This window comes from Miscanthus floridulus, chromosome 5 (assembly GCF_019320115.1).
Source record: "Miscanthus floridulus cultivar M001 chromosome 5, ASM1932011v1, whole genome shotgun sequence".
NCBI lineage: Eukaryota > Viridiplantae > Streptophyta > Magnoliopsida > Poales > Poaceae > Miscanthus > Miscanthus floridulus.
In genome coordinates this window covers 22738910-22810998 of record NC_089584.1, presented here as the reverse complement: position 1 = coordinate 22810998, position 72089 = coordinate 22738910, and the positions used below count along the sequence as shown (strand labels likewise).

Below are 72089 nucleotides of genomic sequence, written 5' to 3'. Positions count from 1 at the left end.
TGCTCGTGGACTAGATCAGTCGGGAAGGACAAGAGTATCATCATCCAGGTGGTCGGACCACCTGGCAGATGGACTTCACCAGCAACTAACTGGTCAGACTCTAAGAGGGCACACTTGGTCCACTACGAGTCCAAGCTCGGCTCCTGGTCGAACAGCTTAGACACTGGCTCCAACGGCTCGGACTTCTTCGCCAATCAACTGATCAGACTGCTAGGTTCATAGACTTCACTGCCGACCAGTTGGTTGGGCTGCTAGGTCCACGTTTCTTCGCCAACCAACTGGTCAGATTGTTCATCACTTCATCTTCAGCTACGCTGGGGCTTGCCAGCTAAGCTGGGGACTCCTTGGCATTTTGTCACTTCACTGCCGAACAGTTGGTTGGGATGCTCGGTGCATGTTTCTTCATCAACCAACTAGTCAGATTGTTCGTTGCTTCAACATTAGCTACGCCGAGGACTCCTCGGTGCTTGAACATCGCTAGCTATGCTGGGGACTCCTCGGTGCTCGGACATCGCCCTCTACGCCAAGGACTCCTTAGTGCTCGAACATCGCTAGCTACGCTGGGGACTCCTCTGTGTTCGGATTATTTGTGCAAGCATCGCCAGCTAAGCTGAGGACTCCCTTGGTGGTCAGATCTTGCTATGTCTCATTGGTGTGCCATCGAGTTGCTCCATGCTGTTCGGATCAGGGTGCTAATCTTGGGAAGCATGTCTGGGGCCTTGATACGTGCATGTCAGATGACGTCGGCAAGCTTTTAGACTTCTTTTCTTTGACCCTGCTAGAAGATTCACTCTTCATCTTCCAACAGGCTTTGGGACTAAGTGGGCACACTTCACCTTGCGATGAATGTGATTTTCTCATCTCAGAGCTACGCCCGGGGACTGGCTACCTGCTCAGCTGGTCTTCTACTATTCTTCACCTTTGGACCCTAGCACCACGTGACTACATCACCTACTATTAGGCTCGAGGACTAAGTGGGCACACTTCACCTCGCGGTGAGTGTGTTTGCTCTGATCTAGAAGACTCCGCGCCTCCTAAAGTTAAAGAAGACTATCTCCCTTCTCGTGGTCGGACTCTGAGTGGGCACACTTGGTCCGTTGTTGGGAAATTTTCGATTTCAAGCTTGAGCTCCTTACATCCTCATGGCAAGCCTTACTTGGGATAAGCTGCTCGGCGATGGTTCACACTGCTCGGCGATGGTTCACACTGCTCGATGATGGTTCAAACTGCTCGACGATGGCTCATGACTGCTCAATAACTCATCATGGTGGTCGGACCATGAGTTTGACTGCTCGATTTTGTTCGCACCTACTCGGAGAAGCTCAAGACGGTGTTGCACAATTGATGCAAGGTGCTCGGGGACTAGCTGTGGGGGGTATGACCCTAGATACCCATGGCAGATCACATGGGCTGCGCCCCCAAGGGCGGCCTAGCCCACAAGATGAAGCCTTATGGGGCATGGCGCTGCTCGACGCATCCCACAAGACACTGGGAAGATATGCTGAAGATACTATGAGATCTATTAGGATACGTATGATCCCATGATTCCTGTAATTTGTTATTACTTTCTGGTTATCTCCTAGATCTAACCGACTTGTAACCCTACCCCCAGACTATATAAGGTGGGCAGGGACCCCCTCCAAAGAAGGAGCTCGATACGCTACAAAAGGCAATATCATACAATATCATATGATAGCCAATACAAATCAATAGACCATAGGAGTAGGGTATTACGTCATGTTGATGGCCCAAACCTGTCTAACTCTTGTATCTCTGTTGCCTTCTTGTTCTTGATCTCGCACATCCCTTTGATCAATTTACCATTGTGGGGATCCCCCTCGGTGGACTGCTGAGCATATTTAGTCAACACACACCCTCAAGGAGTGTGGCAAGATGAAACGCTACTTCTTTGGGGGTGCCCAGGGGAGGGGTGATCCTAGCAAGAGACTTGAGGAGGACAAGGGCAATGGCAAGGAGAAGGACGACGACTTTCCTATTGTCAACAACTGCTTCATGATCTTCTGCGGCCCCATGGCCTATGACTCCAAGCGCTAGCGCAAGCTAGAACACCAGGAGGTCTATGCCACCGAGCTAGCCATGCTAGCCTTCCTTGACTAGTCTGGATCTACAATCACTTTTGACCATGATGACCATCTGGATCACGTCCCACAGTTGGGCCAATACCTGCTTGTTGTCGACCCCATCATCGGCAACACGTGGCTCACCAAAGTACTGATGGATGGAGGCAGCAGCCTCACATCATGTACGCCAAAACCCTTGACGCCATGGGAATCAGTCGGACCTAGCTCCGCCCTAGCAGAGCACCCTTCCATGGTATCATACCAGAGAAGTGAGCCCTGCCCCTCAGGCAAATTGACCTACCTATCACCTTTGGGGATCCATCCAACTTTAGGAAGGAAACCCTAACCTTTGAGGTGGTGGGGTTCTACGGCACATATCATGCCGTGCTAGGATGGCCATGCTACACGAAGTTCATGGCCCTCCCGAACTACACCTACCTCAAGGTCAAGATGTCAGGCCCCAATAGGGTCATCACCATCCGTACTACTTACCAGCACACCTACGAGTGCGATGTTGAGTGCAGCGAGTACGTGGAGGCCATCATCGAGTCCGAGGCGCTTGCAGCTGAACTGGAAGTGTGCCTCAAGGAGGCACCCGACCCCAAGCGGTCCATTGGCTCCTTCGAACCTACCGAAGGAGTCAAGGAGGTCCCCCTCGACCCAGCAACTCCAACAGCAAGACAGGTGCGTGTTGGCACCGCCCTGGATCCCAAAATAGGAAGCAGTGCTCATCGACTTTCTCTACACGAATAGTGACATGTTTGCGTGGAGTCCTTCGGACATGCCTGGCATCTCGAGGGAAGTCGCTGAGCACTCCTTGGACATCCAGGCTAGCTCCAAACCGGTGAGGCAACGACTGCGCTGCATCGACGAGGAGAAGCACAGAGCAATCAGGGAGGAGATTCACAAGCTACTGGCAGCCGGATTCATCAAGGAGGTGTTCCATCCTGAGTGGTTAGCTAACCCTATACTTGTAAAAAATGGTAAATGGAGAATGTGTGTTGATTACACCGGTCTCAACAAGGCTTGTCCTAAACATCCGTTCCATTTACCATGCATTGATCAAATAGTTGACTCCACTTTGGGTTGTGAGGCTCTCTCTTTCCTTGATGCTTACTCCGGTTACCATCAGATCATGATGAAAGAGTCCGACCAGCTCGTGATCTCTTTGGTCACCCCATTCGGGACCTACTGCTACGTAACCATGCCTTTTGGCCTCAAGAATGTGGGGGCTATGTATCAACGCTATATGCTCACCGTTTTTGGGGACCTCATTGGGTGAACCATTGAGGCTTACGTAGATGACATCATAGTCAAGTCAAAATGAGCTGACAGCCTGGTTGCCGACCTCGATCAGGCATTCAAATGCTTACGAGCCAAGAATATCAAGCTCAACCCCTAAAAGTGCATCTTTGGGATCCTGAGGGGAATGCTACTTGGCTTTATCATCTCTGAGCACAGCATCGAAGCCAACCTAGAGAAGATTTCTACTATCACAAGCATGGGCCCGATCTAGGATTTAAAAGGGGTACAACGAGTCATGGGATGTCTAGTGGTGCTGAGCCGCTTCATCTCATGCTTCAGCGAATGAGGCCTGCCCCTTTACCGGCTTCTAAAAAAGACTGACCGCTTTTGCCTAGATGCCCGAGGCCCAAGAGGCGCTTGACGGGCTCAAGGCACTTCTAATAAAGGCTCCGATCCTTGTGCCCCCGACTGAGGGGGAACCGCTTCTACTATATGTCAAGGCCACTACTCAGGTGGTGAGTGCCGCCGTCATAGTGGAATGGCAGGAGGAGGGTCATGCCCTCAAAGTCCAGCGTCCAGTCTACTTCATCAGTGAAGTATTGTCCGACACCAAGACACACTACCCATAGATCTAGAAGCTCTTGTACGCTATCCTCATCGCCCAGAGAAAACTACGCCACTACTTCGAGTCGCACCCGATCACGATCGTGTCATCCTTCCCTCTTGGGGAGGTGATCCAGAGTCATGAGGCGATGGGAAGAATCGCTAAGTGGGCAGTTGAACTCATGGGAGAGGGCATCACCTATGCTCCCCGGAAGGCCATCAAGTTCTATGTACTAGCAGACTTTGTGGCAGAATGGACCAAAACCCAAATGCCACTAGCCCGGTGGAACAGGAGTACTAGACAATGTATTTCGATGGGTCACTAATGAAAAGTTGAGCTAGGGCAGGACTCGTCTTCATCTCTCCCCTCAGCATGCACATGAGGTATATGATCCAAATCCATTTTCCCACCTCTAACAATGTGGCTGAGTATGAGGCACTTGTCAATGGTTTGCATATCAACATCGAGCTGGGGATCCAATGGCTTAATGTCCAAGGCGACTCCTAGCTGATCGTAGACCAAGTCATGAAGAAGTCAAGCTATCACGACCCCAAGATGGTGGCATACTGCTAGGCAGTCCGCCTCCTAGAAGACAAGTTTGATGGCCTCAAGCTCAACCATGTTGCAAGACGATCTAATGAGGCAGCAGACGAGCTTACGAAGCTGGCGTCCGATCGGGCACCAATTCCCACCGGTGTCTTCGCCAGCAATTTGTATAAGCCCTTGGTCACTTACCAAGGGTCAGTGCAGGACAGCAGCGAGCTACCCACGCTAGCCTTGGGGGCTGACCCGACCCTGGCCTCAGCCGACCCTGAGGTTATGCAAATCAGGGAGGACCTAGACATAGGGCCTAACCCCCTGCCGAACTAGAGAATCCTGTATCTTGACTGCTTAGTCCGCAGTGTACTCCTGACTGACAGGACCTAGGCCCAATGCCTTGCGTGCCATGCCAAGTCATTTGTCATGCTAGATCGAGAGCTCTACAAGCAGAGCCTCACTGAAATCCTACAACACTACATCCCCACTGAGCAGGGGAAGAAGCTACTGCAGGACATCCATGGGGGCATCAGCGGCCACCACGCAGTGCCATGCACCCTTGTCTAGAATGCATTTTGGCAAGGTTTCTACTAGCCTACTGCCATGGCTGACGCTACCGAGGTAGTATGCTCCTGCGATGGGTGTCAATACTATGCTCGATAGACTCACCTGTCAGCCCAAGCGCTCCAGATAATTCCCATCACTTGGCCTTTCATGGTTTGGGGTCTAGACCTTGTCGGGTCACTCTAGAAAGCACCTAGGGGCTTCACCCACTTGCCAGTCGCCATCGACAAGTTCTCAAAATGGATTGAGGCTCGGCCAATCATGTGAATCACGTGTGAGCAGGCAGTGCTCTTCTTTACCAATATTGTTCATCACTTTGAGGTCCCAAACTCCATCATCACCGACAACGACACGCAGTTCATTGGCAAAAAGTTCCTCAGTTTCTGTGATGATCACCATATTCATGTGGATTGGGCAGCCATGGCACACCCTCGAACGAACGGGCAGGTTGAGTGCGCCAACAACATGATCTTGTAGGGCCTCAAGCCAAGGATCTTCAACTGACTAAACAAGTTTGGCCGCCGATGGGTCATGGAGCTCCCCATGGTCCTCTAGAGTTTGAGAACAACCCCAAGCCAAGCAACAGGCTTCATGCCTTTCTTCATGGTCTATAGATCTGAGGCCATCCTTCCCACCGACTTGGAGTACGGAGTGCCAAGAGTCAGAGCGTACGATGACCAAGGGAATCAAGCCTCCCTTGGGATGCCATGGACCAGCTAGAGGAAGCACATGACGTTGCCCTACTCCACTCTGCCAAGTACCAGCAAGCCTTACGCCGGTACCACCATCACCGCATGTGGGGTCGGCGTTCAACATCGAGGACCTAGTGCTTCGCCTCAGACAGGACAACAAGGGCCACCACAAGCTAACACCACCATTGGAGGGCCCATTCGTTGTCGCAGAAGTACTCCAAACCAGCACCTACAAGCTAGCCACCGTAGACGGCGAAGTCTTCACCAACGCTTGGAACATCGAACATGAAAGGTCCTTGTTTGGTTTTGGTAATTGAGTGACAACTTAGGTGGACTAATTGTGTTTATGTGAGATACACAGGAGATTAGTCCACAGGTACATGTGTATGAGCAACATATGCCATGGAGGTGAAAATGGCTGGGAAATGTTGCAAAGCTCACACATGTGATGATGAAGGAGCTTAAATGCACATGAGACATGACATTGAGTCATGTGATCAAGGTGGAGAAGATCAAGACAAGACTTGGCTTGATGAACCGGTTGCAAGTGTGAAGGGCAAGTCGAAGGCTTTGGAGTGATGGACCGTGTGGCGGTGAAGCTTGAGCAAGACTTGGCGCCGATGGACGATGGCAACGGTGAAGAGCAAGTAGAGTCAAGATCGATGAACCAATATGATCATGTGATGATATGAAGTGGATCATATCATTGTTGATCATGTTGGTGCATGTGTTGCATCGACATTGAAGGAGATGGAATGGAATACGCAAGGCAAAGGTATAACCTAGGGCATTTCATTTCATCGGTCATAGGTGTGTAGAGAAGTTTATGACCGGGTTTAGGATAGATGGCCGTACTATCAAGAGGGGCAAACTTGTTTGCATATCGGTCATCTAGTGCCACTCGAGTGATCTAACTTTGCATTGTCGCTAGGATCGAGTGGCGTGGCAAGTTGAGTGGCTAACATCCTTTGGGAAATGATTGTGAAAATGCTAACACACATACACATGGTGGTGTACACTTGGTGGTGTTGGCACATTTACACTCGGCGCTTTCGGGAAAATGAAATGTCTATTTTCTATTGCGCCGGATGCAAATTCTTGTGGTTAGCACACTTGAGCAAGGGTGAAGAGAATGGAGGAGATGCCAGCGTCGGTCAAGTGACCGGATGCTGGATCCAAATGCACCGGACGCTGTCTGCCTGCGTTCGGTCGCGCTGACGTACGATGACGCAGAAGCTGGAGTGTGACCGGACGCTGGCTGCGTCCAATCAAGTGTGACCGGACGCGTCCGGTCGAGGTCGGTACCTTACTAGAAACGACCGGATGCTGGGAGTTCAGCGTCTGGTCAGTTGAAAGCTATTGTGTTCGGTCAAGTCCAGTGACCGTTGGAATCAGGACACCTGGCCGTCTACGGGCGACCGGACGCTGAGGTCCAGCGTCCGGTCAACACGACCGGAGCGTCCGATCGGCCCGACCGTTGCCCAGTGAAGGGGTAACGGCTAGTTTAGCCCTTGGGGCTATAAATAAAAGTGGCCTTCGGCCATGGCTGGTGCGGAGCACCTCAAGGGACTTAGTGTCCTTGCTTGTGAGTGCTTGGGAGCCCTCCATCTCACACATACTTGATAGTGATCATTCGATTGTGTGAGTGAGCGATTCTAGTGCGATTGCATCATAAGGTTGCATCGAGTGGCACTAGGTGATCGAGTTGCAAGCCGGTGGTGCTTGTTACTCTTGGAGGTTGCCACCTCCTAGACGGCTTGGTGGTGGTCTCCGTTGAAGCGCGCAAGAAGCTTGTGCGGCGCTCCGGAGAAGTGCTTGTGAGGGGCATTGTGCTTGCCCCGCGGGAGCCACGAAGAGCAACTCTAGTAAAGCGTGTCATTGAGCTACCCTCACTCAAGGGGTAGGTTCTTGCGGCGCCCGACATGCGGGCTTAGCGGGTGATGCTAATTAGCCGCCGAACCACCAAGTGAGCGGTCGACACAACGGGGACTAGCGTGTTGGCAAACACGTGAACCTCGGGAGAAAAATCATCGTGTCAACCTTGTTCTTCCCGTTGGTTTGCATCCCCATTACACAAGCTTGCCATTACTTTTATACATATTAAGCTTGTGTAGTTGCTCTTGTAATTAGATAGCTTGTGTAGCTTGCTAATTACCTTCTTGCTTGTGTAGCATAGAAGTAGCTCCCTTGCGTGGCTAATTTGGTTTTAGTAACCTTGTTAGTCATATTGCTTAGTTTGTGTAGCTAAGTATTTGCGCTCTCTAATTAGGCATTGGTTGCCTTGTTATTGAGCACTGCTAGTGAGCATCGTTAGCTTTGTGCTTTTGCTTACTAGCATGTGTAGGAGCTCTCTTGTTGCTTAAAGTACTAGTGGCATAGGTTTGTGTAACCTTGCTCCTAGAATTGTTTAGGAGAGCTCTAGCTAGCCCGGCACCTTTGTTGCATAATTGTTATCTTTGCAAGGGGCTAGTGAACATATATAGTGGGGTATAGTCTTGGCTAGACCGATAGTTTTAATTCCGCATTTGTATCGGTTAGCCGACGCGATTAAGTTTTAGAAAAGACTATTCATCCCCCCTCTAGTCGCCATCTCGACCCTTCAGAACAGCTATGTCGCTTCTACCCATAGATTTCTAGGCTTGTCACATGTTTAATCTCGAAAGATTGCTCACTATCTCTTACTCTGTTTAACTCTGAGGGAGACCTGACCCTACCTTGGGTTAGGGTCGGACCTCCCTCAGGGGCTGAAAGGGGGGAACCCCCCAATGCTATGAAATTTTCACAAAACTTTTCAAAAAGTTTTTCGTACCCGAGCCCTTACAACGTTGTTTAATAAAGTGGATGTTTTAGAAAGCAAAGAGCCTCTCGGGATGGATCGGTCGAACTACAAGAAACCTACACCCCGATGGTTATGGTGCCTTTGCTCACTAGTCTTGGCCTAAGGGGTTGACTCGTACTTCTAAAAAATCCATAAACTTAAACACAACATGGGGATCAGACAACCGCTCGAAAAACTTTACAAAAAGTTATCCACCCGAGCCCTCCGACAGTGATTGGGAAATGCGGGTGCATTAGAGTACGAGGATCTCTCGGGTCGAGTTAATCAAACTGCAAAAAACCTACGCCTCTATGGCTATGGTACTCTCACCCATTAACCCTGACCTAGGGCATCGGACTCAACTCTAAATGCCACAAGCCTAGCCGCACTAAGAGGAATGGGACAAACGCGTAAAGACTTAGAACTAGCCCTGGATAACGAGCCGGCTCGGCTCGTTTGGGCTCGGCTCGTTCTGGCTCGTTAAGATAACGAGCTAGCTCGGCTCGGCTCGTTATCCTAACGAGCCAGAAAGCCAGCTCGGCTCGGCTCGTTAAAAGCTCGAGCTGGCTCGTTAAGCTCGCGAGCCAGGTATAAAAAATACACAAAATATAATATTTGCATTTATCTAAAGTTTGAGAATAATAATAATACAAAAGAAATGCATCTAGACCAGTTACCAGTCAATTTATAGGGTCTAGACCAGTTACCAGTCAATTGTAAAGTGCAAAACATGAAGTAATACAAAAACTAATACAAGTTTTGATACTTTTTTTCCTGGAAGTTTGGCTCGTTTAGCTCGCGAGCGGCTCGCGAGCTGGCTCGAGTTGGCTCGTTATAGCTAACGAGCTAAAATCTTGGCTCGGCTCGGCTCGTTATCATAATGAGCCAAGCCGAGCCGAGTCGAGCCAGCCACGAGCCAAGCGAGCTAACGAGCTTCGAGTTTTTCGTCCAGCCTTACTTAGAACGAAAGATAAACACAAGTTTTAAAAGGGCCCCAAGGGCCATGGACTTGTTCAACATTCTAAGTTCTTACACGGGCACCTTGCCCAATGTTGTTTACAGATCCAAAGGCGGGGGGACAACCTCTTCTTTGAACTTGGCCGCCAGGGTCTTCGCTGGCTCCAGCACCTCCTCATTGATGGCGTCGAGCTCCTCCTCGGGGATGTCAACGTAGCCCTCACTAAGCGCCTCTAGGTCGATCTTCTGGTAGTGGGACCTGAAGACGGTGAGCGCACGCCGCATCCCAAGGTGAAGCGCCTCCTTCACTTGGGTCCGAACCTGCTCGAAGGTGACCCCGAGACAACTCCACAGCGAGCTCGCTTTGGGGCACACCTGGACCGCCCCTAGGGCATCGCACACTAGCTCAGTGGCGGCACGTAGCTTAGAGTGCTCGTGTTGTTCTGTCATTAGGGCCTCCCACGCCGATAGAAGCTCCGCCTCCACCGTGGTAAGCTTGCCCTTTAGCCCTGATCATCGCAAGGGATAAGAAGCAGATTTCGAAACCCCCAATGATGGAGGAGTAAAGGCACCAACCTTCTAGCTCTTGGACCATGGCCAAGTCCTGCTGACGCCCTTGGGCCACCGTGGCTCGAAGGGACTGCACCACGGGCTTTAGTTGGCAGTTCTCCTTGGCAAGCTGGGAGGCTGCATGCGTAGTTTCCTTCATCTAGTCCTCTGTGGTGTTCTTCTCCCTTCAAGCTATGTTGCATTCTTGGTGAGCCTCGTCGCGCTCACCAAGAGCATGCTCGCGCTCACGGTGGACAGATTCAAGCTCGGATTGGAGCTGCCCCGAGGCCCACAATAGCTCATCACGCTCGCTCTTCACCTTTTGGGCCTCCTCCTGGTCCTTGCAAGCATGCTCAATGAGGGCCAACAGCTTCTCCCCTGTCTCCTTGGCATCGGCAACTGCCTCCCCGTATCAGATGCGGAGATCCGCCATTTCACCATTGAGGGCGGCCAGCTTTTGTTGGGCCTCCGCAAGTCGTGCCTCAGCCGCACCGGTCCTCTGTGCTTCCTCCGACCAGCATCCCCATGAGCCCTACTCACGACAGAGAAACTTTGACTTTGCCCGGCTCCGTTCGAATAGCGCCTACGCAAGGGGCCACGCCAAAATTATAAAAAGAGGAAAAAAGACCGAATGATAAGCATTCACCTAGCTCCGTATCTTGCCAGCCGAGCGCGCTGCCCTTCTCCTCCGCAGGTGGGTCACACGAGTCCTGTTGGTGACAGTGGAAGTACGCGGGTGGCGCTTTTCCTCTCCCTGGCATACGGTATGGGTAGATCTCATGCATAGTTTAGGTTACCGTTTCGGCCAAAAAATATCGGTGCTCAGCGGTAAAAACGAAAATCGGGATTTTCGGTGATTTTCGGATTTTTCGGGTGCAAAAAATGCTCAAACTGATTTTTGAAGAAATAAGAAAATTTGGCCGAAAATCGGCAAAAAAGAAAGTCCAAAATTAAGCAAAATCATAGAACAAAGTAGTTTTTCCAAATCTAGATAGCAAATGATCTAACAGTGCACTTAAACAGTTCATATAGAGATACAACAAATCATAGTCTAAAATTAAGCAAAATCATAGAATTAAATAGTTTTTCCACTTAATAATCAGTCCACTTAAATAGTCCAAAGTAAATCTAACAGTCCACTTCACAGTTCCATACAGAGATACAACAAATCATAAGAAAAATAGTCTCTCTCGATGGTGAAGCATAACTCTGTGGTGAAGGCTCCAGTTTACTACTTGCAACCTGCACACGAGCAAAACTTAGAAATAGATTAAACAAAACAATTTAACAAATGTACGGTGAAACAACTCCACCTAATAGAGAATAAATATCCTTGGTTTTGTTTCGACACGCCCTCCTCGGTCTACAATCAATTCCCTCCCCTACAAAATAATAATAAGCATGCAAAAATACTTGGAAATATTTCACTATGCTAACAGACAAAAATGGACACAACAATGATTTAGAACCTGCTAGCGCGGTTTCATCATCACCATGCGTTTTTGGAGCAGGACATGGATTGGAAATCCTCTCTTCTTTCAGCCCTTGCTGCTTCTTAGAGGAAGGGACCTTATCTTCATCTATCAGAAAGCACAATTAGTCAATCAAATATGTTAATATGCAGATTTCCAGAAATATCAAAATACTTCTACCTAAAGAACACTAAGGCTAACCTTCTCCGTCTCCATCAGTGTCTCCTTCGTCATCAGCCCCATTAATATCATCACTCTCACTCTCGTTTTCATCAAACTCATCATCCCCATCCTCACTTGCCCCCTTCTTTCTTTTATCATGCACTAGTCCAGCTTTCCCTCGCTCTCTCGTTCCAAGAAGACTCTTTTCACGCACTAGTCCATAAGATTGTTCAGCTTTTTGATCAACAACAGAATCTGGTTCATTTAGCCACTCTGTAATTGGATTGGTATGATCAAAAAGTGCACAATCTATCATATCTTGAATAGGATCTGCAAACTTTTCCTTCTTAAGTTGATCATTAGCTTCAAGATGTTGCACACGTAGCTTCAGGTTATGATTCACATAGACCAACTTATGAAGTTTAATGTAGCACAGTTGGTTTCTCAGTTTGGTTTGGACCAGTGAGAATCTACTCCAGTTTCGTTCACAGCCACTTGTAGAAATGCACTGTGACACAATCCTCAATGCATATTTTTGCAATTCTTTGGTGTCTCCTCCATAAAGAGACCACCAAGTGGCTGCAGGAAAACCAAATTCAATTATAAGTATGCATATTCACTCCTTTATTAACAATCTGCAGTTGTTTAAGTCAGATGTGCGCAATTATATATAAAGAACATTTCATAATAAATATTAAAACAGATAAAGATCTATATAGTTTTACTGGTTATCACCAACAAGATGTGATAATGGAGAAGATGGAACAGAACCTCCATACAGCAGAATCAGAATAGTACAAAGCTATTTCTATAATACAAAGTTAACTTTTGACTACGAATATACTATATGCAGCCCAATAATTAATGAGGCACAAGCAGATAAGCACTAAATTAAGTTAAAAAAGGTAGCACAACATACTTGGAGTTACATTAGGAGAAATAGCAGCCAATCGAGCTGTTGTAGTACCAAATATTCCTTTGTTTGCTTTGTAATCCTGGAACTCAGATAAAGCCTGAACTGCGCTTTCAGGGGAATCAGCAATCCTTTCGATTACAATTGCTAGCTCCTTCAAATAGTCAGGATTTGAAGTGGTGCTAAACTTGTAGTGACCTTGAGGGTTTAGCACGGCAGCTACATGGACAAGAAGATTTCATATAAGAATGAATCACTGCAGTAAAATGAGCAAGATAACAGAGAGATAGGTATATAGAAAGCAACTCAGTACCTGCAAGCATTAGGGTTTTCTGGCACATACTTTTGACCCTACTATCTAGTAGTGCCAAGATATTCTTCAGGTCTTTATGCCCCTCCATGAAAACTTGCAACATATCCCTACAAATTATCACCAGTGGTATGAACCCCGAGACAGTACCAATCTTCTGTGAATCTACATAACGCAACAGACTATAGATTGGCGAAACCAGCTCTAGCACAAACTTGATGTTGTCCCACCATTGCCTACATGACAAACATTCGTCTGCATAGATGTACTCGGCATCTCCATTGTAGCGGCTGTTAGCCCATTCCTCTGACGCCATCCATTGTCGGAACTTATCCTTTCTATCCCAAAAGCTTTGGAGGAATATAAAGACAGTTCCAAATCTGGTGGCATTCCACCTATACAGCTCACCACCAATGTTGCGCTTCATTTCAGCACGTAGATTGTTATGGTTGTAGAAGAACTTGCATATTCTTTGGGCACTAGATATAACCCTCTCAACATCTGTAAATTTCCCTATGCTCTTGAGTAGGAGGTTAATGGTGTGTGCAGCACACGGCTGCCAAAAAATCTTTGGAAACTCTCTAGTGACTTGTGCACACGCCTTCTTGTAGTTTGATCCATTATCGGTTACAATTTGCATAACTCTATCAATTCCAATATCACCTACAATAACCTTTCTGATGCAATCATATAGGAAACTTGCATTCTGAGTTTCTCCAGTGGCATTGATTGTTCTATGAAAGAACAATTTCTCATTGCAGTATATCATGAAATTGATGATGCTCTCACCATTTTGTCCAGTCCATGAATTGCACATAAGAGTAACCTTGTACTGATCCCAATCCATCTGGCATTGTTTCATATCATGCTCTAATTCTTCGAAATTGCTCTGCAATTCAAAAGAAAAATTAGAAACAAACAATGTAGCTCTGAAATTAGAAACAAACATGTGAACAGTAAGCAACATGTGAAAGTTCATTATGTACCTCCAAGTAGGAACCATCAATACTTTCACCTGTTGGGCATGGAACCCCTTCACCAAGCTGCTGAGTCAGCTTAAATGCAGCCCGAAAATAAGGACAATTTGCCTTCCTCCCGGCCACACTATTTGCTTGAAAAAACTTGGACCATGCTCTACCTAGTTTATCCTTGAGGTCGGGATTTAAGGCGACATTAATTCTTGGTTGCACAGGAGCTCTACTGCATGCTAGGTCTATGTCAAACCCCACTCGTCTCTTGGATGCAGACTGCTTCTGAAACATGGTGTCAATTCTTCTCTGGCTGCCACCGCCAGATCTTGAGCAGGTAGCCACATTCCTTATGTTGGTTTCATGAATTGATCTTTTCAGTACAAACTGCAACTGCCCTTCCTCATCATTAGGAATATCATCACCATAATCATTGATTGTAACAACATCTTCTACTCCAACAGACCGTGCAATTTCATCATCGATTCTTTTCTTTCTAGCCTTGTTCACCGCCCTTGCTCTCTTCCCTTCTGTTCTGCTTTCCTCCATACACTTCCGCACATCCTTTGGCACCTTCTGGCATGCTTCCACATTCCCAATGATCCCCGCCAAATGTTCTTTGAACCGGGTTGCACCTCCACCTGAGAATGCTCTATTGCAGTAGTGGCATTTGAATCCAGATCCAAATGGTATACCATGGGTCCATACACTATCAATGGCTGCGCAAAATAACAGTTCTAAATTAGCTAAGTGACTAAATCTAAGCCTATAAGCATATCTCAGATGTATGACTACCACAAGGACATGGTGAGTAACTAGTGGATTCAATAAATGAGAGAAGCAAGCACAAAATAGTACAAGTGCAAACCCATTTTCATGTATGACTACCACATGGACATATGTTGTCAACAATTGTTTGCATTAGTTACTTCTTTCCAGCCGATACACAACGCTCATCTTTAACTTGGTTGTTGCTGCTCGATACTCATGTTTGACACAAGTATTAATGATGTACAGACAAAACTATGCAGATTAATGCTTTGCTCAAACTAAAAGGCTGACCAAGAGAACAATTTATCTAAAACATAAAAACAACAACTAAATTCTCATGGATCATGTAAATATCCCATAGTTAATGCTGTACAAGGTTCAGTTGCATTCAAGTACTAATCTACTCAGAACGAGACATCCTTGATAGAAAAATATAGGCTTTGTGCATATGAAATTGCAAGATCGAAAAACAATTGTACAGATCACCTGTCGAAGCATTCCTCTTGCCTACAGTAGCTTTCTTGGTGGCTCCTCCTGCTGCACCGTCAGCATCGGCTCCTTTCCCGCGAGCATCGACAGGGAGTCTTCCCCTCATGTCATCCATGTACCTACACGCAGTAAGTAGTCCGATTCAGTGCGTTGACAAGAGAAGCCACGCATCGATGTGGCCGTCCTGGTACAAGAACCTGATGGCGAGGTCGCCCGGGGCAGGGGCTGGCTAGGGCCGGGGGCGAGGTCGCCTAGGGGCTGGGCCTGGGGTAGAGGCAGGTGCCAGGCGGCGGCGGCGGCGGGCGGCTGAGAGCCTGAGAGTCGAGGAGAGAGAAATGAATTTGAGAACAGCTAGGGTTTCAGCTCAGGTATTATATAGTTGGGAAGGAATTACTGGGCCAGTCCGACTGTGATGGGCTAAAAAAAATTCAAAACAGGACGAAATGTTTTCACCGGTTTGGCCCTTTACCGGACCAGGCCGATAGAAACGAATTTCGCCGAAATTCGTGAATTTCAGGCCAAAATTCTGAACCATGATCTCATGTCAGGGGCGATTCGGGAACCAAGTGGCACAGTACCGATCCTCCTAACACTGTTAGAGACATGGGTGTCGAGAAGCAGTTTCCCAGAGGTCGCTGGTCACATCAAAGTGCGCCGGGGCCCCCTAGTATTAGGAAATGATTTCGAACCTGCACCCTTCGTTTGAGGTGGCCAGGCGCGGTGGAGGGCTGGTGGCATAGTGCCGACCTATCTGTGTGTCAAATCCGCATGTCATGGGCATTTAATGTGGTACAGATCCTATCTTTTGGGTCTTATCTTCTGCATGGGGGCGATCCGACCCCCGGGGGTCAGGCGACATGGAGCCCGCACTCTTGTGGATGGGCGAGGTGGGGCCCGTGCCCCTCGGGGTCGGGCGAAATCGGAACCCGTGGGCGAGGCGTGGCCCGAGCCCTTAAGGTCGGGCGAGATGGGACCTATGCCCTTGAGGTCGGGCGAGACAGAGTCTGCGCCCTTGAGGTCAGGCGAGACAGAGTCTATGCCCTCGAGGTCGGGCGAGACGGGACCTGCGCCCTTGAGGTCGGGCGAGAAAGAGTCTGCGCCCTTGAGGTCAGGCGAGACGGAGTCTGCGCCCTCGAGGTCAGGCGAGACGAGACTTGTGCCCTCAAGGTCGGGCGGGACGGAGTCGGCACCTCTGGGGTCGACCAAACTCGGGACCCGTGCCCTTGGTCAGGATGGGTGCCCGAGTCCTCGGGGTCGGATGGGACAAGATCCGTGCCCTTGAGGTCGAGCGTGCCAGGTCCTGCACCCTGAGGGGTCGACCGAGGCCGTCATGTTATTCTTAACCCCTGGTCGGGTCAAGGTTAGCGGTAGTCATCCCGTATGTGTAGGACACCTTGATATTTATACCCGACATATGGCATCCATAAGGATGAAAACAAAAAGGAAATATCTAAAAGGAAAATGAAAAGTATAATACAAGGTTAAGCTAGGTTCGAGGTAATCTCAGCAACCGTTTTTCCTCCCCGGCAACGGCGCCAGAAATGCTTGTTGCTATGAATTAAATGTACACAAGATAATAAGGTTATCCGCAAGTGCACAGATAGTATACCGATGTAACACTTCACCTGGGAGTATTCCAGATTATCGTTATTTATATTTTATCATAGGGAGGAACATGTGAGAAACTAAGCCTAAGCTTAAACCCCTGAGAAGCAAGCAAGGACGAAGAGTATATGGCTATAGAGAAGATCACTAAGGTCTCTAGTTCTAACCTTCGCAATCTATGTTATGATTGTTCCAATGGGGACATTACTTAAGAAAAGACACCAGCAGAGGATGTTTTCCTTAGCAACTAGGTCCTACTAGTCCTACAAACGGGAGATGGACTATGGAAGATTCAACGAGGTAAAGTCACCCTCACGAGCTACCACCGATCCAGAAAGTAGGGTGCATCTACGAGTAATCAATGTCTAAGAACCATGCTTACACTATAAATACTACTTCAATCAAGGAGCTACCAAGATTAAAGCACACAAAAGAGTCACAAACCGAAAGAACAATAATACCAGAAAAATCTCAAAAGCAAGCTCTAATGAAACTTGATCCCACAGGTACAAGCTATAGAGGAGGCACTGACAGGCCAGTAACTCCTCCAAACTCTTCCCCAACACTCTATCTCTCTATCTCTAAATAAGACTAGTCCTAATCTTTGGAAGACTACAAGACTAATCTCCTCTTGAATGCTTGGCTCTTGATCCTATCTAGGGTTTCTTGATTATAGAGGAGGCTCAGGGTTTCTACCTAGGATTGAGGATGCTCTGACCCAGGGGGTAGGGTCCTGCTTATATAGGCCGGTGGGATGCACCGGAGCCCTCGGATCAAACCGACTTGAATCAACGGCAAAGATGAAAACCCTAAGGCGGTGGAGAACCGACTTGCGAAGGAAGCTGACAGATGGGACCCATCTAGGTCGGCTGACCTAGGGTGGGGTCAGCTGACCTGGGTGAATGCCAGGTGGACCCCCCTTTGGTGGCTCACCTTCTAATGTTCTCTAGAATCTTCTTGACTTGGGGTCACGGTGGAATATGATTTTTAGTCCGACATGTGGACCATCTTGGGCTCTTTTCCTGTTTAATCCCTACGAAACACAGATCCACCAAAACTCATGGAATTCTATCGGTTTAACCCCTATTCTATGTTGATGATTCCTTTTATGCTGTTATTTTGAGTTAAGTTGATGGTTCATGATGGTTGTTAACTACCATCAACACCCAACCTGTTGGTAAAGAATCGATTAATGGCGGTTCAGAGCTCATCTTGACCCTCTAGAGTTGGCGCTCATCTTCTTTTGTCCAGGGCGTTCATTGATGGCATGGTGACACACCGTGTCTGCCCCGGAGCGCCGCCACCGTGCTCGTGCGCACGTGGCCAGGTCACCTTGGCACTCCTCCGCCTCAACCGTTGCCACAGCACGGATTGCGGTGAGCTCCTAGCACTTTCCTACCACTTTTACCCTTTTGTTAGTGCCTTAGATCACCGGTGTGACCTCGCCATCATTGCAGAAAGCATTGCTCCGGCCGTCGCTGTGGTTCGCAGGGCTCGGGTACTCCTCTGAGTCCCCATCCGCCTCCCAGCATCACCGCGTGAGCCTAGGATGACGGTTGGCTCCTTAGATTGGCCAACGCGGGTCCTAGGTGCCCGACAGGGCTACTAAGTGTCGGCGGGTGCTGCGTCGTGCGCGTTGTTGCCAAGGACCCCATGTCAGGAATTCAAGTAAATCCAGGGGGTTAATTGAGAGCATCTGTGAGAGAGGGAAATAGTATTGGACCGCGGGTTGCTTTGGTTAGAAGTGGAGGGCTTCTATGCAAATGTTCCAGAGTATCGTGCGGGATGGGCCAACTAGGCCGTTGCTAGTCTAGTGGCGTCACGCGCGGTCGTGCCCTGGCTTGGGCCAGACCTAGGTCGCTGGGCCGAAAGCCGGGCGCGTGGTCCCTTTCCTTTTCCTAGCATTGTCATTGTTTTTCTTTTCCCTAAACTAGCTATAAACTTGCAAATTCGATATCTAAATGTGTAGAAGTTCACAAATTGTGAAACCAATTTTGCTAAGTTCTAAAAATCATGATCTATCTACTAGTGTATTTTTCTCACATAAATTTATAATGTTTTTAGGAATACTGTAATTAAACCAAGATGCTTAATATTACTAGGATATAAACTTATAGGAATTTTTAGGGCAAAATTATGATAGTGCTAGCTTTGAAAATTTTACAGTAGCTTCATAGTATTATTAGGTGTTCTTTGTAATTTTCTTAGCTCTGGAATAACTAGTTTGTTAAGGTTAGTTCGAATAGGTATTAAATCAACGAAATAGATAAAGTAACACCTAAGGACTTTACAATTAAGACACTTGTGGGAAATTAACGACTTGTTCGATAACGTGGACATGTGGCCTAGTGCGTTAGTCATTAGAGCTAGTTCATTAGCTTGAGAGACATAATCGTATTTTAAGCGTCGAGGTTGCCGTTGATTATTTACGTCTCCGTGTTGTATCTATGTATATTATAATAGGAACTATGGTTGATTGTGGAGTCATCTGGAGCAGTAGAAAGGATGCTGCCTTGATGATCGTGTCACCGTAATGGAGTGCTAACTTTTGGTTATCTTACCCAAGCAATCCCCGGTGCATAACCCCTATTATTCTGCACTTATTTTTATGCTTGTGCATTAAGTTTAAGGAGTTGAATGAAACCCACCTGCATATATATATCCTTATCCCATGAGTCTTACTAGTATGTTAGGATCGTGTAGATTACTATGCTATAGGACTCCGATAGAAGTCGAGTGATTGCCTGTCACTCACGAGACATATGAAATATATTATTGTTACTATTATCATATTACTATCACATGGAATATATATGAATTATAATTGGTGACCGGGCGGGACTAGATCTTGGATTTGGACTTGGATTTGGTTGGGCGACCGAGCGAGGGCTCGGGTTGCATTTATCCCGCCTGTGTCGATTGAGGACTATCCGTTGCTGTGGATTCTAGTCAGGTCACAGACTTATTATTCTAAGCACATACTTACTTATAGGAGCGAGAAGACTTGTTACTCTCTTATCATGGGTTCTGGCTCTTTTCGGACCGACTGTTAGGGGTGGGAAATAGGTGGAGGTCTAAGCACCACACTGAGGCCAGGCCTGCAGTGTTGGGAGCTTGGAGTCCCAGTTTGGACGGGGACCTAGACCCCTTGACAGGAGTGGAATGGGTTGGTCTTGCTTGTGCCTGGCGTTCAAGCGAGGCGTGTGTTTTCGGGGTACCCAGTTGGGCTACATTGATTCACGAATCGCTGTTTCTACGTGACGGTACGACTTGGCTATGATCTAGCACCGTAGTAAGAACTGTAACATGGCAGAAGATAAAAATGGTTCTGATTGTTTACCACATGCTTGGAAGTAGCAAAGGTGCTTACCTAGAATGGTTGGTTAATGAACTACTGATGACTGCTAATAAAAATTGAATATAAGGATGCATGTTTAATAATGCTTCCTGCAGTTGCAATAACCCACAAGCCCGATAGCCTTGCATACCCTTGGAGTTTTTTTTTATTTCCTCCTGACAGTTAAGTCTTGCAGAGTACAATTAAGTACTCAGGGTTTGTTCTACCCTGTTGCAGGTGATAGGTGCTAATAAAGCTGACCATGTGTATGGAAACCTCCTGGTGGGCATAGAGAGGTTTTCCATTATGTTGCGGACATAGAGTTTATTTAAAACTTCCACCAAAAATGTTTTTCAAAGGAAAGACTTATAACTGTTATCATTGCATGCATCCAAATGTTCTTCATGTTAATGTTTAACTTGTCATTAAATGATTTTTACTTTTGCTGAAACTCTGATAACATTTTATATTCCGCTGTTATTATCAAATGATGAATTACTGTGATGTTGTACTAAAAGTGACGTAAGAAATGGCAAAGATCTTGTAATCTTTATCTCCCATTTATGGTCCTGAGGTAAAATGTGGATTTTCGAGTTCTCCCTCGGGTGTGCTCGATAGAATCGCAGAGTTTAGTGCACTCTCTTGGGTACTCAGTGTCTAATGGAAGACAAGTACTCTTGGGAGGGCATTAGATTAGGTGGTTCTGCCACAACCTTGGTGGTGGTATGTTTTCTTTGGCACAATTTCAATTGTTGCAAATTTGTTATGCCTTGACCAAGATATAGGATGAACTCCTCTAGACTCTTAAACCGATTCAAGTGCAATTCACAAGTAATTCGAGTAATTGATGCACATATTAAGGGGGAGCCCACTCTATGTCTTGTGTCTTTTGAGAGTAACCTTTTCTTCTAGTGAATTTGTGTAGTCTCTTGGTGAGAATGAATTTCTCATGGGTATGCTATATTAACTCAATCCAAATTGGTAAAGTTATCTCTCATATTCATTTGGATTGTGATTTTATCTCTTAAGTAGCTACTCTCCATAATATAGCTTAAATTTCCTTGTTTGTCTTTAATTGACCAAAAGTGCATACATTCTTGCCTTTTATATATATATATATGTGTGTGTGTGTGTGTGTGTGTGTGTGTGTGTGTATGTATGCACTATCAAAAAGGGGGAATTTTGTCTATGTTATGAGGTTTTACAATTAGTGATCTACATGCCTTCCACATCCAAAAGGTCACTAGTTGTGAAACTCTAGCTTGTGCAATTTAATGCTATCTCTTGTCTTTGTGAGCATTCTCTAGGAGACATTATGAGATACAAGAATCCATTTCAATTGACTTCAACTTGTGAAGACTCGTTCAATTGGTGTCAAAATTGCGAAGATCATATTTCAATTGGTATTGGTGTATAATCTCTCAATTTGGTATATCAAAAAATATGTCTTCAATTGGTATCTCAAAATGACAACAAGAGCTAGCAGTGGACTCTCAACCAAGATCAAGCACAAGTTTGAAAAATCTTCATGAACGTGATGATGAAGAGAGATGGGCACAAATGAAATCTTTTTGCATAAAGAAGTGCTAAGCCCATCAAAGCACTAAATTGAGCTAATGAAAATCATTATCATAGTGGGGACTATGAGGCTTAGAACAAAGGTATATCGTTCTATGAACTCTTGTATTACCTTTGTGCATCTAGGCCCTTACATGCTAGTGTGTGCATGTGTATGCAATATTTGAGTCACACCATGAGTTTGTTCTTATGGTGACGATTAGAGAATGAGTTAGATATTTGGTTGATACCTCTTGTGGTGATGAAGTGAGTTTGTCTCATGTTAAAATTATGATCTAAGTAAGGTATGAGCTAAATATGCTAACTTCTCAAAAATCTTGACGTAAGGTATTGCATACTTTGTTTGGTAGAAAACTTAGGAGAGAAATCTTGTATGCTAAACTTTTACCTACCTATTGCCTTCACTTGTCTACCATCATTTCTTCCTTTTGGGGGAGAGATCCTTTTTGGAGATTAATGCCAAAGGGGGAGAAATATTGGGAGAGAGTGTAAGGGAGGAGAGATTGATAGGTGGATTTAAAGGGGTAAAAGAGAGGCATATAAGATTTTTCAAATTTTATTGTGTGGTGTGTTCAAGGATAGTTTAAATTGATGCTCTTGATAAGGACCATATATGCTAGTGTGTGATGTTCATGCCTTGAATGGTGGAGTGTTTATTTTCTCTGACTGCCATTGTGCAGCAGTGTCGCGTGCACTCGTGGAAATGCAGCATATGACAGCTTCAGAAACTTCTTGAGTGCATGAACTGCCATGAGCATCACGTTTATCATGTTGACAATTTGCACCCCACGGATGCTTAAGATATAGGAGAGCTCTGACACTTCATCTTAAATATGTGCATTTGGCATTTGAGGCCAAAATTTGAATTCCTTTCAATGCACACATTTAGGGGGAGCTCACTATATCATAGGATTCAAAATCTTATTATTTATCAATCTCTTGTAAGCTTTAATTGTGTTGTCATCAATCACCAAAAAGGGGGAGATTGAAAGTGCATCTAGCCCTTTAGTGGGTTTTGGTGAATTGAATGACAACACAATTAAAGGTCTAACAAGTTTGCTAAGTGTTGAATAAGAAATTGAGTTTATTGCATACACCTGTGGATTATGGAATAATAAGTATATATAGGTTCAACAAGAAGGCAAATTTGATGATATTCCACATATTGTTCAAATGAAGGTCAAAGTTGTGTATTATTGTATTGGAAGATCATGGAAACAATCTAGTTCAAGCAAAAGACAACAATGCAAATGAAATCAATAAAATGACTTCTATGTTGTGGGATATCATAGCATCATGTGAAAGCAAGCATATTTGGCAAATGGCAAATGGGACATGACTTGATTTTTGATTGGTCTCAATAATGGTTTGCTTTTCATGAACAAGAAGAGTTTGATAGTGGATTAGCTTTGATCAATGATTGAAGAATGAGTCAAGAATGCATAAGTGAAGAAATACCAAGCAAAGGTTAAATGACAAAGGACACAAGTCATATTGGATATATGTCAGTCTATATGTTGGTTTGCTTGTATGGATAAAGATTTGGAAAATCACTTTGCATTAATATGATCAAGCTAGAAGTATGAAGATAGAGATTGAAGTGAGTGTTAGGAGTGTCAAGCCAAAATGAAGAGGATATAAGGTATCGTGAATTGGCTTGACCATATTGATCTTGATTCATATATCTCAATTTATGTGAATCCAACTGAAGCTTGATTGATCTCAATATTTATATCTAGAAGATATTCAAGCAAGGATCACAATATTGAAGAAATGGTTTTTTAATGGATGCTTAATATGATGTGACTTGAGTATGGCTTGATAAGGTGAAGATAGCAAGGAAAGGGCTTCGAGGGACTAAGCGGAGATGAAGGGCAAGCGATGGCTTGAGGACCGAGGTACCATGGCTAAGGTGAAGAAGAGAGTACTTACATTGAGTCGAGGAACTAATCAAGCTATAAGGAGTCATATTGTGTTAAGGATCAAATCATTAGTGAAAGTGACTTGAAGCCATGGATTGAACTCACATGTGTTGAAATGGTTCAAGTCACATACTTAAGGTATGTTTGCTCAAAGAAAGGAGACAAAGTTGATTGCAACCCCTCATGAAGTGATATTGAGAAGAAATGGCATATAAAGACACTGAAGACTCAAGTGGTTGAAATGGTTATATTCTCTTGATCTTGAGTATAGGTATGACATACTATCAAGGGGGATGCAATACGAATCTTAGACAAGTCTCAAGTGCTCAAACTAACCGAACCCAAGTGCTAACATGAGAGAAAACACTTAGCACTGCACCTGCACTAGTTGATCTTAGAGCTTGTTCTCTGCTGGGTTGGATAGTCCTCGAAACAAGTTTTCCGGAAAGTCCAAGATCACTAAAAACGAAGTTCGAAGTAAAAAGTTATGGCGTTTTTCATGAGGTGATCTGTGTTGTTTCAGGGAGCTGCGGCAGTGCCGCGCGTTAAGTGTGGTAGTGCCGCACCTTACAGACCATAACGGCTAGTTTTCAATTCTAACAGCTAGTTTTTGTGGGGTGGCTATATATACTCATCCCACGTCTCCTGGTCGTGCTGCTAACATTCAGATCATCAAAGACACATCCCAAGCCTTATGAGAGCTCTCCCCAACCCTCTCTTTGTGAGATTGAAGCTCTTAGTGAGTGATTAAGTGTTGGGGTGAGAGATTAAGCAAAAGAGAGCAATCCAAACCTTGAGCAATTGTCAGGCTTTGTCAATCTTCGTTGCGCATTTTTACTCTTGGAGGTGAAGCCTCCTAGACGGCTAAGCGTCACCCGGCGAGCTCCCGTGCTTGTGGTGAGCAGTGGAAAAGTTTGTAATCATCCTCTTGCAGCTAGTGGAATCTCTCCTCATCTCAAGAGTTAACTCTCTTGACTTGAGAACGAGGAAGGGTTGAAAAGCCCTAAGCCTCAGTGGCAAGCCTCAACAACGTGGACATAGGCAAGCTTTGGTGGCGAGCTGAATTACGGGATAAATCTTATGTCTTGTGTCTTTATGTTTTAAATTACATTATTTGTGTTCCACTCGATCTACTTGGTTGTGAGTGTTTGTGAGTGCAGGTACTTGGTGAATTTGTCACTGGACATCTCTAGCACATCTCTACCAAGTTTGGTCCGTGTTGAAATCTCTGCAGAGGCGAGGCGGTGCCGCAGCTGGAGTGAGGCACTGCCGCACTCAAGTGAGGCAGTGCCGCACCTAGAGTTTAACTTCTCCTCGAGTTTGTTTTTAAACAGGCTTATTCACCTCTCCTCTAGACGACATCAAGGTCTTTTCATACATAGAGGTGGTTGCTGAAGCATGGAACAAACCTCTTACAATAACAAACCCTTTTCTGAGGCTGCACATCAAAATGCATAGAACTGCTAAAGCTCTACGAGCTTGGGCAAGGAGTAAAATTGGTAATTGTAAGCTACTCATCATTGCAGCGAGGCAGTTGATTTGGATCTTGGATGTGGTACAGGAGTATATATAGGGTGCTCAGTCCTATGGAAGTGCAACTCCACAGGCAAGTCAAACAGCGGCTGCTGGGCCTAACTGCGGTGGAAAAATTATGAGCAAAGCAATGCTCCAGGCTAACAATGATCAAGGCGTCTTCCTGTAGCTCCAAACTTTTCTTTATAAGGACAAATGCAAGAAAAGTAAAAGCTACATCCAATCACTTCAGGTGGACGGCACAGCGGTATTCTCCCAACATCAGAAATCCCAAGCGGTGCACAGTCATTTCAGCAACCAGTTCGGGCCCCCTCCACCTAGGATTCACACACTAAATTGGGAATTCTTGAGTATCCAGCAGCATGACCTTCATCACTTGGAAGAAGAATTCTCATTTGAGGAGCTGCATGCTGCGATCTAGGACCTTCCTTCATAAAAGGCTCCTGGACCCGATGGTTTCATTGGAGTCTTCTTCAAATCTGCATGGAATGTCATCAAACAAGACCTCTTGGTAGCAGCTACATACTTCTATCATCAGCACGACAGCACGATCAACACCTCAAGACTGTAAACACAGCGCATATTGTGCTGGTCCCTAAGAAGGCTGATGCAACTTCTCTGTCAGACTACAGGCCAATTAGTCTTACCCATAGCGTGGCAAAACTGATATCCGAAGTGTTGGCAACCAGATTAGGTAGCACCCTAAACTCCCTCATCTCCTGTTGTCAGAGTGCGTTCATAAGAAAGAGAAGCATCCATGATAATTTCCTTTATACACAGAACACAATCCAAGAGCTGCACAGGGCCAAACACCCAGCAATATTTTTCAAACTGGATATCACCAAAGCGTTCAATTCGATCAGATGGGATTTCCTCCTAGAGATGCTGCACCGACCTGGCTTTGGTAGCCGCTGGCGTGCCTAGGTTACAGCTTTGATTTCCACCACATCCTCTGCAGTGTTTGTCAATGGATCAAAAGGAAAGCGGTTCAGACACGGTCGGGGCCTCAGGCAAGGCGACCCTTTGTTGCCACTTCTGTTCCTCATTGCAATAGATCCATTGCAGAGGATGTTTGATAGGGCCACCCAACTTGGGTACTTGCAGCCGTCACAGCATAGAGCAGTCAAATTGAGGGTGTCGTTGTATGCAGACGATGCAGCATTATTCCTTAATCCTAATAGAGAAGAGATACAAGCGGCAGTGTGGATCTTAGCGGCTTTTGCGCAGGCTTCGGGTTGGTCACAAATTTCTCCAAATGTGCAACTTACCCCGTGGCAAGATTCTGGGATTCATTTTGGAAAAAATTTCGGTCCCAACCGAAATGGACGAATTTCGGGAAATTTCCGTCCAATTTCGGACTCAATTCGTTGAAATTTCGAGATTTGAAGCACAAAATTCGTTTCGGACCTAACCGAAATGGACAAATTTCGCCGAAATTCTGACTGTCTCGGTCGAATCCCAGATCCTTGCCCCGTGGCCTGTTCTTCTTTGCAACTGGAAGGACTGCTTGATGTCATCCCTTGTGAAGTTAAAGCCTTCCCTTGCAAATATTTGGGCTTGCCGCTGCACACCAGAGCATTGAGGAAAGTGGATGTGCAGCCGCTAATTGACAGGATAGCCGCCAAGCTTCCTGCCTGGAAAGCCAAGTTCCTGGACCATTTTGGTCGCTTGACTTTGGTTAATTCTGTGCTAACGTCTATGCCAGTTCACTTCTTAACAGTTTTTGCTCTAAAAAAGTGGACAATAAGGAAGATTGATAGCATCAGAACATCGTTTCTCTGGAAAGGAGCAGTTTCAGCAACTGGGGAGCATTGTCTGGTTCGCTGGCCAAAAAGCGACAAGACAAAAAATTCTTGGTGGCCTCGGTATTCTTGATCTAGAGAGATTTAGCAGAGCACTGCGGCTGAGATGGCTTTGGCAGGATTGGGCAAGCCCAGACAGACCATCAGCGGGGACTGCTGCACCATGCGATTCAGTGGACAGGGCATTTTTTCGAGCATCAACAGTGGTCACGGTGGGAAGGGGAGATAAAGCTCTCTTCTGGCATTCGTCGTGGCTTGATGGCCAAGCTCCCATCGATCTAGCACCTAGTCTATTCAAGTGGGCCTGGAGGAAAAACAAAACGGTACATGATGATATAATAAATCAAAGATGGACAAGGGGACTGTGGACGATGGAGACCGTCCAGGAAATGGCTGAGTTTGTCAAGTTATGGGACCTGGTACAAGCCCAACAACTCAACGACCAAGACGGTCAAATCCGTTGGAGATGGACAGCGGATGGCAACAACTCTGCAAAATCAGCGTACTTGGCTCAGTTCATGGGGTCTTACTCGGATATAATGGCGAATTCGATTTGGAAGGCTCATGTTGAAGGCAAACTCAATTTTTTTACGTGGCTGCTAGTACAGGCAAAGGTTCTTACGGCTGATATGCTAGCACCGAGGCATTGGCCTTGCAACCCAATCTGCCCGCTTTGTGATCAGGATGCAGAAACAGGTGTCCATCTTTGCATTCATTGCCCTTTTGCAAAAGAAGTGTGGATGCTAGTCAAAAATTGGGTTGGAGACCACATTACTGACATTGATGGGGACATGCAGAATATGAAAATCTGGTGGGAGAAGTCACTACAGGGAAGATCAATAACTCAACAAAGAACAATAGCAGCCGTCTTGATGTACTCAGCCTGGAACATTTGGAAAGAGCGAAACCGGAGAACCTTCGAGGGGACAACGCGGACACTGGCTCAAGTGCTGCGGCGGCTGATCAAGGAAGAGCTGGGCCTCTTCAGTAGAGCACTGGGAAAAATACAGTTACCGCCATGAGTCCTTTCTTTTATGCTACCTGATTTTTGAGTTTGAGTGGTTTAGATATGTAATAACCTTTAAGCTGTAAATTGGATTCTCGCTCCTCTCATATATGATATAGCAGTGCTCCTGCTGATTATTCCAAAAAAATAATCGTGCGAAGGATAAATATACTCGTAGACTTACAGGGTGTTTGGTTTGAGGATTCATTTGACTCATAGGATGTTTGGTTTGAGGAGTCATCTAATTCTAGATGAGGTGATGCATCATGAGTTCATTCCTCAAATTTGGTGAAATGACTCCATTCCTCGTACTAAAAAAACGAGATCCAACCTAGGAGAAACTATATGGTTTTTCATTAATTAAGAAGAGAAATAGGCATCCAAATTTAGTCCAAGAGAGGATTTGAATCTGGATGGTTGGGTGCATTGCCACACCTCTTATCTGACCAGTTGAGTAGGCTCACTTCTTTCCATTCCTCGTACTAGTAATAATTAATTGCTTGAGAGGAATAGGGTGGTAATGCATCAGCATATTCCATTCCACAGACAAAAAAAAAAAAGTGAGGAATGAATAGATGATCATTCCTCAAACCAAACACAGCCGAAGTGTATTATGCATAACGTAGAAAAAAGTTGTAGCCTTTGCACATATGCATACACAGCTAGTACAACTCTTTGCAGGAATACGACAGCCGGGGATCGGGGATCCTCTTCCTACACGGAACAAAGGGGCCGTTAGGTCGGTGGCTATAAAAAAAAAACTAGTTCCTAGCAAGCAGGGAGGGTCTGAGCTTCATTCTTATTACATCGACCCTCGCCTAAAGCGCCACCGAGGTGTATTGTAATCAAACTCTCACTACCTTAATACAAAGACACGCAAATCTTCTGTGTGTTTGAGAAAAAAAAAACTAGTTCCCAGACACATGGTTTTGAACGTCTATGACTAGGATGTGTTGCCTGGCAGGCATTTGCCTGTCAGGCCTCCGATCCGCATAGGTCAAAAATGTTTTTAGAGGAGTTTTGGTTCAAAAAAAGGTCCTTGGAGATATTTTCTGTAACATTACATTATCACACACTGAATACAACAGGTACCTGAGCTTATGACAACCTTACAATCTTATTAGTAGCCTGATACATTTAAAGCACACAGCGACAGACACAAGTATATTTTACTACTCATCCTCCTCTTCTATTGCATCGAGTTCGGTGGGCATAGAGTAAGAACCATCCACCTCGTCATCACAAAAAAATGGCCTTGGAGGCATTTGAAAGCCATCGACGCCAGCTTCAAGCATCTCTATGACCTCGCTCATTGTCGGCCGATCCTGCGGCTTCATCTGGATGCACCAAATCCCAATGATATATAGCTTCTTCTCCAACTCATGCATGTCAACACCTTCACTGATCCCGCACACATCTTCTTGGCTCAGCTGGCTGTACACCAAGGATGGGTAGTATGCTTGACTGGAGCTTCCAGCATGTGGATCAGCGTTCCTTCGCCCTCCCATCATCTCCAATAGTAGCATCCCAAAGCTGTACACATCGGATTTGGTAGAGATGACACCAAAGCTTCGAGATACCATCTCTGGAGCTATATAGCCTATGGTTCCCCGCATAGCGCTCAGTGGCACGAAACTGTTATCTCTTGGGAACAGTTTGGCAAGCCCAAAATCAGCAACTTTAGGAACAAAGTTGCTGTCAAGAAGGATGTTGTGTGGCTTGATGTCAAAGTGTACAATCTGCATATCACACCCCTGATGCAGGTAGTTGATACCTCTGGCAATGCCCAGAGCAATCTCATTGAGTTTGTCCCATGAGAAAGTCTTCTCCAGTTCTCCGATGAGAAGATGTACTTATCGAGAGATCCACGGGGCATGAACTCATAGATAACTGCCCTACTAGTTTCCTCAGAACAAAACACAACAAGGCGCACAACATTGACATGGTGAATCTTCCCAACGGTGGCGACCTCATAGATGAACTCGTCTCCGTTACAGTTGGAGTTGCCCAACATCTTGACAGCAACGTGAACTTCACCTGGCAGTAGCACCCCCTTGTATACAGAACCATAGCCTCCTTGCCCGAGCTTGTCTCTGAAATGGCCAGTGATAGCAATGATATCTGTGTATGCATATCTCATTGGAACGAGCATTTGCTGCATTCGCAGGAACTTCTCGACTGCATCGATTGTTATCCTTGTTTTCCAGTATTTATAGGCTAAGAAGATAAATACTGCCAGCGGCATCAATACGAACCTGCAAACAACTGAAAGAAAAAATCCAAGGAAGAATAAAAAAATAATTTCAGAAGCCACTGAACATACGGTGTTCATACAACAAGTGATGCTATCTGGAGTGAGTACCATGGGTAGATTTCAGAAGCCACAGCACATATGGTATTGTTTCGATGATATCGATGAGAACTGATGTGACACCATTATTAGTTGATCCAAGTTGATCAATAACTCAATACCATAATGACTCGACCATAAGAATGTCCAAAATCTGATCCTTGGTGCCTGTACTATTTCTTGGTTCTTTAAGGAAAGTACTGCAAGACCATGCCATAGCACAGGATTACATAAGGAATTCAACCAACCTTTTTATTTTTAGATGAGGAAGTCATGTATGGGAGAAAATGGGATGATATCAGATACTTACCGCATGGACTCTGCGAGACACTCTCTGATGTTACCATCACCAATAGGAAAAGGAAATCGAAGGGAAAATCCATTCCTCATGAATTTAACAACATCTGGATAGCTTGTGTTGTGGGGCTGGGGCACCATCATGCCTGGACCACCCAAAGGAGTCATGGCTAGGTAACCACACGAGGGCTCGAAATTCTCATCGGCATAAGAGAAAAAGCCAGTCATCACGTAGATGAAAGAAGAATCGGTGCTCAGGCAAGCCACTGGCCAGTAAATACCATTGTTCTCTATTGGCTTCGAACAATTCACAAAGGTCGCCCAAGTGCTGTGTCGCCCTGGCCCATATCGCCCATATTGAAAACCATGGCCATCCCAATGAGGAAGAAGGCAGCTGCTCTGTGTACCCCAGTCTGCCTCAACAACCCAGAAGGTATCATCATTATAGTTGATGCTATCCACATCGTAAGTTCCACTGCCAATGCGAATTGAAGCCTTGGCGTCAGTGCACACTAGCTCGTACGATGGAACACCACACCCAGGTGGATCACCTCGCCGACGGAAAGGAGGGGATACATCTCTAAGTTGACCACAAGAGAATGGAGGACAGTCAAGCACATGGTGTCGCCCTTCTGCATCTGCAACAAGGACAACAAGGAGTAGAAAGAATAGAGTTAAGGCACGTAGAGCAGCAGGAGGATGAAATGCAGCTGACATTGCCACTGCAGCCAGTTTCACAGAACAGCAGAAGGATAAACGCTAAGCGACTAGATGCAAGAGTTGCCGAGTTTACGAGACTTAGTGCCTTTGCTATAAAAGCAAACATCAACTTGGCTCTACGTGATTGTGATGCTATTGACTTGGTGTTCTTGCTATACTAAAGTCTTTGACGGGACAAAAGAGAAAGGGATAGTGTACCATTGAATTCCAGTCGTGTGGAAAATTGTTGAGACGTACCGTAAACACGTTTTATTAGTCGTGAGTTAAGTGATAAGTCGGTCGTCCCAATTTTTTTATAATTTTGCCCTTTTTTAAGAAAATTTACGTTTGCCTCCCTGGGAGAAGTAAACTCATCTTTGTACCCTGGGGTCGACGCCAGGACTCGTGGCGCCGAGGTAACACGTCTCGGCGCCACAGATCTTGGCTCTGAGATGTCTGACCGAGATCCTAGGTGGCATTGACGTGGCCGGTACATCGACGCCATAATACATGGCGCCGAGGTCGGCGCCACAGATCTTGGTGCCACGCACTCTGGCGCCGAGCATGGACCTCTACGGTGTCTGCCACTTTGTCTGGTTTTAATTCAAAAGCTAGCATGGGTGGATGGATGACTGGATGAGACAGAGGCGCATGACCCAATAGGTTGCGTACCCCGTTGGAAGGATGCTGTGATCGGCTACAGAAAAGACTCTGCTGCTGCAGCCTTTTTCTCATCTCTCAAATCACTGGTGATGGCAAGCTGTTGCAGCAGAACAGGACGGAAATAAGAACAAAAAATAAGTTTACAAAGAACAAAAACAATATCAACACCTATAACTTCAAATAATTATACTACCAAATTATATTACACGGTGAATCTAATGTAGTATTGTTTAATATTAATTGCCTTAAATGTTAATATTATTTATATAAATTTGATAAATTAAGAATATTTAACTAAACATTTCTTTAATTACATTCATTTCATTTATAGAACTGAGGTAGTAAACTTCATCGAATTATACCTAAAATAAACTCATAGAATCATCCTAAGTCAAACTATTTTTAATTTAACTAATTTTAGAGAAAAGAATAACATCTGTTTTACAATGTACTATTGATATTAATTTGGTCTTGTGAATATTGATGGTATTTTTTATAATTTGATTAAATTTTAAGTAGTTTAGGATAACTTTAAAAGTTGATTTATTTTCCTTTGATTCCTTTGTCCCACGTATACACAATTCTCGGCTTGACTGAGGGAGTAATTACTTATTTTCTTTGATTGCTTTGTCACATGTACAGGCTTTTATGGCATCCATGATGGTGAAAAAGCAGTCCATTCAACATCTTAGCAGAAGATAACGAGGTTTTAGGAGCAAAATGCGAAGATTCCAGAGGACGGCAATTCAAATTTCAAACACAGCTCCCAAATGGGCGTCGACGAACCACGCGAAGGCGTCGACGCAGGCGCAAGCTGACGTATGACCCGTCCTGTTCTGCTGCAGCAGCTTGCCACCACCAGTGATTTGAGATATGAGAAAAAGGCTGCAGCAGCAGAGTCTTTTTTTTTTCCTGTAGCCGATCACAGCATCCTTCCAACAGGGCACGCAACCTGTTAGGTCATGCGCCTCTGTCTCATCCAGTCATCCACCCACCCACGCTAGCTTTTGAATTAAAACCAGACAAAGTGGCAGACGCCGCAGAGGTCCATGCTCGGCGCCAGAGTGCGTGGCGCCGACGTCGGCGTCATATATTATGGCGCCGAGGTACCGGACACGTCAACGCCATCTAGGATCTCGGCCAAGCACCTTGAAGCCAAGATCTGTGGCGCCGAGACATGTTACCTTGACGCCATGAGTCCTGGCGCCGACCCCCAGGGTCCAAAGATGAGTTTACTTCTCCCAAAGACCAAACGTAATTTTTCTTCAAAAAAAGAGCTAAATTGTAAAAAAATGGGTGCTGGCTGTTTATTTGGACAGTTTTTCTTGCTTTTGTTTTCCTCTACAAATAAAAATAAAAATGCAGTAAAACTTTTGCGTTTGGAAAAAAAATGATATTTCAGTGCAATCCTTCAAGCGGCATCCTTAGTGGCATTATATGGATTTTTCCGAGGCTACAGATCTAGAGGCAACAATAATAGGCACCAGCACACAAGATGCAACAAAAAGGAAGTCGTTAATAGTAGTAGTAAAAAAAATATGACCGTCCTCCGAAGATTTCTCAAGCATTTCCGTGGTGTCTGGTTGTTTTATAACTAAGGGCTATTGGACTGATCATTCCCCACGGGGATTGATGAGATAATTTGTTCATTCCCTCAGCTATATATGCACAAATCTTATCAGGGTTCAAAATTGGACAACCACACACTATCCAAAACAATAGAAATAGAAATGGACGGATCTGAAGGTATTAATATACTACTAATAATAAATCGCATCGAAGATACAACAACTTGCAAGTAACCACTGTAATCACACAGCAATCACTGGAAGCTGGAACACGGCAGAAGGTTTCCCTCTGATAAATGAACTTCTACTCACCAGTCAGCAGTCACTCATCTATGACAAGCCTCGTCAGAAATCAAAACTCTCGTAGTGCCTGCACTAGGAAAATAAATACCACCCTCTGTCCTAAATTATATGTCATTTTGGCTTTTCTAGACACGTAGCTTTTGCTATGTATCTAGATTTACGATATGTCTACATACATAATTAAAATTGTGTATCTAGTAGCATGTATTTAGGCTTGTACAAGTGATATGTCTAGATACATAATTAAAATTGCGTATCTAGTAGCATGTAGTTAGGCTTGTACAAGTCAGTCAGAATAGTAGGAATAAGATTGAAGAAGACAGAGGCACCTTCCAGTTAACTGATAAGAATCCTCTCACTTCCTGAAACCCGATACCATCCAAGCATTATTGGCAGCAGGAATTCCTCGCCACCACGTAGCTATCTTGACAAGCACAGAATCAGTCCTCCCGAGAGGTTAAAGCAAAAAGGTGCTCATTCTAAAGCACTTACAACCTTCTCTTCGACCACCTTCACCTCTGAATACATCCCATGAGCTTGCATAAATTTCTTCTGGCCGTACTGCTGCTTTTGCTTCTCAACTGTGCATCCTATGCTGCCACATCATGGGAAGATGATGAGTTCCTCAAAACTTGTTCATCGCATCGATGCCACAAACATGGACCAGAGATCCGGTTTCCGTTTTGGCTTCCAAGCCACCCTCTATCATGTGGCGCACCTGGGATGCAATTATCATGCTCTGGGCATGACACCATCCTGGATCATCCAGTTCTTGGCTCCTGCAAAGTGACAGCGATATATTACAGGCATCGTGTCATGAATATCATCCTGCCAGCGGACTCGTCATCACACTGCCCACTTCAGAAGCTGGTCACACGAAATCAATCAACTGATGTGTACGCACCTGTCACACGCACCTCGTTAGACTCAGTACTAGTAGGCTGCTCAAGAGAAGCAACAAATCAAGATGGTATCGTCGGCCCAAGCTCTTGCCTAAGCCTCATTAACAACGCAAGCCAGCTCTGGTACCTGGTGCTTCCTTATACAGATATGTCTACTCTTCCCATGGGCTGTGAAGTGGTTGCAAAGGGCATCCCAATACCCTAAACTTACGATAAAAATGGTCGAAAAGATGAGACATTATTTGGCAAGTCACTCTTCAGTGGAAAGGCAAATAGAGCAATCAATTTGGGTGAAATAGCATTCAATTGGCACCTTAACAACATCACCGGTGCTTGTCAAAGGTGTGAACAGGAAGGGAAACATTGTGGATTCAGTTCAAACAGGGGACAAGCATTCTGTCTGCATCACGGTATTGTTTTCCAGCCTAGATCCCATAATGTTTGTTGTGTTCCGTTCTAAGTTGCGCCATTACTGATGTTTATTAGCTTAGCATCTTTTGTGTTATCCAATTTCCTTTCACTTCCACAAGATTCCTGCCAAACAAGCCTAATGGGTTCAGCTATAGTACGATCATGCTGGTAGAATGCTTCTTTCCTTCTAATCTTAGTTTTAAGGAAATCCTGCATTTTCAACATCCTACAAGATTCTTGTCTATGCTTAAATTGTTTTGCAAAACTCAACTGCAATAGGTCTAACTATAATGGTTTCCTGCTACGTTGTTGTAGCTGGGTCGCTGGCTTCTGTTCCGATGAGGGCCTGGTGCAAGCGGTAGAGTCTTACCGCCTGTGACCGGATGGTCCCGGGTTCGAGTCGCGGTCTCCTCGCATTGCACAGGCGAGGGTAAGGCTTGCCACTAACACTCTTCCCCAGACCCCGCACAGAGCGGGAGCTCTCTGCACTGGGTACGCCCTTTTTTTTACATTAAGACTGTAGAGTCATTCAAAGAAATCCTCGCAGAAACTTAAGTTAATAGACCCCAATGTCGAATTATGATGGTGATGGTTATTCTTTTGGAAATTTCTGATAAAAGTCAAGTAAAAAAGAAATACAGGACATTTGTACAAGGAGAGTGCCACTGAAATCATCAGTAAATTGGTGTTTTAATTATGATTATGGATGTTTGTGTCCATTCAAGGCACATATTATGGTTAGGAGCTGGCAGTGCTGCTCAACAGGTTGCCAAGGTTTCTCAGCTTAGTCGTCCTAGAGCGGTAATCCTAGACCGGGGGAGCTCTACCAAACAGGCCCTTAATGGGGAAGTAATTGGCAAGCATCATCCAGACAGCGCACCATGCCATGTTGGGCCTCTTGTTGTGCCTGGTGTACCACATAACAGCACGACTGATGGAGTAATATTGCATATACAACATACCTACATGCACAAGTGTAAAATTCCTAATGTAAAACACTTATATAATATACATTTTTACTAATATATTATATTATTAAAAAAACCAGAATCTTGCAGCAGATATTGTAAAAAGGTTACTAACCTTGATTTAGTGACAGAGGAAATATTGAACTAAGTTGCATTGGTAGATGAGTCTTGAGATGTCTGGCTACTAGGATTAGAACTCTGCTTATCAGTTTGAGCACTCTGCCTGGCTGCATAAGCAGACTATTTAGTGGTTAGCTACCTTAGCTATTAAGTTACTTCTGCTAGGATTATTAGGAAGCTAATTTTGTTTTGGCCTGCTGCTGTTCAGGTCGGTAGCAGCAGTAAACAGTAGCTGCAGCAGAGTAAAAGGCCAGTTACAGCAGCAAGCAGGTCGGTTTGAATCAAACCAGCTAGCATTCTGCATTAGCAAATACTCAGTAGCTGAGTATGTTAGTATGCAGAAGCAAACTGACTTCACGTCTTCACCTACTATAAATATAAGCATATGCCATAAGGGAAATCTGCCTTCCCAGTTGTAGATTCAACTCTCAGCTAGAACACAATAATGGAAAGTTAAAAATCAGTGTAATATACCCAATATGTAAGGTCATAAACTCATAATTGGTGTCAAAGTAGGAATCAGCAATGATTTATGAATTCATTTCAAAAGTGCTTTACTTTTTCTTGTCAAAATTAACCATGGGAAGATTAATATTCACCCTTCATACCTGCAGGTTCACATGTCATCCTCATTGCAGGTAATGCTGCCACTGAAAATTCTACCATTCTGATGCTTTTTTCTTTTTGCTACAATACAATTTTTACGTTGTCATTTTCCAATAATAACACTAATATTTTTAAAACAAGAAATTTGGTCGTGGGACATAGCTGTTTTCTTCAAATGCAGCTAGCTCATCTGTTTTTCCTTTTATTCAGCTACAACATCAGTAGCCACATTCGTTGTTCTGCTAGCCACTGCACTCTATCTTTCTGTTATGGCAAGTAGAGCCGGCCCAGGGGCCCACGTGGTACCGTAGCGACGCGGTACTGTAGCGCGTGATTAGATTAGATTAGATTGTTTGGTTTGTTAGGAAAGAGATATGTGGTTTGGCTCGTTAGGAAAGATATATGTTAGATTGATTCGGTTAGGATATTTCCTTAGGGGTCTAAGTCAGTCATCTCTATAAAAGAGAACCCTGTATCAGTTATAGTCAAGCAAGAAGCAACAATTAAGTTGCTGGTTTCCCTTGAGCCAGCCGTTCCTGCCCTCTCTCCCCCGCGTGAACAGTACCCGCGGGTACTGTAGCTCCGTCGCCGCCTCTCCATCTCAGTCCTAGCAGCCACATAACACTTTCACTGAAGAAAAGATACAATGAAGCAATACATTTGAAAGTAGAAATCTTTCTCAAAACATATGGCACATCAAAACCCACAAGGTACACTTTCTCTGAAGTTAAGGAGATAGCAAGACGGTTCAAGGAAAAAGTAGGCCAAGGTGGGTTTGGAAGTGTTTACAAAGGACAGCTACCAAATGGTGTGCCAGTGGCGGTCAAGATGCTAGAGAACTCTACAGGAGAGGGAGAAGACTTCATCAACGAAGTAGCAACCATTGGACAAATCCATCATGCAAATATAGTCCGCCTCCTGGGCTTTTGCTCTGAAGGAACAAGGCGTGCACTTATATATGAATTCATGCCAAACGAGTCATTGGGAAGATATATATTCTTGCACAATCCTAATTCTCAAGAGCACCTAGTACCTGAAAAAATGCTAGATATCGCTACAGGCATTGCTAGAGGAATGGAGTACCCACATCAAGGATGTAACCAACGCATCCTCCACTTTGACATCAAGCCTCACAACATTCTGCTGGACTACAGCTTCAATCCAAAAATTTCAGACTTTGGCCTTGCTAAGCTGTGTGCAAGGGACCAAAGCATTGTTACCTTGACTGCAGCAAGAGGCACAATGGGGTACATCGCACCAGAGATATATTCTCCAAATTTTGGTGGGGTATCATACAAGTCAGATGTTTACAGTTTCGGCATGCTGGTGTTAGAGATGGTGAGTGGAAGGAGGAATTCAGACCCAGGTATCGAGAACCAAAATGGGGTGTATCTACCAGAGTGGATCTATGGGAGAGTAGTCGCTGGGCAGGACATCACACTTGGTAGGGAAATAGCTGACCAGGAGAAAGAAACAGTGAGGCAGCTGGCGATTGTTGCACTCTGGTGGATTCAATGGAACCCCAAAACCGGCCGTCGATGACAAAGGTGGTTAACATGTTGACAGGAAGGTTACAGAATCTACCAATACCACCTAAGCCATATGCCTAGGCTGAAAGCCATCCTATGCCAAAACATGGAGGATATACTGCCATGATTTAGCAAGCATGAAAAGCAGTTATGCTTACTTTCATATGTGAGCTTAGTAATGGTTAGAAGTATATTACATTGTATTTGGATCATTTCACTGTATCAGCCACATGAACTGTGACTCTTTTAATTTTTTATGTGTAGTAACTTAATTAGAAACGTATCACATTGCATTTGATTTCCATTGTTGTCGTTCAATTATTGTGATTTTCCAGAAAATACGTTCCTGTGATTTATCTGTGCCCGTCAATGTTGTGTACGACAACAAGTCCCTGCATACCTCAGAAAGGTGTTCTATTCTTGTCTTTTTTTTTGTGTGTGTGTGGAACAAGGTGTTCAACTTTTCCTATTCATGGTGCACAAGAGTTATTATCAATTCATCATGCTGGGTAATTGACAAATAACTAAATCTCAGCAATGTGTTCTACATGTCCTTCCTATGGGCCATAATTGGCCAAAATGTGAAGACGTTATAACCATGCAAGGCAATTAAAGCGTGGTGCGTCGTCTCGGAGAGGCGACACGGGGGCGACTCCAGCTCCATCGCCTCGCACCACCGCCGCGTGCTCGGCCGGCCGCCGCCGCTGCCTCGGCCGACGTCGGCGCTAGTGGCGGTGGCGGGCAGTGGCGGCCGCCACAGCCCTTCCTCTTCTCCTCCTTCCCCATTTTCCTTTGCTCCTCTTCCTTCTTCTCCCTGCCCCATCCTCCTCCCATGGTCTGGTGCATTCTCTGCTCAGAGGATGGTCGGATCCGGGTCGGGAGTGGGCGGATCTGCGTCCTGCTGGCCGGATTCGCCGAGTTCCGGTGGTTCGGCCGGAGTTCCGACAAGTTTCCAGCGGCGGCGCCTCTCTCTTCGCTGGTTTGGCTAGGGCGACAGCCTGATCTGTGCAGCTGGTGGCCGGTTCCATGTGGGCTGCCGGATCTGCGTGGGGAGCGGCCGGATCTTCGCTTTCCCTTGCCGGATTCGTCCAGGCCCGGCGAGCGGCAGCGCGCGGGGCGCTCATTCTTGCCGGCCTCATGGTGGCGGGTTCTGACGCTCGTTTCGTTCTGCCTCTGCAGGCGTGGAGGCTCGGTGCGGAGGGTACTGGTGGCCTTGCGCGGCATGGTTCATGCGGGGCCCACTCGACAGGGGGTGGGCTGGGCGACTATGGCTTCTTCTGATCCTGGCCCTCTTCTTCCCGCCATCTGCCTTCCCCCTTCCTCAGGCCGGTTTCGTGGCGGAGCTGGCCGAATCTGCTTGCTGTTGGCCGGCTTTGCCGGTTCCGGCGGGGGGCGTGCTTCTCCCGGCGCTTCTCCTGGACGGTGTCCCTTGGGGCGGCGGTCGGGCGGCTTTGCCGGTTTCGGCGGGGGGGGGGGGGGGGGGGGGGGGGGACTCTCCGGCGGGCTTCTCCCGGCACTTCTCCTAGCCGATGTCCCTTGGGGCAGCGGCCGGGCGGGGCTGCTGCTGACCCATCACCGCATCCAATCTCCCTAGTAGGATTGGGTCTTCGGCGGCGACGGTGCGGAGGTTGCTTGAGGTCGGGGCGAAAGCTTGAATGACAATGTCTGCGGACGTCGTTCCCTTCTTGGAGGCGTCCTTTTCTACCTCTCCTACCGTGCTGGAGGTTGCAAGTGAAAACCTTCCCTTGGCGGGCTAGCTTGTCAGCGCTTTTAGCGTCGTTTCTTTCTTGGAGGCATAGCTAGGCTTTCCAGTTCCGCGGTTGCTACTTGCCGTCTGGCCTTGGTGGTGCCCCATGCTGTGATGTTTAGTGTCGCCCGACAGGTCATCGTATCCCTTCAGTCCTTTGTTCAGTTGTTAGTTGACCTTGTTGAGGTCTTAGTTGGGTTGTCTAAACCAAGTTGGAGCAAGTAGTGGTGTGAGTTTTGATAGTTATCTGGTTGTTGTACCAAAGTTGTGTAGGATGAGTGGGGCGCTCTCCTTAGCTGTATGGTTTTTGCGCCCAGTTTCCATTAAAAAACTAGGTAGGCACTTGCCTTTTTTTTTCTTTCTTCGTCCAATAGAAATCGTGGCAAAACTTTTGCCGTCCTTTCTAAAAAAATAAATTGTGGCAGGGACAAAGCCAGCCGAGTAGGTCGCCACTCACCAGGTCATCCACTTTGCTAGCTAGGGTTTGCAATGCTGTAATACAGTGCGTACAGTGATTTTCAACTTCAAACCATCAGGGGCAGGCCTAGCTCCGCCCTTGAATTGTGCGTAGTTTCTTATCCCCAATCCCCACACAGCCACACCCCAGCAACAATGTCACCCGGCGTATGCCCTAGGTTTATGAGCACAGCGGTCCTAAAATCTAGCAACGAAAAATGCAAAAGCAAGGAGTGTTACCTCTGTCAGTAGCGAGTAGGAAGCGCATCCGGAAAGCGGTAGCAGCCCTCACCGGAGCGGAGGACGGCGGCGAGGAGGGGAAGACCCGTTCCGGCATTCGGAGGCGGTGGTGCGCACATCGGCACATGAGGGAATTCGTGAGACTTCCAACCTGGCATGTGGACCGCTTGATTTCAACGGTTGGTGGCTACGAGGTAGTGGAAATCAGTGGCGCAGTTCAGCGGTCGGTGCGCCAGGCGGGGTGCGAGTGCGACGAACAGAAGCGCTCGGAGTCTGGAGGGCAACGGCACCGGGAGCGACGGTGGCCGCCTGAGGTCGCGACTCGCGCGGCGTGGGCTCGTGTCGGCTCTCACAGGTGGCAGTCAGCGCGAGGAGATGTGATCCCATGGGCCTGATTCGGCCCATGTAGAAATTCATTCGGGTTTTTTTTTCTTTGAATATTCATTCGGAGTTCAGTATGGGGTATTGTTCAGTAAGAACTGAACATGTCTCGAATTTCTAAATCCTTCATCTTTCGCATTTCTGCTGCAATTCCTCCTTCTCTATCAATAAAATAAGCACAGCCTAAATCATAATATTGTGTAGACCTTTCTCGGACTCAAAAGGAACAGGAAATTGTGAACCAAGGAAGTAAGTTACCTTACGCCGGCCAGCCACTTCGCCGTCTCGATCCACTGCACCATGAGCAATTGAGCATGCATGGAGTCAGGAGAGGTGGTGCACATCTCCGCTGGTCATTCTAATTTTGTTAGAGAGTCAAAACATCTTAAATTTGACCAAATTTACATAATAAAATAATAGCATTTATGATATTAACTAAGTATCATTAGATTATTCATTAATTATATTTTTATATTATACCTATTTGATATTATAAATCTTTGTAACTTTTTCTGTAATTTTGGTCAAACTTGAGATGCGTTAACTCTCTAAGAAAGTTCTAAGAAAGTTAGAATAACTTATAATTTAGAATGGAAGGAGTACTTCAGATTTGAACTTGGTTCCGCTGCGGAGAGCGGGCGGCTGCGGGCTACCACTTAGCGCAGGCTTGCTCCTCCGGTTCCTCTTCCTCACCCGGCGTGCGCGCTCAGTGGACACGACTGACCGACATGCGACTATGCGAATTGCCAAGCTGGCTGGATCGTATCGGCTTGGCCCTCCTTATCCGGGCTACAGTTTGTCGAGTTTCAGAAGCCCCTCAGGAAGGCATCAGCTTGCTTCATCCACTGCTGAAACCTGAAAATCACAGTAAAATGCTTGTCGGACATTACTCACAGGCCACAAAAGGGCACGCTGCGTCGTCTCAGCAATATTCCACAAACACTTATGTCTTCGTTGTTTTCCACAGACAGTTCACACCAGAAGAGCAAACTGCATGGAATTGACAGACTGAACTAAAGTAAACGGGTGCAATGACGATGAACAGCACAGCCAATGAACCTAACAAGTAACAACGTCTGGAGGTATTTTATATGACATCACATTATCACACTCTCGATACAAGTATACAACCAGTACCTGACCTTATGACAACCTTAAAATATTAGTAGTCTGATACATTAAGACTTATGAGCACACATAGACACAAGTGTATTTTACTCATCCTCCTCTTCTATTGCATTCAGTTCGGAGGACAGAGAGTAAGAACCATCCACCTCATCGTCACAAAAGAATGGCCTTGGAGGCATTTGAATGCCTTCGACGCCAGCTTCAAGCATCTCTATGACCTCGCTCATTGTCGGCCGATCGTGCGGCTTCATCTGGATGCACCAGAGCCCAATGATACATAGCTTCTTCTCTAACTCGTGCATATCAACGCCTCCACTGATCCTGCCCACATCTTCTTGGATCAGCTGGCTATAAACCCACGATGGGTAGTATGCTTGGCTGGAGCTTCCTGCATGTGGATCAGCGTTCCTTCGCCCTCCCGTCATCTCCAACAGTAGCATCCCAAAGCTGTACACATCAGATTTACTAGAGATGAGACCAAAGCTTCGAGATACCATCTCGGGAGCTATATAGCCTATCGTTCCCCGCATAGCGCTCAGTGGCACGAAACTGTCGTCTCTTGGGAACAGTTTGGCGAGCCCAAAATCAGCAACTTTTGGAACAAAGTTGCTGTCAAGAAGGATGTTGTGTGGCTTGATGTCAAAGTGTACGATCTGCATATCACACCCCTGATGCAGGTAGTTGATACCTCTGGCAATGCCCAGAGCAATCTCATTGAGTTTGTCCCATGAGAAAGTCTTCTCCGATGAGAAGATGTACTTATCGAGAGATCCACGGGGCATGAACTCATAGATAAGTGCCCTACTAGTTTCCTCAGAGCAAAACCCAACAAGGCGCACAACATTGACATGGTGAATCTTCCCAATGGTGGCGACCTCACTGATGAACTCGTCTCCGTTACAGTTGGAGTTGCCCAACATCTTGACAGCAACGTGAACTTCACCTGGCAGTAGCACCCCCTTGTATACAGAACCATAGCCTCCTTGCCCGAGCTTGTCTCTGAAATGGCCAGTGATAGCAATGATATCTGTGTATGCATATCTCATTGGAACGAGCATTTGCTGCATTCGCAGGAACTTCTCGACTGCATCGATTGTTATCCTTGTTTTCCAGTATTTATATGCTAAGAAGATAAATACTGCCAGCGGCATCAATACGAACCTGCAAACAACTGAAAGAAAAAATCCAAGGAAGAATAAAAAAATAATTTCAGAAGCCACTGAACATACGGTGTTTATACAACAAATGATGCTATCTGGAGTGAGTACCATGGGTAGATTTCAGAAGCCACAGCACAATTGGTATTGTTTCGATGATGATATCGATGAGAACTGATGTGACACCATTATTAGTTGATCGAAGTTGATCAATAACACAATCCCACCATAATGACTCGACCGTAAGAATGTCCCAAATCTGATCGTGTTTTTCTGCACTATTTCTTGGTTCTTTAAGGACAATACTGCAAGACCATGCCATAGCATAGGATTACATAAGGAATTCAACCAACCTTTTTAGTTTTTAGATGAGGAAGTCATGTATGGGTGAAAATGGGATGATCATCAGATACTTACCGCATGGACTCTGCGAGACACTCTCTGATACCAATAGGAAAATAAAATCGAAGGGAAAATCCATTCCTCATGAACTTAACAACATCTGGATAGCTTGTTTTGTGGAGCTGGGGCACCATCATGCCTGGACCATCCAAAGGAGTCATGGCTAGGTAACCACACGAGGGCTCGAAATTCTCAGCGGCATAAGAGAAAAGGCCAGTCATCACGTAGATGAAAGAAGAATCGGTGCTCAGGCAAGCCACTGGCCAGTAAATACCATTGTTCTCTATTGGCTTCGAACAATTCACAAAGGTCGCCCAAGTCCTTGTATAAGGTCGCCCTGGCCCATCTCGCCCATATTCAAAACCATGGCGATCCCAATGAGGGAGAAGGCAGCTGCTCTGTGTACCCCAGTCTGCCTCAACAACCCAGAAGGTATAATCAATATAGCTGATGCTAACCACATCGTAAGTTCCACTGCCAATGCGAATTGAAGCCTTGGCGTCAGTGCACACTAGCTCGAACGATGGAACACCACACCCAGGTGGATCACCTCGCCGACGGAAAGGAGTGGATACATCTCTAAGTTGACCACAAGAGAATGGAGGACAGTCAAGCACATGGTGTCGCCCTTCTGCATCTGCAACAAGGACAACAAGTAGTAGAAAGAATAGAGTTAAGGCGCGTAGAGCAGCAGGAGGATGAAATGCAGCTGACATTGCCACTGCAGCCAGTTTCACAGAACAGCAGAAGGATAAACGCTAAGCGACTAGATGCAAGAGTTGCCGAGTTTACGAGACTTAGTGCCTTTGCTATAAAAGCAAACATCAACTTGGCTCTACGTGATTGTGATGCTATTGACTTGGTGTTGTTGCTATACTAAAGTCTTTGACGGGACAAAAGAGAAAGGGATAGTGTACCATTGAATTCCAGTCGTGTGGAAAAATGTTGAGACGTACTGTAAACACATTTTATTAGTCGTGAGTTAAGTGATAAGTGGGTCGTAAATGGTGCTGGCTGTTTATTTGGACAGTTTTTCTTGCTTTTGTTTTCCTCTACAAACAAAAATAAAAGGTGCTCTTGTGTTCTTGCCCCTACTTTGATGTGCAATTGTGATTTTGTCCTCGTTTTTCTAACTTTGTGATTTTGCCCTTAACTGTTCATAAGTCAACGCGATTTTGCCTTTGGTCAACGGTAAAAACAGGGGCAAATTCGCGTTGAACAGGGACAAATTCGCGTTGACTTGTGAACAGTTAAGGGCAAAATCACAAAGTTAGAAAAACGAGGGCAAAATCACAATTGCACATCTGTTTATGGGGCAAGAACACCATTTTCCCAAAATAAAAATGCAGTAAAACTTTTGCGTTTGGAAAAAAAATGATATTTCAGTGCAATCCTTCAAGCGTCATCCTTAGTGGCATTATATGGATTTTCCCGAGGCTACAGATCTAGAGGCAACAATAATAGGCACCAGCACACAAGATGCAACAAAAAGGAAGTCGTTAATAGTAGTAGTAAAAAAAATATGACCGTCCTCTGTAGATTTCTCAAGCATTTCCGTGGTGTCTGGTTGTTTTATAACTAAGGGCTATTGGACTGATCATTCCCCACGGGGATTGATGAGATAATTAGTTCATTCCCTCAGCTATATATGCACAAATCTTATCAGGGTTCAAAATTGGACAACCACACACTATCCAAAACAATAGAAATAGAAATGGACGGATCTGAAGGTATTAATATACTAATAAGAATAAATCGCATCGAAGATACAACAACTTGCAAGTAACCATTGTAATCGGACAGCAATCACTGGAAGCTGGAACACGGCAATCACTGGAAGCTGGAACACGGCAGAAGGTTTCCCTCTGATAGATGAACTTCTACTCACCAGTCAGCAGTCACTCATCTATCACAAGCCTCGTCAGATATCAAAACTCTCGTAGTGCCTTCACTAGGAAAATAAATACCAACCTCTGTCTCAAATTATACGTCGTTTTGTTTTTTCTAGGCACATAGCTTTTGTTATGCATCTAGATTTACGATATGTCAACATACATAATTAAAATTGTGTATCTAGTAGCATGTTGTTAGGCTTGTACAAGTGATATGTCAAGATACATAATTAAAATTGCGTATCTAGTAGCATGTAGTTATGCTTGTACAAGTGATTTGTCTAGATACATAATTAAAATTGCGTATCTAGTAGCATGTAGTTAGGCTTGTACAAGTCAGTCAGAATAGTAGGAATAAGATTGAAGAAGACAGAGGCACCTTCCAGATAACTGATAAGAATCCTCTCACTTCCTGAAACCACGTTACCATCCAAGCATTATTGGCAGCAGGAATTCCTCGCCACCACGTAGCTATCTTGACAAGCACACAATCAGTCCTCCCGAGAGGTTAAAGCAAAAAGGTGCTCATTCTAAAGCATTTACAACCTTCTCTTCGACCACCTTCACCTCTGAATACATCCCATGAGCTTGCATAAATTTCTTGCTTTTGCTTCTCAACTTTGCATCCTATGCTGCCACATCATGGGAAGATGATGAGTTCCTCAAAACTTGTTCATCGCATCGATGCCACAAACATGGACCAGAGATCCGGTTTCCGTTTCGGCTTCCAAGCCACCCTCTATCATGTGGCGCACCTGGGATGCAATTATCATGCTCTGGGCATGACACCATCCTGGATCATGCAGTTCTTGGCTCCTGCAAAGTGACAGCGATATATTACAGGCATCGTGTAATGAATATCATCCTGCCAGCGGACTCATCATCACACTGCCCACTTCAGAAGCTGGTCACACGAAATCAATCAACTGATGTGTACACACCTGTCACATGCACCTCGTTAGACTCAGTACTAGTAGGCTGCTCAAGAGAAGCAACAAATCAAGATGGTATCGTCGGCCCAAGCTCTTGCCTAAGCCTCATTAACAACGCAAGCCAGCTCTGGTACCTGGTGCTTCCTTATACAGATATGTCTACTCTTCCCATGGGCTGTGAAGTGGTTGCAAAGGGCATCCCAATACCCTAAACTTACGATAAAAATGGTCGAAAAGATGAGACATTATTTGGCAAGTCACTCTTCAGTGGAAAGGCAAATAGAGCAATCAATATGGGTGAAATAGCATTCAATTGGCACCTTAACAACATCACCAGTGCTTGTCAAAGGTGTGAACAGGAAGGGAAATATTGTGGATTCAGTTCAAACAGGGGACAAGCATTCTGCCTGCATCACGGTATTGTTTTCCAGCCTAGATCCCATAATGTTTGTGGTGTTCCGTTCTAAGTTGCGCCATTACTGATGTTTATTAGCTTAGCATCTTTTGTGTTATCCAATTTCCTTTCACTTCCACAAGATTCCTGCCAAACAAGCCTAATGGGTTCAGCTATAGTAAGATCATGCTGGTAGAATGTTTCTTTCCTTCTAATCTTAGTTTTAAGGAAATCCTGCATTTTCAACATCCTACAAGATTCTTGTCTATGCTCGTAGCACCCGGTTTTAAGGACAAAACCAGATACACACCATATGTGAGTCCAGAAAGTTAAATCTCACATATAGCTACAAATAAAGGTAATATCAATAGACAATGCTTAATATATAACATACTTAGTATAAAAGATATAACCTTAGACAGCAAACAGCGGAAAGACAACTCTAATCTTCTGTTGAAGACTCCAATTCCATAGGGACAACTGACTGGTTGATCACAAGCCTAACTCCTCCAGACTAGCAATCTGTTACCCATCTGAGATTTTTCTAAAGATTTAAAAATTAAAGCAAGCGTAAGTACATGTCGTACTCAACAAATATAACATGGGGTTCATGAGGCTCAAAAGGCTGACACTGGTTAACTGCGATTAGCTTTAAATAAGTCATGATTTTAGCAATAGGGTGACAACAAGTTTATCCATAAGCCCACATAAACACATGATCAGGTAAACATGAATAATGAATAGCATAAACAGTAATCATTAGTGAGCATCTTCATCATCAGTATCATCGGTGTTCATCATCTATTCCGTAAGGGTCCAAGGCCGCTCGTAACCGTGAGCACGGCTGATATACCAGTTTTACACTCTGTAAAGGTTGTACACTTTCACTGTGAGTCGTCATTTACTCTTTCGCCCGAGGCGGTCGACCTCTTGACCCACTACCAAGAAAGGTCGGCAGGGTTTACTATGAAGCCTTTCAAAGGTCCATCTAACAAGTTAGGGCCGCTAAAGTTTCCTCATCAATAAGCATGAATCCTCCTCCAAGGAGTGACTAACAAAATACCAAGAAACCAAAGTGCACCCTCTTGGTAGGCCGAGATCATACCTGTCGGAGCCCCTCTTGCGCCATAAAGGTAACCACTAACAAGCTAAAAAAAGTCATCATACTAAGTTAAAGCCAGAGCCATGAAGCCCTCACAGCTGTACTGTAGGTCCCGGATGTTCGCTTACATATAAGTCCTTAGGGAGAGGAATCTAGAGCACCGTAAAATAGTCCAATGCTCTAGCCCCCTTGTTCCATGTTGCTAAAAAGCATCTTTTAGTGTTTATTGCATATTCCATTAGTCAAGTTACAAGATCATGGCTTTAGTTGAGTACTAACATCATACTACCCAATGCAATAACCTATAGGAATCAAGGAATCCAGGATATCAAATAGCTAGGAAAATTACTACAGTTGCCAAGGTAGACACATGCATATGATTAAAATGATATTAAGATAAATAGGACAACAAGAAAGATCCCATGCTATACTTGCCTTAAACTCAAATTCTTCTTCTATTGAATTGTAACCTCCAAAGGACTTCTTGTGGATCACCAACTTCTTTTATATCACCAACGCAAAGCCCACCGATTGGACATGATCATAAAGCACCACACAAGCATCCATGCAATCATACACGAAGCAAACAATAGATCTAAATTAGAATAGTACACCAAACATAAAATCAAGATGAAAAGTTTGTAAAATGAATCTACGTCTCACTACGAACACACAGACGTAAAAAGCACTCTAATCGAAGCTATAACGAAAAAGTTATGAATTAAACAAGATTTTCTATAATAAAATAATAGATTAAATCTAACCTCGAATTTCAAAAGTTGAAAATATATTTAACAGTAGGATGAACATGTAGATTACTCAATTACGAATCTAACACAACTTGAATGGATCAAAACAGAGTTAAAATGAAGATTTTATGGCCTAAATAAGACTAGTGGCAAAACTTTAAATAGATGAAAGCGTATTTTGGATCTAACGTTTTCAAAAGAAGAAAACGTGTTTTGAATCTAACAGAGAGATTTTACGCTTTCGGAAAGAGAAAACACATTCTGAATCGACTAGAAAGAAACTACGCTTTCGGAATAGGAAAACGTATTTTTGTAAGTGCGTCATGGACTGCGGGTTATATTACGCGAAACTGCAGGGGCTCTTTTGCAAATAAACCCGGCGAAGGGGTACGGGCGATCTTGGACCGTTGGATTGAATCTGGACGACCCAAATTAGAAAGGAGGGAGAGAGAGTCACTGGCCGGAGAAGAAAACGGGCACGGCGGAGCTCCATTACCGACGGCAAGAAGCTCCTTGGAGCGCTCGGTTTGGGCCCTAGAGGCCACGGTTTGACGAGCCGAGAGCACAGGAAATAAGAGGAGAAGATGATGGACTCACTTAGGGCCTCCTTGCGGTCGACGGCGGGTCTACGGCGTCGAGCAGCGCGGCGGCGACGGCGAGAGAAGGAGAAAAATCTAATTTACTACACGAGAGATTTCTCAAACTAGGGGCTCCACTTACGGTAGTTTTGATGTGTTTTGTCCAAGGGGTTGGTACATATTTATAGGGAGAAAAACTTCTCACATCTACATCAACTAGCAATATGGTACTAATTGATGTTGCACCCTCCACATTTATTAATGGACCTAAATAATCATTAAAGCCCATTAGCAAATAAATGCATGGGCCTTTGAGATTTATTAGGATTATTGTACATGGACTTTGAGAGTTGGTTGGAAAATGAGATATATTATTTATTTTTGGAATTAATTAATTTCATGAATAAAATAATTCTAGAAAAGTCCAGAATTGATATTTATGTCACGAAAAATACTCCGAGACCTCCGAAAATTTGGGAAAAATTCCCAGAGACACTTTGGAACACGATGAACCCAAATAAAGTATTTGGAGCTCATGAAAAGATTGTTGAGAACTTGGAACATAAAGATTAAGGTGAAGGAGCTAGGAATTAAATTTCAGAAAGAAGCTGGAAAATTCCTAGAGATAGATATTCGTCTGCTAAACGTATTTAAAAAAAACATATTTTGCACATAGAAACACAAGGTGCGACCGGCATGAATGCAACAAACACATTTCTACCTTAAGATAAATTTTAATCTAATGAAAATTTATTATTTCCTCATGTTTTTATGAGCATAAAAATACAAAATTAAATCATTTTAGCTCTATTTCAAGAGAAGCAAATTTTAGGATGTTACAATGCTTAAATTGTTTTGCAAAACTCAACTGCAATAGTTCTAACTCTAATGGTTTCCTGCTACGTTGTTGTAGCTGGGTCGCTGGCTTCTGTTCTGATGAAGTATTGTATATTTTTGTGGTAGCTTACATTAAGACTGTAGAGTCATTCAAAGAAAACCTCACAGAAACTTAAGTTAATAGACCCCCAATGTCGAATTATGATGGTGGTGGTTATTCTTTTGGAAATTTCTGATAAAAGTCAAGTAAAAAAGAAATATGGGACATTTGTACAAGGAGAGTGCCACTGAAATCATCAGTAAATTGGTGTTTTAATTATGATTATGGATGTTTGTGTCCATTCAAGGCACATATTATGGTTAGGAGCTGGCAGTGCTGCTCAACAGGTTGCCAAGGTTTCTCAGCTTAGTCGTCCTAGAGCGGTAATCCTAGACCGGGGGAGCTCTACCAAACAGGCCCTTAATGGGGAAGTAATTGGCAAGCATCATCCAGCCAGCGCACCATGCCATGTTGGGCCTCTTGTTGTGCCTGGTGTACCACATAACAGCACGACTGATGGAGTAATATTGCATATACAACATACCTACATGCACAAGTGTAAAATTCCTAATGTAAAACACTTATATAATATACATTTTTACTAATATATTATATTAGTAAAAAAACCAGAATCTTGCAGCAGATATTGTAAAAAGGTTAATAACCTTGATTTAGTGACAGAGGAAATATTGAACTTAGTTGCATTGATAGATGAGTCTTGAGATGTCTGGCTACTAGGATTAGAATTCTGCTTATCAGTTTGAGCACTCTGCCTGGCTGCATGAGCAGACTATTTAGTGGTTAGCTACCTTAGCTATTAAGTTACTTCTGCTAGGATTATTTGGAAGCTAATTTTGTTTTGGCCTGCTGCTGTTCAGGTCGGTAGCAGCAGTAAACAGTAGCTGCAGCAGAGTAAAAGGCCAGTTACAGCAGCAAGCAGGTCGGTTTGAATCAAACCGGCTAGCATTCTGCATTAGCAAATACTCAGTAGCTGAGTATGTTAGAATGCAGAAGCAAACTGACTTCTCACGTCTTCACCTTGTGCTATAAATATAAGCATATGCCATAAGGAAAATCTGCCTTCCCAGTTGTAGATTCAACTCTAAGCTAGAACACAACAATGGAAAGTTCAAAATCAGTGTAATATACCCAATATGTAAGGTCATAAACTCATAATTGGTGTCAGAGTAGGAATCAGCAATGATTTATGAATTCATTTCAAAAGTGCTTTACCTTTTCTTGTCAAAATTAACCATGGGAAGATTAATATTCACTCTTCATACCTGCAGGTTCACATGTCATCCCCATTGCAGGTAATGCTGCCACTGTGCTGGGTCCGGTCAGTGTTGGCGCGCGCAGCAGAACCTGAGGCATCGACCGGACGATGATGCAAAAGGGAACCTGACGCACAGCTACTTGCAACTGTAGCAGCGGGGTCCCTGTGTTGATGAAGGATCAGACGGAGGGAAGGAATGTGACCGGACTCATGCGCTGCCGCGTCCGGTCGACATCAGAGAGCATCCAGAGAAAATTTGAGGACCTGGTGCGTCAGGTTGAGGAGGATCGGATGCGGTTGTGCATCCCGTCACTCTAACGGCCTTCTCTAACAGGTTGACGCCACGTAGCCATTGGCCACTAACCGGCGCGTCCAGTCAATTTGACCTGCGCGTCCGGTCACTACGTAAATGTGCTGAGTTGGATAGTAACGATCATGCTTTGAATGGGAGTGTATAAATACAACTCCTACTCGTCCAATTCAGTTCTCTTGCCCATTTGATCAGCTGAGAAACACCTTGGGAGTGCAAGGGAGAGCAAGAGACTAGTGGGGTGATTGAGATTTGAGAATCCAAGATTATGGACCTCATTAGTGCATAGAAAGTAGCAAGGTGATTGAGATTTGAGAATCCAAGATTATGGACCTCATTAGCCCATAGAGAGCACTTGATCCTTGCACGAATCAAGGGGGAGCTACACCCTTGCGCGGGTGCTCCAACGAGGACTAGTGGGAAGTGGTGACTCTCTGATACCTCGGAAAAAACATCGCTACGTTTCTCTCCCTCTCTTTACTTTGAGCATTTACATTTGAGCAATTCAATTCATGTCTTTACATTCTTAGAATTACCATGCTAGAGTAGTATTGGAACTTAGGATACAAAACTTTTGTGCAGTAGAACAATAGAAACACTTCTAGGCACAAGGGGGTGAAATAGGTTAAGTGTGAGGCTTAATTATTGCAACAAATTTAGAAATAGCCAAATTCATCCACTCTCTTGGACATCTTGATCCTTTCAATTGGTATCAGAGCCTTGTGCTCTTTAAATTAGGCTTAACCGCCTAGAGCAAGATGTCCCACAGGGATGGACCCCCTCCCGTCTTTGAGGGAGATGATTTTCCTTGTTGGAAAATTCGCATGCATGGAGGCATACCTAGAGGCTTTAGATGTTGGAGTGCTTAGAGCCGCCTCACAAGGTGATGAGGTTCACTACGAGAAGTGGAATGCAAATGCTAGAAACACCCTTTTTAGAGGCCTTTGCAAGGATGTCTTTAACCGTGTGCGGAACCACAAAGACGCCCATTCACTATGGTCGGATATTTGTGCGCTCCATGAGGGAACCAAGAGTGAGCATGAGGAATGCTATCACCTTGTGATGAAGAAGCTTAATTTATTTGAAATGCTTCCTAGTGAAAGTGCTAATGAAATGTATTCACGCTTGAATGTTCTTGTAGAGGAGGTCAATGGGCTTGGACTCACTCAAATGCAACCATCCGATGTTGTGAGAAAGATCTTGAGTGTCCTCCCCATTAACAAGTATGGGCATATTATGACGGTGCTTCGTCAATGTGATCTTTCCACCGCTACGCCAACTCAAATATTGGGGAAGATTAATGCACATGAGATGTACATGCACATCACTCCACAAGATGGCTCTTCTTCCACCAAGAAGAAAGATTTGGCATTCAAGGCTAGCCAAGAGAAGAGGAGTAAAGCAAAAGTTGATCATGATAGCTCAAGTAATGATGAGATTGATGATGCAAGCCTTGCTCTCATGGTGAGAAGAATCACCAAGATGCTCAAGAAGCTAAACAAGAATGGTGTCAAGTTTGATGGCAAGAAGAAGAAATTCTTCACTAGTAGTAGAAGGAAGCCCATCTCCAAAATGGATTGCTACAATTATGGAGATCTTGGTCATCTAGCTCATCAATGCCCCAAACCCAAGAAAGACAAGTACAAGAAGTACAAGGGCAAGAAAGATGACTCAAGTGACGATGATGATGAGAAGAACAAGAACAAGCCATACAAGAAGAAGGATGGCAAGAAGAAGGAATTTCACAAGAAGAAGAAGAATGGCAAGGCCTATATTGTTGGTGATTGGCTCATGGACATTGAATCATCAAGTGGCTCATCTGATGATGAAAGTGAAAATGAGAAGGAGAAGGTGGCCGCTCTTGTGATTGGCTCTTCACTATCTCCACCGACATCGCCGCCATCATCCTCTACACAACTATGTCTCATGGCCAAGGGTGAATGAAAAGTACAAAATGATGATGATAGTAGTGGTGATGACAATGCTAGTGATGATGAGAATGGTAGTGATAGTGATGAAGAATTTGAATCACCTTCTTATGACGATCTTGTCAAATTGCTAAACCAATACACTAAAATTATTAGAAAGACAAGAGCTAAAAATGAAAAGCTAGAACTTGAGAATGACTCACTCTTAGCAAAGTATGACATAGCCAAAAAAGCTAGTGATGAGCTTAGAGAAGAGAATAAAATTATGTCATCCAAGCTCAAGGGGCTCAAAACCTCTAAAAGAGAGCTTAGAGAAAAACATGATAAACTTGAGGGGATACACAATGAGCTCACCACTAGTTACATCTTACTAAAAGAAGAGTACACCAATCTCAAGATTAATCATGACAATCTTGTTCTTTCTCATGAGTTATTGTACTCTTACTAAAAGAAGAGTACACCAATCTCAAGATTGATATAGCCACATCATGTGATGACTTAATTGTTGAGAGCATTGAACAAGGTTCTAGTAGCAAAGGCAAGAAAGTGGTTGAGTTCGACAACTATAATGATTATGTCAAGCTCAAGAATGAGAATGAAAAGCTCAAGAAGGATCTTGAAAAGCTATTAACCACCAACACAATTGTGATAGAGAATCTTGACAATGATCATGATATGGCTCTTGAGAATGATATTCTTAGAGAAAAGAACAAGAGACTCAACATGGAGAAGAATCATGATGAACTTAGAGAAGAAAACAAGAAACTCAAGTTGGAGAAAGAACATCTCAAGACCGGTTTGAGCAAGTTTACAAGAGGCCAATATCTTCAAAGTGAGCTACTTATGAACACCATGATGAAGTTGGATAGTAGTGGTATTAGGTTCTTGGCAAATCAAGAGAAGAAAGCTTAATCTCAACATTAACAACAATAGAAGTCAAAGCCTAAGCAAAAGAGATGCTTTGAGTGTGGACAAGAAGGTCACTTTGCTCATGAGTGTGAAACTCCACCACCACAGCCCTTGCCCAAGCATGCTAGGCCCTTTGCTTTCAATGCTCACTACATGCTTAGAAAGGATTATAGTGGAAAGATGAAAGTCATGTTCTTAGGTCCACCCAACAAGAATAGGCCTAAGTAAATTTGGGTTGCTAAGTCACTAGTTGAGAAAGTCAAGGGCCCTCATCAAGTTTGGGTCCCTAAACAATAAGCTTGATCTCTTGTGTGTGTAGGTGAACTACAAGACCAGTGGAAGTCATTGGGTTATTGATTGTGGTTGCACTCAACATATGATCGGTGATCCTCGTATGTTCACCTCACTAGATGAAGAAGTAGATGGTCAAGAAAGGATTACATTCGGTGACAATTCAATGGGCAAAGTACAAGGGTTGGGCAAAGTTGCAATATCAAATGATCACTCAATATCAAATGTGCTATATGTTGCTTCATTGAGCTTCAACTTGCTATCCATTGGTCAATTATGTGATCTTAGCTTTCAATGTTTGTTCACCGAGAAGAAAGTGGTTGTGTCAAAGAAATATGATGATCAAGTTATATTCAAGGGCTTTAGATACAACAACCAATATCTAGTGGATTTCACCTCTGAAGATGCAAACTTGAAGACATATTTATTCACCAAAACATCACTTGGGTGGCTGAAAGGATCAAGATGCCCAAGAGGGGGGGTGAATTGGGCTAATTCGAAATTCTCTTGCAATAAACAAATCCTACGGATAGCCCAATTAACCCCTTGTGCCTAGAAAAGTGTTTCTATCAAACTAAAGCACAACGAACTCACCACCTATGTTCCAACCTTACTCAAGCAAGCAATTCTATGGATGTAAAACAAGTATTGAATTGCTCAAAGTAAATACTCAAAGTAAGTGCTCAAAGTAAATAGGGAGAGAAATGAACGCGGCGATGTTTTGCCGAGGTATCGAAGAGTCGCCACTCTCCACTAGTCCTCGTTGGAGCACCCGCGCAAGGGTGAAGCTCCCCCTTGATCCGCGCAAGGATCAAGTGCTCTCTATGGGTTGATTCTTCGACACTCCGTCGCGGCGAATCACCCAAAGCCGCTCACAACTTGAGTTGGGTCACCCACAAGCTCCGCCGGGTGAACACCAAACTCCCAATCACCACCAAGCCGTCTAGGTGATGGCGATCACCAAGAGTAACAAGCACGAACTCTCACTTGACCACGCGAAGCCTAATGAGAAGATGGATGCACACTTTGCTACTCTTGATTTGCTAGTGAGGCTACTCTCTTGGATTCTCAAATCACAAACACCTCACTAGGACCTTGCTCTTCTTGGCACTCACAAACGTGTTTCTCAGCTGTTGGAATGAGCAAAAGTTACTCCACTCACGAGTGGAGCTTCTATTTATAAGGCAGCCTGAAAAACTAACCGTTATGAACTTCTGCGGGGTGACCGGACGCTCCGGTCGTGATGACCGGACGCTCCGGTCAGTTCAACCCGCGAACCAGTTTTCAAGTGATGACCGGACGCTGCCAGGGTCCGGTCAGTACCGACCGGACGCGTCCGGTCACTCTTGGATGCTTACTGTAAACGACCGGACGCTGGATACACAGGGTCCGGTCACACTGACCGGACGCGTCCGGTCACTCTTTTCCAAGTCTGGACCCTTACTGGAGTCGACCGGACGCTAGCCCTCAGCGTCCGATCACACAACCTTCCAGCGTCCGGTCACAACAGACTTAACCACCTCAGTCAAACGAACTGACCGGACCCTGTGGCCAGCATCCGGTCGCACCGGAGCCAGCGTCCGGTCAGTGTTTGACCCTCCATTCACTTTCAACTTTCGAACATATGTGAATGAAGTTTGCTCCAAAGGATCTTAGGCATTCATAGGAGCTACCTAGAGCTAGTTTTAACAAGTGTGCACCACACCTAACTCACTAGACTCAACTAGGTCAAGCTACTCGTTCATACCCCCCTTCATAGTACGGCCAAAGGAAAAACAAAGTCCTAAACTACTCTAAGTGTCTCTCCAACTCCAATCGACACTTAGAACTAGTTATCCTTAACCTTGTCGTCCATCCTTTGAAAACCAAAACGATTTCCATCGTAGGGGCATGACAACCTCGATTGCCCAATCGATCTCCATTACCATGACCTAACTTAATTGCCTCTGCAAAACACACGTTAGTCATAGTAATCTTGTATTGACATTAATCACCGAAATCCAACTAGGGGCCTAGATGCTTTCAATCTCCCCCTTTTTGGTGACTGATGACAATACCACCTCGAGTATGTTATGGAGTGAGGTTTTTGACGGGCTTGGTTCATATAAGCTTTTGTCAATAAGAACAAAAGAGTTAGTCAAGCTTATATGACCCAAGCCAACACAATGTACTCAAAGGATATGAATTAAGCATGAGTACTAATTACAAAGCTCATTTGCTTTGAAGTATAACCGCGGAAGCAAAGGGCAAATGAGCATTACTCAAGTGATATGACATATAGATAAGGCAAAGTAGAAGTCACACATGTCAAATATCACAATCACGTAGATAGCACTATCACAAATATATAATAGTATGCATGAAAGTAAACACACGAATGCATAAGTAATAGTGTATCACACAAATGAAACTCCAAATGTATATAATAAGCTAATACTAGATAACTAGCCCCCCTAGCCCCCCTAAAACTCGCTCCCCCTGAGTCTACATACTCAAACCCTCTCCCCCTTTGGCGTCAAACACCAAAACCTAAGGGTCGGACGGCGGGGCTGCAGCGGACGAGTCGGGCGCTGAAGTACGTGGAGCAAGATGGAACTGGGCGGCATCATCATCTGATCCTGAGCTCTGAACTGATTGACCCTCTGAAGCAGGAAGTGTCGCTGAAGCGGTCTGGGTCTGAGCTGGGGCTGGTGCTGCCTGTGACGCTGCAAGTAAGTCTGTCGTAGGATCTGACGAGGCGACAGACGAGGGGAGCCTCTGAGTGGTCATGATAGCTGGAGCTGCTGTAGACGGTCCGGCAGTATGCATGTGAGGCGGAGTAGGCATGCCGGTCAACTCGCTGAATGATGCTCCAAGACTCCTGGAGACTGATGACTCAGGCACGAACAGCGAGGAAGACTGCTCTGGTGTAAAGCCCGTCTGAAAGGGCGTGAACTGCGGGGCAACACTCGGTGAGGCTAACCACTGGGACACCTGTACTGGAGGTGACATGTACTGAACTGGAGGCTGTCCCTGACTCTGAAGCCCGATGGGCTGTACTGCTGGAGTCGTCGAAGTGGTAGGAGGCTGTGCAAGCTGGGGCGAAGGCTGTGGCATTGGGACCCCAATAGCTGTCACTACATGCTGCATGAATCCCATGAGCTGCTGCTGCATTAGTAGCTGCTGGTGCTGAAGGAGCTGCTGCTGCCGCTGGAACTCGTCCTGACGAGCCTGAAACTGTGCGAAGTTGGCAGCTGTCTCCTATGCCTGTCGTGTCTGATCCTGCTGCATCCGCTCAAGAATAGCAATGAGAGCGGGGTCTGTCTGTGGAGCAGGTGGAGCAGAACTGGAGCTACCGGCCTCTGCATCGTGTCTGCGTGGAGGCATCTGAGGTATAGGCTGGTAGTCGTCGTCGGAGCTATCACTGTACTCGCTCACCTCCTGCTGTGCCTCTAGCTCCTCCTCCTCAGTAGCTGCAATCCCTCTGATGATCTCATCCTGCTGAGCTGCAGACTCTGGCACGTCGGGGCGACGGCTAGGCTGACTGGGTGCCTGAGGAGTGGCGTGTCTGATCCGCTGTGACAGGTTGTAAGCTGGGAACTCTGTGGTGGCACCTGTATACTCATCCATCATGCCAGGGGGCTTATCCATCACAACTCTGCGAATGAGGAAGGTGATCCAGTGAGCATAGGGAAGCTGCCTGCGACCCTTGAATCCCTCAGCTATAGTATCCTCCATCTCAGAAAGAAGGAGGTCCCAGATGTCAAACACTGTCATCTGCATGATGGCATTGAGAAGCCAGAGCTGTAAGCGAGTCAGGCCCTCCCTGTATCCCAACCTGGGAAGCAGTGTCCTCCTGATGATGGCCTCTAGTATCCTCGCTGTAGGAGTCAAGTCACTGGGGTTCCTGCTTGACCCCTCACCAAACGGCTCCTTGAAGCAATGCCGCACTAAATCTGTAGGGGGCACCTGCCCTCCATGAGGACGCCTGGGAGGCCCCTGCTGTCCATAGCAAACCTCATGCATCTTTACAGGCTGCTCCTGTAGTCTCAGTATCTCCCTGGCTCTGCCACTAGTCACTCTGTGGTCTTTGCTGTTGAAAGCAAAGTGAATGAATCTGTGATGAGGATCAACATAGAGCGAGGCATAAAACTGACGGACCCAAGAAGGTACATATATCCCTGTCCGTCCAATCAGATCTGACAGTCCTGGCAAATATGACAAGTATTGCTGAATGCCCTCTCCGGCTGCTGCCACAATAGACTCTATCTGACAGACCCTCTGTGATCTGAACACTGCCCCACTGTTAAGATATGCATTGTAGAAATCCTCATGCAGTGGCGTGTAGAACCCCTCAGCTGCTCTCTCATCCCTCCTCGGAGGAAACCATACCTCAAACTCAACAAACCGCAGCTGCTGAACCTGCCTGGCTGTAGCGGCCCTCAAGTCGAGGTGTACCACTGGAGGCGGACCCTGTGGAGGACGTGAACCCCTGCGCCGTGTAACTGGCCTCGGTGGAACTGCAGCACTGGTATGACTCGAGCGGCGTAGCTGAGGTGCCGGCTCGGTCTCCTGACTCTCCTGAGTCTCCTGGGCTGGCTGAGGCTCTGCTGGTAGGGGCTGCTGCTGTGCCGACGGACCCTCCTCAATGGCAACCCGTCGTCCTGCCAACGTGGCAGTCCCAGCTGGACTACCATGACGACGCTCAGCCTCCTCAATCGCAGCTCTGACTGCGGGTGAAACTGGCTGATCTGCAATGACAACTCCGCTGCGGGTACCACCTCTCTCTGCACGCTCTGCGGCCTCTGCAACAGCTGCTGCTCTCGCTGTCTCGGCGTCGGGGTACTTGCGCTTCTTGGATGTTACTTGCTTGGTTGACTTGCCCTTGGATCCGGCTGGCTGACGAGGCGGGGGCCTCCGATCATCATCGCCTGGGCCACCACCAACATTCTTGGTGCGAGCCATCTGAGCTGACAAGATGGTGAACTGCCGCTGATGAAGATCAACTGTCAATACTGCTGCTTTCGAGGCTTGGCCTCGATCCTTACTCGTGAGCTTGGCTTCGAGTTTGCTGCCAACTGCCAGACGAAACACAACGGAACCGACTCGCTGCACGATGGAATAGATGGATATACAAATAAATACAATATATCTAATAGATGCGAAATCCTGATAGAGAAAGCAATGTAGATGCGAAATTGAATCGAGTGGCTTTCTACCTGACGATCAGCAATCCGAGAATAGGTAAGATGTCACGTGGGGGATCTCGAAACCGGCTAGGGTTAGGTCAAATGCCCTGAATGCAATGGGGAACAGTGTATTTAGAATTTGATCTAGGTCACAATTGGAGATCAAATTGAAACACAAAGATTTCCATACCAATCACTGGGAGAATAGGGCAAGAACACTTGGCGAAGACCGGCAGCCTTGGCACGATTGACCGGCGAGCTTTGGTCGAGAGGAGGCCGGCGAGGAGCTGAGCAGGCGAGGTGGCGCGGGCGGTGCTCCGAGATGAGCTGGCGCGGGGCTCGGTAGCGCGCGGCTGGGCTGCAGCGGCGCGTGGCTGGCAAGGGGGCCGAGCGCGGTGGCACAAAGGATGGCGGCGTCTTCGGCAAGGCAGCGGCGGCGCGGCTTGGTGGCGCGTGGGCTAGGGCACGGCTGCGCGGGCGCGAGGTGAGGCCAAAGAAGAAAGAGAGATCCGAATATATAACCCCCAACGCGCGACAGAGAAGGAAACGGGAAAAGAGTCCTTAAGACGCGCGAGATCTACTGACCGGACGCTCCGGTGGTAGCGACCGGACGCTACCACCCAGCGTCCGGTCGATTCCAGAGAGGTCCAAATCCTCTGGAATCACGACCGGACGCGTCCGGTGGTCCATGACCGGACGCAGGCAGGGTCCGGTCAGTACAGCTTGCCCTTTCTTCATCGACCGGACGCTGGACCCTTTCTGACCGGACGCACAGACGCAGCGTCCGGTCACTCCTTCAACAGCAGTTCACCTCCTGTGAACTGACTGGACGCTGGACAGCAGCGTCCGGTGCAGTGTCCGGTGCACCTTTTCCAGCAATTCTTCAACATACCTTCGCGCTACCTGTTCCCAATCAAGTCCCAACTTGAATAAGATCCAAATAAACACCAATTGGGACTGATGTGAGTGACCTCTCTCAAACCCTCATATTTTTCAAAATATTTTGCCTTAGGCTATAATTCTTTTTAAGAAAATAGGCAACAAGAGGGCAAATGGAACAAAATGACAAAACAACATTCATGCATATGTAATACTTATAAGTAAATCTAGTTGCTTGTCAAGTTTGATCCAAGGTTAAGCTTCTTCACACGCTTTTCGGCGGTTATCTTAACCATGTTAGACAAGCCCTATATGCATTGCCACAAATTAAACATGTTGTATTTTACAATGAATGCAAGGGACAACACAAGCTCAATTTTTTGTGAAGTTACTAAAATCAAGTACATTGAGCTCGTTCCGCAATCTACAAAATGTAGCTTCATCTAGCGGTTTAGTGAAGATATCCGCTAATTGATCTTCGGATCTTACACCTTCTAGTGATATATCATTTTTAGCTACATGATCTCTTAGAAAGTGATGGCGGATATCTATATGCTTGGTGCGAGAGTGTTGAACCGGATTATTTGCAAGTTTTACCGCACTTTCATTGTCGCACAAAAGAGGCACTTTCACTAGAACTACTCCATAGTCTAGTAAAGTTTGTTTCATGTATAATATTTGTGCACAACAAGCACCCGCGGCAATGTATTCCGCTTCGGCGGTGGACAAAGCCACACTATTTTGTTTCTTGGAGGACCAAGACACAAGTGATCTACCAAGCAAATGGCACCCTCCGGATGTACTCTTTCTATCAACTTTGCATCCGGCGTAGTCCGAATCGGAATAGCCAATTAATTCAAATAAAGCTCCTTTGGGATACCAAAGGCCAATGCTTGGTGTGTGCTTAAGATACCTAAGGATTCTTTTTACGGCAATTAAATGTGTTTCCTTAGGACTAGCTTGAAATCTAGCACACATACACACACTAAACATGATGTCGGGCCTAGATGCGGTTAAATATAACAAGCTACCAATCATAGAACGGTAGAGAGTTTGATCAACCGAGTTACCTCCCTCATCTAGGTCGAGATGTCCATTGGTAGGCATTGGGGTCTTGATTGGCTTACATTCATCCATCTTGAATCTCTTGAGAAGATCTTTTGTGTATTTCTCTTGAGAGATGAAGATGCCTTCTTTCATTTGCTTGACTTGAAAACCAAGAAAGAATGTAAGCTCACCAATCATTGACATCTCGAACTCCTTAGACATCAATTCACCAAATTCTTTGCATGAGTCTTCATTTGATGATCCAAAGATGATATCATCAACATATACTTGACAAATGAAGATATGCCCATCAAGCTTCTTGGTGAATAGTGTGGTGTCGACCTTCCCAATGGTGAAGCCCTTCTCAATAAGGAAGTCCCGAAGGCGCTCATACCAAGCTCTTGGGGCTTGCTTAAGCCCATATAGTGCCTTGGACAACCTATAAACATGATTAGGATATCTAGGGTCTTCAAACCCGGGAGGTTGATCAACATAGACTAGTTCATTAATAAAGCCATTTAAGAATGCACTTTTCACATCCATTTGATATAGTTTCATTTCATGGTGTGATGCATATGCAAGAAGGATACGGATGGCTTCTAATCTTGCAACCGGTGCAAAGGTTTCTCCAAAATCTAAACCTTCAACTTGAGAGAACCCCTTTGCAACTAGTCTTGCCTTGTTCCTCACAACAACACCTTGATCATCTTGCTTGTTGCGGAACACCCACTTCGTTCCAATGACTCTTGCACCTTTTGGTCGCTCTTCAAGATTCCAAACTTCATTGCGAGTGAAGTTGTTCAACTCTTCATGCATGGCATTGATCCAATCCGGATCTTTAAGAGCATCTTCTACCTTGGTAGGCTCATAGCAAGAGACAAAAGAGTGATGAGCAATAAATGAAGTAAGTTTTTGAGATCGAGTCATCACCCCCTTTGTTGGACTCCCTATGATGAGATCTTGTGGATGATCTTGTAGGAGAGGTGTATTTCTTCTATTGACCACTTGAGGAGGAGGTTGTGGAGCATCAACATCTTGTGCTTGTACCACCATTTGCTCATGGGAGATATGAGTATCTTCATTTTTTACTCTCCCAACTTTTTCACCATCTTGTGGTACATTTGATGAAGAGGGTTGATTAATGACTTGTACATCATCTTCATCATCTTTTGGCTTGATGTCTCCCACCAGAATATTCTTCATAGCCTCCCTCAATGGTTCATCACCTACATCATCAAGATTCTCATGTGCTCCTTGGGAGCCGTTAGATTCATCAAATTCCACATCATATGTTTCTTCAACCAAGCCGGTGGCATGATTAAATACTCTATATGCTTTGGACTTCAATGAGTAACCAACAAGAAAACCTATATCACAACGCCTTTGAAACTTCCCTAGGTGTTGCCGCTTCTTGTAGATGTAGCACTTGCAACCAAACACCCTAAAGAAGGAGACGTCCGGCTTCTTCCCATTGAGCAACTCATATGGTGTCTTGACAAGGAACTTTTGAAGAAATAGGCGGTTGGATGCATAACATGCGGTGTTGATTGCTTCCGCCCATAGAGCTTCGGGGGTGTTGTACTCATCTAGCATTGTCCTTGCAAGAGTGATCAAAGTCCGGTTCTTCCTCTCAACTACACCATTTTGTTGAGGAGTATAGGTTGCGGAGACTTCATGTTTGATTCCAACTTCATCACAATAAGCTTCTATGTTTGTGTTGTCAAATTCTTTGCCATTGTCACTTCTTATCTTCTTGAGCTTTACTTCAAATTCATTTTGAGCTCTCTTGGCAAACTTCTTGAAACAAGATGCAACTTCGGATTTGTCATGAAGGAAGAATACCCATGTATATCTTGAATAGTCATCCACAATCACAAGACAATAGAGATTTCCTCCCAAACTCTTGTATGTTGTTGGTCCAAATAAATCCATGTGTAGAAGTTCTAGCACTCTTGTGGTTGACATGAAGGCTTTGGTTGGATGAGTGTTTGCAACTTGCTTGCCGGCTTGACATGCACTACAAAGCTTGTCCTTCTCAAATTTCACATCCTTCAACCCTCTCACCAAATCATTCTTCATAAGCTTCTTGAGTGAGCTCATCCCAACATGAGCAAGTCTTCTATGCCATAGCCACCCAAGTGTTGTTTTGGTGAATAGGCAAGTCTTCAAGTTTGCATCTTCGGAGGTGAAGTCAACTAGATATAAGTTGTTGTATCTAAATCCATTGAATATCACTTGATTGTCATCTACCTTGGATACAACAACCTCCTTCTCGGTGAATAAGCATTGAAAGCCAAGATCACACAATTGCCCAACGGATAGCAAGTTGAAGCTCAATGAAGCAACATAGAGCACATTGGAGATGGAATGATCATTTGATATTGCCACTTTGCCCAATCCTTTGACCTTGCCCTTTGAATTATCTCCAAATGTTATTTTCTCTTGTCCATCTACCTCTTCATCTAGTGAGGTGAACATACGTGGATCACCGGTCATGTGTTGAGTGCAACCACTATCAATAACCCAATGACTTCCACCGGTCTTGTAGTTCACCTACACACAAGAGATTCAAGCTTTAGGGATCCAAGCTTGTTGAGGGCCCTTCACCTTCTCAACAAGTGACTTAGCCACCCAAATTTTCTTAGGCCTACTCTTGTTGGGGGGACCTAAGAACATGACTTTCATCTTTCCACTCGAATCTTTTCTAAGCATGTAGTGAGCATTGAAAGCAAAGGGTCTAGCATGCTTGGGCAAGGGTTGTGGTGGTGGAGTTTGACACTCATGAGCAAAGTGGCCTTCTTGTCCACACTCAAAACATCTCTTTGGCTTTGGCTTTGGCTTTGATTGTTGGTGTTGAGCTTGAGCCTTCTTCTTCTCTACACTTGCCATATATCCAATACCACTTCTATCCATCTTCATGACGGTATTCATGAGTAGCTCACTTTGGAGATGCTTGCCTCTAGCAAACTTGCTCAATCCCACCTTGAGATGCTCTTTCTCCATCTTGAGCTTCTTATTTTCTTCCTTGAGAATATCATTGTTCTTCTCCTCCTTGAGTTTCTTGATTTCTTCTTTTAGCTTCTCATTCTCAAGGATCACCTCTTTGTCATGATCAAGAGTTTCTAGCACAATGGTGTTGTGACTTTTCATCTCTTCAAGATCTTTCATGAGCTTCTCATTGTCACTCTTGAGCTTGACAAACTCATCATAGTCATTGCACTCAACCACTTGCTTGCCCTTGCTACTAGATCCATGCTCAATGCTTTCATCAATTAAATCATCACATGAGGTAGCTATATCAATCTTAACAACATGGTTAGTAGCATCATGTGGCTCATTTGGTAAGAATTCTTGTGCAATAATAAGGGTATCATAATTGATCTTTAGAGTTGTATATTCATCTTTTAGCTTATGGTGACTAGTGACAAGCTCATTGTGCACCCACTCAAGTTTATCATTTTTATCTTTAAGCTCTTTCTTAGAGGATTTGATCTCCTTGAGTTTGGATGATATAGAATCATTTGTTTCTTTGAGCTCATCATTAGCCTTTTCTAATGTATCACACTTAGCTAAGAGTGAATCATTTTTAGCATCAAGTTTTTCATTTGTAGCTCTACTCTTTCTAATGATCTTAGTATATTTTCTTAGTATTTTGACAAGATCATCATATGTAGGTGAGTCATCATCATCGCTATCACTATCATCATCACTAGCATGTTCATCATCACTACTATCATCACTCTTAGTTACCTTGCGTTCACCTTTGGCCATAAGGCATAGGTGTGTAGAGGATGATGGCGATGGTGGCGGTGAAGATGCAAGATCAATAGCAATGGCGGCCACTTTTTCATCGTCACTCTCATCATCGGATGATCCACTTGATGAATCAATGTCCGTGAGCCAATCACCTACAATATAGGCCTTGCCACTCTTCTTCTTCTTGTAGAAGTCCCTCTTTTTGCCATCTCTCTTCTTGTATGGCTTGTTCTTCTTCTTTTCATCTTCATCACTTGAATCATCTTTCTTGCCCTTGTTCTTGAACTTGTCTTTCTTGGGCTTTGTGCATTGATGAGCTAGATGGCCAAGCTCGCCACAATTGTAGCAATCCATCTCGGAGATTGGCTTTCTTCTTGAGCTTGTGAAGAACTTCTTCTTCTTGCCATCAAACTTGATGCCACTCTTATTTAGCCTTTTTAGCATCTTGGTGGTCTTCTTCACCATGAGGGCAAGGCTTTCTTCATCATCTTCATCACTTGAGCTCTCATACTCAAGTTTTGCTTTGCCCTTGTCTTGGCTAGCTTTGAATGCTAAGTCCTTCTCTTTCTTCTTTGTAGAGGATGAGCCATCTTGTGGTGTTATGTGCATGTACATCTCATGAGCATTGATCTTTCCCAAGATTTGTGTCGGTGTAGCGGTGGAAAGATCACCTTGATGTAGCACGGTCACAATGTGCCCGTATTTATCAATGGGGAGGACACTCAAGATTTTTCTCACAACATCGGATGGTGACATTTGAGTTAGTCCAAGCCCATTGACTTCCTCTACAAGAACATTTAATCGAGAGTACATCTCATTAGCACTTTCTTTGGGAAACATCTCAAAAGAATTTAGCTTTTTAATCACAAGATGATAGCGTTCCTCACGCTCACTCTTAGTTCCCTCATGGAGCGCACAAACGTCCGACCATAGAGCATGGGCGTCTTTGTGGTTCCTTACACGATTGAACACCTCTTTGCAAAGGCCTCTAAAAATGGTGTTGCGGGCCTTTGCATTCCATTTTTCATAATTCACTTCATCGCCTTGAAGTTGTGCGGCATTCCTAGGTGCGGGAAACCCTTGAGAGGCGGCTCTAAGAATTCCAACATCTAGAGCTTCTAAGTATGCCTCCATGCGGATTTTCCAATATGGAAAATCATCTCCCTCAAAGATAGGAGGAGGTCCATCCCCGTGAGACATCTTGCTCTAAGCGATTAAGCTTAAAAACGTGAGCACGAGGCTCCGATACCAATTGAAAGGATCAAGATGCCCAAGAGGGGGGGTGAATTGGGCTAATTCGAAATTCTCTTGCAATAAACAAATCCTACGGATAGCCCAATTAACCCCTTGTGCCTAGAAAAGTGTTTCTATCAAACTAAAGCACAACGAACTCACCACCTATGTTCCAACCTTACTCAAGCAAGCAATTCTATGGATGTAAAACAAGTATTGAATTGCTCAAAGTAAATACTCAAAGTAAGTGCTCAAAGTAAATAGGGAGAGAAATGAACGCGGCGATGTTTTGCCGAGGTATCGAAGAGTCGCCACTCTCCACTAGTCCTCGTTGGAGCACCCGCGCAAGGGTGAAGCTCCCCCTTGATCCGCGCAAGGATCAAGTGCTCTCTATGGGTTGATTCTTCGACACTCCGTCGCGGCGAATCACCCAAAGCCGCTCACAACTTGAGTTGGGTCACCCACAAGCTCCGCCGGGTGAACACCAAACTCCCAATCACCACCAAGCCGTCTAGGTGATGGCGATCACCAAGAGTAACAAGCACGAACTCTCACTTGACCACGCGAAGCCTAATGAGAAGATGGATGCACACTTTGCTACTCTTGATTTGCTAGTGAGGCTACTCTCTTGGATTCTCAAATCACAAACACCTCACTAGGACCTTGCTCTTCTTGGCACTCACAAACGTGTTTCTCAGCTGTTGGAATGAGCAAAAGTTACTCCACTCACGAGTGGAGCTTCTATTTATAAGGCAGCCTGAAAAACTAACCGTTATGAACTTCTGCGGGGTGACCGGACGCTCCGGTCGTGATGACCAGACGCTCCGGTCAGTTCAACCCACGAACCAGTTTTCAAGTGATGACCGGACGCTGCCAGGGTCCGGTCAGTACCGACCGAACGCGTCCGGTCACTCTTGGATGCTTACTGTAAACGACCGGACGCTGGATACACAGGGTCCGGTCACACTGACCGGACGCGTCCGGTCACTCTTTTCCAAGTCTGGACCCTTACTGGAGTCGACCGGACGCTAGCCCTCAGCGTCCGATCACACAACCTTCCAGCGTCCGGTCACAACAGACTTAACCACCTCAGTCAAACGAACTGACCGGACCCTGCGGCCAGCGTCCGGTCGCACCGGAGCCAGCGTCCGGTCAGTGTTTGACCCTCCATTCACTTTCAACTTTCGAACATATGTGAATGAAGTTTGCTCCAAAGGATCTTAGGCATTCATAGGAGCTACCTAGAGCTAGTTTTAACAAGTGTGCACCACACCTAACTCACTAGACTCAACTAGGTCAAGCTACTCGTTCATACCCCCCTTCATAGTACGGCCAAAGGAAAAACAAAGTCCTAAACTACTCTAAGTGTCTCTCCAACTCCAATCGACACTTAGAACTAGTTATCCTTAACCTTGTCGTCCATCCTTTGAAAACCGAAACGATTTCCATCGTAGGGGCATGACAACCTCGATTGCCCAATCGATCTCCATTACCATGACCTAACTTAATTGCCTCTGCAAAACACACGTTAGTCATAGTAATCTTGTATTGACATTAATCACCGAAATCCAACTAGGGGCCTAGATGCTTTCAGTGGCTTTGGCATAGAAGACATGCACATGTAGGGATGAGCTCACTCAAGAAGTTAATAAAGAATAAGTTGGTGTGAGGTTTGAAGGATGTGAAATTTGAGAAGGACAAGCTTTGTAGTGCATGTCAAGCGGGCAAGCCAGTTGCAAACACTCATCCAACCAAAGCTTACATGTCAACAACAAGAGTGCTAGAGCATCTCCACATGAATTTATTTGGACTAACAACTTATAAGAGTTTGGGAGGCAACCTCTATTGTCTTGTGATAGTTGATGACTACTCTAGATTCACTTGGGTGTTCTTCCTTCATGACAAGACCGAAATGGCCGCATGTTTCAAGAAGTTTGCCAAAAGAGCACAAAATGAATTTGAAGTGAAGCTCAAGAAGATAAGAAGTGACAATGGGAAAGAGTTTGACAACACAAATATTGAAGCATATTGTGATGAAGTTGAGATCAAGCATGAGGTCTGTGCAACCTACACTCCTCAACAAAATGGTGTAGTAGAGAGAAAGAACTGAACACTAATTACCCTTGCAAGAACAATGCTTGATGAGTACAATACACCTCAAGATCTATGGTCAGAAACCATCAACACCGTATGCTATGCATCCAACTGCCTATTTTTTGAAAAGTTTCTTGGCAAGACTCCTTATGAGTTGCTCAATAGGAAGAAACCAGACGTCTTATTCTTCTGGGTATTTGGTTGCAAATGCTACATCTATAAGAAGCAGCAACACCTAGGGAAGTTTCAAAGACGTTGTGATATTGGTTTTCTTATTGGTTACTCATCAAAGTCCAAGGCACATCGAGTATTTAATCATCTCACCGGCTTGGTTGAAGAAACATATGATGTGGAATTTGATGAATCTAATGGCTCCCAAGGAGCACATGAGAATCTTGATGATGTAGGTGATGAACCATTGAGGGAGGCCATGAAGAACATTCTAGTTGGAGACATCAAGCCCAAAGATGATGAAGATGATGTACAAGTGATTGATCCACCCTCTTCATTAAATGTGCCACAAGATGATGATAAAGATAGGAGAGTAGAAAATAAAGATCTTGATGTCTCCCATGACCAAATGGTAGCACAAGCTCAAGATATTGATGCCCCACAACCTCCTCCTCAAGTGGTTGATAGAAGAAATTTGCCTCTACTTCAAGCACATCCACAAGATCTCATCATAGGGAGTCCTTCAAAGGGTGTAATGACTCGCTCTCAAAAACTTGCTTCATTTGTTGAACATCACTCGTTTGTTTTTTACATTGAGCCTAAGAATGTAGAAGAAGCTCTTTAAGATCCGGATTGGATAAATACCATGCATGAAGAATTGAACAACTTCACCTGCAATGAAGTTTGGACACTTGAAGAGCAACCATAAGATACAAGAGTCATTGGAACAAAGTGGGTGTTCCGCAATAAGCAAGATGATCAAGGCATTGTTGTGAGGAATAAGGCAAGGCTAGTTGTAAAGGGGTTCTCTCAAGTTGAAGATTTGGATTTTAGAGAGACCTTTACACTGGCTACAAGACTTGAAGCCATCTGTATCCTCCTTGCATATGTATCGCGTCATGAAATGAAATTATATCAAATGGATGTTAAAAGTGCATTTTTAAATGACTTCATAAATAAACTAGTCTATGTTGATCAACCTCCCAGGTTTGAAGACCCTAGATATCCTAATCATTTTTATAGGTTATCCAACGTACTATATGGGTTAAAGTAAGCCCCAAAAGCTTAGTATGAGCATATTTGGGATTTCCTCATTGAGAAGGGCTATAAGAGTTTGGGACACAACCTCTTGTTTACACCAAAATTTGGAAAGAAGAACGCGGGAACTCAAAGCTTCTATGATTGTGTCATCAAGGAATCGATTAGATGTTAATCGGTATTAGCTGATTTAGATGTGATCTTATAATCGGCTATTTTATGGATAACGTCAGTAGACGACGTCAATGGGCTATGTTTGAGTGGTGCCAGAAAGATGTGTCAGACTCTACAAATAATGAAAATTGGGGTCCAGGTTATTATTAAGGTAGAGAGTTTTCTTTTATTCCAAGAATTGTAATGAGTCATATTTGAGTAGGATTTATGTTTAGGTTTTGGGTATAAATATTAGACCCTAGTTATTGGAAAAAAGTATAAACACACAATCAATACAATCTTTTCGGCTTTCGCCATCGCATTAGGAGTAGGAGTACTGTAGATCTCGGTGAGTTCTTCAACAAACATGGCTACATCGATTGATCGACCTCTAGCTTGCTTGTGAGTACCGTCATGACTTGTATTGTGCTTGTAAAGCTGCATTAGCTGATTGATCTTTTGAGTCATAATATAAGTTAGTTATCGATCTGTATTGTAGTTTGTAAGGCTGCATCAGCTTATTGATCTCTTACGAATCATAATATAGATCAAAGTTATCGATCTTGTGTTAAATAACTTGTTGTTTAATACAATATCACCAGTTATCGAATCTGCTATTAGTAAGATTTTTCTTGCTATTTTTGGTTGATTCACCAGTTATTGATCTTGCTATAATTCATATTTTATTAATTATAATAAAATCATCCGATTGAGATAGAGATAGATTGGCATCATATCATCTTAATTGGTCATCCTTTGATCAGGTCATGCTTCAAATCTTATAATTGATGGCTTAATTCCTCTAGATCGACTATTTTATCTCTATTCTAGTCAAACATAGTTTGCATCCAAAGACATGTTTCAATCTTGAATAAACTCAATAGTTAATGAGATCTAATCTAATGACACTATCATAGCTGCATCGATCCGATCGAACCTCACTGGTAAGACTTTAGATTAGAAGTTATTGATTAGTGGTCTTGTTCATGACCAAGATATGTACTCTGTTTGTTTGCTATGACTGCATCGGCTATTTTAGCCAATTTGCCTATACTTTCACGCATATAGCATGTTTTCATGAATCTGTCAACATATAGATGGTTTTATAGATTCTTCGGCTTTAGTTTGTTATCATTATCATAGCTGCATCGATCCAATCGAACCTCGCTGTGGATGATAATAGATTAGATTCAAACTGTTTGTAGATTCATTTATATTAGACAGTCGATTTGTTAGCATGTTATACTCTTTTCATCAAACTTATAGGCTCGACACTTTATATCGATCATGTTCCATTTAGCCGATGATGCTTTCTTATATCGCTTCTTATGGATACGCCAGATATCGACTATTTAGTCGATAGCCTTATTGAATCGGCTATCTAGCCATACATTTGGAACTATCTGGTGCGACACTGATATGTTTCACCTTAAATCACTGATAAGATTTTCTCTCCTTGTCAATTGCAGG

General features: G+C 44.8%; 2 protein-coding genes, 1 long non-coding RNA gene and 3 pseudogenes across 3 annotated transcripts; 2 read left to right on the top strand and 4 right to left on the bottom strand.

Moving 5' to 3' along the window:
- Nucleotides 1-11826: 11826 nt before the first annotated feature.
- On the bottom strand, nucleotides 11827-12996 carry LOC136451761 (uncharacterized). Its single transcript, XR_010758639.1, has 3 exons — nucleotides 12908-12996; nucleotides 12601-12813; nucleotides 11827-11954 (listed from the first exon to the last, which is right to left on the bottom strand). It is a non-coding gene; the product is annotated as an uncharacterized lncRNA (long non-coding RNA).
- An 18-nt stretch (nucleotides 12997-13014) lies between these two features.
- Nucleotides 13015-15247, bottom strand: LOC136454403 (uncharacterized). The gene is made up of 4 exons (XM_066454842.1): nucleotides 15130-15247; nucleotides 13891-14591; nucleotides 13174-13793; nucleotides 13015-13069 (listed from the first exon to the last, which is right to left on the bottom strand). The coding sequence occupies exons 1-4, from the start codon at nucleotides 15245-15247 to the stop codon at nucleotides 13015-13017; spliced, it is 1494 nt and encodes a 497-aa protein (XP_066310939.1).
- Nucleotides 15248-28936: 13689 nt separating this feature from the next.
- On the bottom strand, nucleotides 28937-31340 carry LOC136449677 (rust resistance kinase Lr10-like; annotated as a pseudogene).
- Nucleotides 31341-34326: 2986 nt separating this feature from the next.
- LOC136449679 (rust resistance kinase Lr10-like) lies at nucleotides 34327-39720 on the top strand (annotated as a pseudogene).
- A 2500-nt stretch (nucleotides 39721-42220) lies between these two features.
- On the bottom strand, nucleotides 42221-44625 carry LOC136449674 (rust resistance kinase Lr10-like). The gene is made up of 3 exons (XM_066449835.1): nucleotides 43858-44625; nucleotides 43552-43745; nucleotides 42221-43454 (listed from the first exon to the last, which is right to left on the bottom strand). The coding sequence occupies exons 1-3, from the start codon at nucleotides 44556-44558 to the stop codon at nucleotides 42370-42372; spliced, it is 1980 nt and encodes a 659-aa protein (XP_066305932.1). The 5' UTR covers nucleotides 44559-44625; the 3' UTR covers nucleotides 42221-42369.
- Nucleotides 44626-45556: 931 nt separating this feature from the next.
- Nucleotides 45557-51765, top strand: LOC136454402 (rust resistance kinase Lr10-like; annotated as a pseudogene).
- Nucleotides 51766-72089: the final 20324 nt, after the last annotated feature.

What these genes read in the sequence shown, in the direction of transcription:
- LOC136454403 (XM_066454842.1), bottom strand. Translation starts at nt 15,247, where the DNA reads ATGGATGACATGAGGGGAAGACTCCCTGTCGATGCTCGCGGGAAAGGA. An exon ending in CAAGAGGAATGCTTCGACAG is followed by an intron (nt 14,592 to 15,129) that starts GTGATCTGTACA and finishes TATTTTGCGCAG; the next exon opens with CCATTGATAGTGTATGGACC. An exon ending in CGCTACAATGGAGATGCCGA is followed by an intron (nt 13,070 to 13,173) that starts GTACATCTATGC and finishes TGCGTTATGTAG; the next exon opens with ATTCACAGAAGATTGGTACT.
- LOC136449674 (XM_066449835.1), bottom strand. Translation starts at nt 44,558, where the DNA reads ATGTCAGCTGCATTTCATCCTCCTGCTGCTCTACGCGCCTTAACTCTA. An exon ending in TGTCTCGCAGAGTCCATGCG is followed by an intron (nt 43,746 to 43,857) that starts GTAAGTATCTGA and finishes ATGGTCTTGCAG; the next exon opens with TATTGTCCTTAAAGAACCAA. An exon ending in GCTTCTGAAATCTACCCATG is followed by an intron (nt 43,455 to 43,551) that starts GTACTCACTCCA and finishes TTTTTCTTTCAG; the next exon opens with TTGTTTGCAGGTTCGTATTG.